We start from the raw sequence: 72,089 nt of genomic DNA on the forward strand, positions 1-72,089 counted from the left end.
AACTGAAGTCAGGATTTGGAGAACAGCAAGTTTAAGTAGAGGTTAGAGACCAAGAAGCCAGCGCAGGAGATAAAGAATCAACCCAGAAGTAGGAGGAGACCAAGAGACGTGTCTTCCAATAATCCAAGGTATTCTGCATATAATACAAAATTTTTTTTAAATTTTTTGTTTATTGCAGTAACATTGGTTTATAACATTGTATAAATTTCAGGTGTACATCTTTATACTTCTATTGCTGCATAGATTACATCATGTTCACCACCCAAATACTAATTACAACCCATCACCACACACTTGTGCTGAATTATCCCTTTCGCCCTCCTCCCTCCCCCCTTCCCCTCTGGTAACCACCAATCCAATCTCTGTCTCTGTGTGTTTGTTTATTGTTGTTATTATCTACTACTTAATGAAGGAAATCATACGGTATTTGACCTTCTCCCTCTGACTTATTTCACTTTGCATTATACCCTCAATGTCCATCTATGTTGTCACAAATGGCTGGATTTCATCGTTTCTTATGGCTGAGTAGTATTCCATTGTGTTTGTTTTGGGTTAGGGTTATATGTTATGTCTAAAATTCTCTGTTAGACTAAACAGAGATGATTTCCATAATAAAATTCTACAAAAATAAAGTGCGAATCGAATAGACCACATGATTCTAGCAAAGTTTAGAAAGTAGTATTTTTCCAGTATCATTTAGAATTAATTAAATTGGCTCAGATTTCACTTCACAAAAAAATTCAAATGAGTTAAATATCTTGAGATGAAAAGTACATTCATAGAAAAAAGACCTTATCCTAATTTTCCTGGTACGTCATGACCCATACATTCAGCTTTTAGTAAATTATAATATATTAGAACAAGATTTAATCACAACCTTTACTGATCTGGATCAGCATTTAGTTTAGATTCTTAGAGTGATACTGTTTATATTATTTGAAAAAACATATTCGAATTAGATTCTCAAACACTATTTGTGCTAATTCTTTTTAATACACTGATTGTAGACAGAGATACAGAGCTTTCTCAGCCTCACCCTCACATAGCACAGTATGACTTTCCTGCAGAGCACTCATCAGCATTTATGATTAAACCACTACATTTGGTGATGAATTGATAGATCCTTGGCTTCCACATTAATCAGTCAACTCCAGGAGAGCAAGGTCTGCCTCCGTTTTCACTCACCTTTGTAATCCTAGGCATATCACAACGTCTGCATCATAGGAAGAACTCAATCACTATTTTTGAATAAATAAATCATTATGGATAGAGAACTTTCAATGTTGTATTTCAAAGCTGCTTGGGGAAAAATGCGGCTGCTGTTGAACGATGCATCTTTTTCTCCCTCTTGCCATAGTTAACTTAGACGACGCCCAAAATAAAATTCAAAAAAACAAATATCAGACATACTTTTATGAAGGAAAATTCCTAAGATGTCTACAGAATGCTAAAACAACTAAGTGAAAATCAAAAAGTGCATTTATCTGGTTACTCAAATAATCAATCTAATTTTTAGCAATTGACTTGAGTAAATCATTCAAACAGCTGAACTAATCATTTTGACATATCATCTCAGCCTTGAAAAGGAATCTTTAATAGAACTTCTGAACTTACTGCTGATTCCCAAGTAAAGTTAGTGATTTATACACAGAAATAAATTAAACATCTTCTTTGATTCCCTTGCAAACCTGCTGGTTCTCCTCTTCCCCGGCTCAGTTAAAAACTTCCTCCTCTTTCCAGTCATTCAAGCTGGAATCCAAAAATATTCTCCTTCATTCCCCACATATAATTAGTTACCAAATCCTCTCAGTCACACCTTTCCAAAGTCTCTCTCCTGTGTCAATTTATTCTTATTCCCACTACCCTAGTTCACAGCATCATCTCTTCTCACCTAGACAATTCAATAGCTTGCCCCTATTCCTAATTCTAGAGAAAAGATTACTTGGGTTAAAAATTCAGAAATCTGGGTTCTATCATTTCCTGTGCTATCAATTGATATGAGCCTCTTTTATCATGTATTAAATACGGGGATTGTGTTCTCTGAAAATTCCCCTAAAGTCATGTAATTTTTCCCCAGCTAAATCCTCCCTTCACATTTCCTCCAATTACATTCTCAGAACATAGATCAAACATCAACTTCCTACTGAAATCCTTCCACAGGGACTCAATGTTGATAGAAAACGGTTCAAATTACTTAGAATGGAATTCAACTCTACCCAGCATCTGAACCCAACTCACTTTCCCGTCGTTTTCTGCCACATTTACCTTCTAAATTGATGCAATCCAGAAATTCCTGATTTGTTGGTTTCCTAAATTTGCCCTATACATTCTTACTTCCATATGTTAACCCCTCTGAGAAATCCTCCTGGATAATACCATCTGTCAGTATCTTTCCCATCCTTCAAGAGCCATGCCAAATGCCATTTCCTCCAGCATTCCTGATTCCTGGCCACACTTAGACTCTCCCTCCCCTTTGTATCCATCAAGATTTGTTTAGACATTTATTTACTTCTCTTCTCATTTTGTTTAGTCTTATCAACCAAATTTTTAGTTTAGACAAGATCTAATTATTTCCTATTTCTCACAACACTTACTGCTTTACAATGAAAATAATCAATGGAAAAATACTTATAAATATTTCAACTCCTAATCTATTTCCCTCCTCCTCCTTTTTCTCTATTTTTTCATTCCCTATTACCTCTAATTTTAAATTAAAAAATACTTTTTCTTTCTAAAATGAAAGTTATTTGTGTAGTGCTTGCTTAAATATATTATTTCCTCAGTATACTGTGCATGCAAAAAAAGTGCTAAAATCACATAGGCTAAGATCATTGATGAATTTTTAATGAATTAGTGAGATTCTTTTGTGTTATTGTAAATTATAATAATAGCTCAATAGTTTTCACAGATATATATTTGCGAAAATCTACTCTTTGATTTTTTTTGGTGAGGAAGTTTTGCCCTGAGCTAACATCCATGCCAATACTCCTCTATTTTGGATGTGGGTCACCACCACAGCATGGCTGATGAGTGGAGCAGGTCCACAACAGGGATCCAAACCCATGAACTCATGAACCTGGACCACTTAAGCAGAGCATGCGGAACTTGAGCCACTCGGCCACAGGGCAGGCCCCGCCAAAATCTTCTCTTGATGAATACTTGGATAGTTTCTAGTTGAGAGACATTATGAACAACGCTGTTATGTGCCTTCTTGTATATATATTTTGCAGCATTCATTTCTCTTTGGGAAATATCTAGGAGTAGAACTGCTGGATGATAAGGCAAGTTGGTGCTAAACTTTAGTAAATACCGTCAGATAGTTTTACAAAGTGGTTATACCAATTTATAGTCCTTTCATGTAAACAGCATATATTGAAATTTTATTACCTTTACTCAAGCTGAAACTTTTTTCTTGTCAATACAATGGTTTAAGCATTTACATTTTTAACAGAATTTTTAATGTTTGACATATATAGTTTTGTTATGCATGCACACATACATATTTATCTGCTGTAATTATACATTCCACATTATGGTGGTGTTAATTTTATTACTGGTTACTTTTAAGAAGTTTTAAAAACATCATTGAGGCCACGCGTATTAACACAACTTAGATTAACCTGAAGACCACCTATGTCAACATGATTTAGTCATTTGTTCCAAAAAAACGTGGTCTATGAATGATAAGGCTGAAACCACTATACAACTTCACTATTTCATTCAGGAAATTCTCATGATCAATTTATCAGACATAATCTGCTCCCTTGGGTAACATTTTGGTTATCAGTCAAGACTCAGTTCAAGACCCCCATTTTGTTGTGTCCACCAAACTTAAACTAATCCGTCATGAATTCAGCCCTGTCTCCATCAGATACCCACTTGGAAAGACCTGCCTTAAATCATTTGATCCTAGGTTCAAAGTCTATAAAACCCCACTTTAGTTTTCCCTTTTTGAGACAGTAAGAAGACTTTGTGGTAGTCTCCCTTACTAGAGGGAAATAATAAATTTCTAAATTTATTAGAACGTTCTAATAAATTTAACTTCATAACAAGTCTAGAGATAGTTTGGAACATTGAATAGCATTAGACTCAAAATAAAGTGCCTCTTTTTTATAATAAGCAGTTTAACACCCCTTAATTCTCCCCTGCCCATTCCCACATTACAACATTTACTAACGTAACACGATTTACACCAAGGTTATTGCGATTAATTTTACACCTCATAAATTCTCTTGAACAATGATTTAGGCTTAATTTGTACTAGTTGTCACATTTTTATACCTGACTTCTCCAATTATGAGCAATTAATTTGGAATTATTTTATAATTAGTTGGAATATTACTAAAATATATACTGAAAACTTTTAAACACTTTTCAAAGTAATCTGTAAGTGCATCTTTTGTATATTTGAATACTTGTTCTATTTCTAAGGAAATTTATTTGGATAAAAATTATCTCAAGTCTCCATAAACATCCTCCCATAACATCTCATATTTAGAGTTACAGAGAATTTGGAGGCTAGACTACTTCTTTTACAGATAATCTGTTTTCCTTTTTCTTTGTTTCCTCTGTGTTGTAGATTTTCTTTTTCCTCATGTGCCTAGTGGACTTTTTTCTAAAATAGAGGTTTCTTTTTTAAAAAGTTTTTCCTGAAGTGGTAGTTTTCCTGGAGGCTGTTTCATTTGGTATATGTTGGTAATTATTTTTCTGAAGAAACATGTCTCCAACAATAATTTAATGTCTTCAACAATAATTTAATCTAATTATCTTGTTTTTTTCTCCTGCTGAAACACCTATAATTCCATTGTCTGTCATTCCTTTTTATTTTTCTTTCCCTGCTATGAATCAAAGTGTCTCAAGTCGATCTTCCATATCATTAAATTGATTCTCTTCTTCCAGAATCCTGTTTGTTAATTTTTCTGATGAAAATTTAATTCAGACATTGCATATTTTGTTTCCTTGATTACTTCTTTATGTTTTCCTTCTCTGTTTTAATCTTATCCCATTCAGTCTTGATGGTTTTCTATATCAAGGATGTCAAAGTGTTTTCTGAAGTAATTTTATGGTTTCTGTAATAATCGCTCATTTTCAGAGGTACGGTCTTTTTCTGAGTCTTCATTTGATATTTTCGCTCCTTTGATCTGCAGCGCTTTTACCCTTCTCATCATTAAACTTTGTAGGAGTTATCCAGAGTTGGTGCTTACCAAGGGATTTGGTGTTGGGTTGCTTTGGCACAGCTTACTGTTTGGGTGCTAGCTAAATCCTCGTTGTGGAGTCAGGGTTGGAGAGCAGGTTGATATACACAAGTCCCAGTCTATTACACAATTTCCAGCAAATGTTCTGCTTAAAGCAGGGCTTCTTTATGTTTTTGTGCCATGGAAAGATTTGCCAGAACACTGAACCACAGAGAAACCTTAAAAAGGCAAACAGAATTCCAAGAAAGAAATTATGCTGAAACACAGATAGCAATCTACTTTAAAATAAAATATACATTATATACCAATATATATGTGCTTCTTTATTAATCATTAATATCAAGATCTAGTGAAAGGTCTCATAACTACCATAAATCCAAAGTATCAATGAGCATAAAAGATATTTTGAGACACCTAAAGTTACTTAAATATGTTATCAAACTATTAATGATCTCTCTTGGGGAGAAAGTCACGAATCCTGCTAGTATAACTGTGGTTTATTGCCTACATTTGTACTTGAAAGGAATGCTACATTTCAGTTACAGACTAATGAAAATAAAGATTTCTTTTTTCCCATCCAATTTCATGGAGCCCCTGAATTTGGACCCCAGGTTAGGACACTTGCTCTAGTGTTATTCTATTGGATGTAAGTGGAATAACCTATTTCCTTGCCTGACATCTTAAAACTCTAAATTAAAGAATTCCATGAATAAATATGAGACATAGAAATACAGTTTTCAAGACATCTCCAGTTTTGCCCTTATCCATCATAGCTTAGTTGGGGGGATTTGGGGTCCTAGAAGTCATAAGAGGAAAAGGATCGCAGTCTGCTGTTTTTAAAAAGCCACACCTTCAAAGAAGATGAATAGCGCTCGGTTTTCTGCTTGATACTGATCCTGTGTCTCCAAGAACAGTTAGAAGATAATGGTTAAAGAACAGAATACACTTCTACTGTGCATCAGGTGATGCGGCTGCTGCCGGATTTCTTGAAGTGTATCATATTTTAGTTACCTATCAAAGAATTCTACCATCAGATCCCTCAGTCTTTTTTCTGCGTAACAATCTTGAAGTTTTTGGAGGTAATAACTACATGACAGTTGCTATCCAGATGCCAAATTAAAATACAGGTATATAACACTATTTTAATTTTACACAGATAGCATAAACATAACTAAAACATAATTTTCAAGATATAGCTTGGTCTTTTGGAACACCATTCCAAATCTATGTTATAATATTGCTTCACAGGATAAATTAAATAATTTCCATGAATAAAATGGATCAGAACTATCCTTGAGTATAGAATCCCAGGAACAACTTTTCTCCTGAGAGGTTCAACTTTGTGTTTGTTGGGTTTACCTGAGGTCAAAATACACATTTGTGAACTTGAATTTTCTTTTAAGACATACACATGCACACACACACACACACGCAAACTATAAGTATTGTACTAAACTAATCCACACATTTAAAAATTCTACTTTATGAATAAGTTCTTTTAGTTATACATATTGGATAGATAGATGGATGGATGGATAGATAGATAGATAGATAGACAGACAGATAGAAAATCAATATAGTTATACTTTTGAGTCTTTCTTTTCTTCTCATTCTTGTTCCTATGACATTACTGAATAAGCAGTTAGCGTTGTGGAGGGAAGCCCCTAAAGTATTTTTTTTTAAATTGTGACCTTAAAATTGTGTGTTCTAAACTGCTGCATGGTCATCATCAACTAAAGCATTCTTCTCAGTTTCTGCCTCACTATAACGACACTCTAGGCTTGCTGATCTCTGGCCCAGCTTCACACAGAACCACAGAGAGCACAGGGCTAGTAACAAGTAACCATGACCACCAAACTCCATACATGTTTGCACAAAAAGGAGGAGGTTATATCGCTGTGGACTTTCATCTAAATGAAATTTTCTGATTGTTTTATGAATTCAGATTCTCTGGAGAAACAAAGCATTTCTCAAGTCAAGAGGTTATCCGTCAAATGCAGGAACTGTGCTCTCAGGGAAAATGATGGAATTCCATAAGACAAATATTTTCAAGATTTTACAAAAACGAAATACAGAAAGATATCCCAGTTGAAAATACTACTTGGCAAGGAGCAAAGAAAGGGATCTGTATTTGCTATTGAGCTGGAGAAGACAATCTTTAGAAAAGGACAGCCATCTGAGAATGAAGGAAACTTTAAACTCCATTAACAGATGGACTCATTAATATGACTTTGCTGCTCCTTTTCAAAAGGAACTAGTGACTAAACAAAACCCACAGAGGGAATCTTTGGGTGTGGAATTTATAAATAAAATATTGCCTTGATCTTTGTGTACACAATAAATGTATCAAAACAGTATCTGCAAAATTTAACCAAATATATTCAGCTGAACATAAAAAAAACATTTTGGGATGCAAAGATATTTCCTCCAAATTATTTTCTTAGAAGAGTTATGAAAGATAGTCAAAGCTAAGAAGGGTAGCTATTTTGAAATATTATTGGTAATTTGTAGATTCTCACATATTTCTATATCTAGACTTTCTTGTTAATTCAATTTTTTTAAACACCTAAAGAAAAATAAGGTGCTATATCTCTTTCCTCTCAAAATTTTTGCACAAAATTTCCATCTCCTTTTGATTCTTTTGGGCATGTTTGGTCTATGATAAATTCCCCCATTGACACCTTTTGGTTGTTATAATCATCTTTGACAAAGAAGGTGCTATAGTAAAATTGCCTCTCAGTCCTCATACTGAAAAATATCTCAGATTAAAAATTTGAGACATGTAATTGACAATAGTGCAACAGCCAGGAGTAGAAATAAAGGGATCCATGCAAGGCCTGCAAGAGACCAGAATGCCTCAATTATGATAACACCAAAAACCAACCACCACAGAGCTTATAAACTTACAACTTTCCCAAGTAAATTCTCTTAGAAATTATAAGTAAATTCTCTTAGACAGGTTTGGCTGTGAGATAAGGCTAACTGGCTCTGATTATTACATTTGATCCCTTGGTATGTACTTTGAAAACCATATAATTTTTACCAATAACGCAGGTACCAGGAGATTCTTTTGTTATGCAAAGCCAACTGTGAGTAAATCGGCAGAGCACGTCAAACTTAACCAACAGGCCACCGGGGCTGGCCCTCATCCTTAAGGATGTTAAAGTGTAGTTGGCTTATCCCCATACAAAGGTGAAGAGTACATGAGACTACGCAAGTGGGACAGAGGAAATATCACGTAGGAATTCAGAACAAGAGATCAGTGTAGGACAGAAAAAAACAGAGAACACTTGAAGAAGGAGGTGAGACTTGAAATGTGTTTTAATGGATAGGAAAGATTTCAAGAGGAAAAACATATTTCTCATCTTAATATTCAAATTAAGATGGGATTTTAAAGTGTGGTTACTAAATAGTAATGTATTTAAAAGAGCACATAAATTCAAAATGAGCAGTAGTGAATTTGAATTATCTCTATGCTTGTGATATTTTACAGATGATATAGGAGATTTGAGATTTCATTGAAAAGGAAACAGATGTTAAAACAATTATTTTTGTTAAGTTAGATGTTTTAAAAAATGCTAGCATAACAGTTGACTATTTTAATATTTGGTGCCCAGATTTCTTTTCTAAAGCAAGACAATGAGAAAAAGAATGTAAACATGCTAGGAAAAGTGTAATTATATGTTGCACTTTTTTGCTAATGCTGTGAATCTTAAATTAAAAGGCCAGTTACACTATTAATGCTGCTTTTAGTTTTAACCACCAAAAGTGCAGAGCTGTTAATTTAACCATCTTTATTACCTTACAATTCTTTCTATAAATCAAAGAAATCTAAATTAGACACCATTGTCTTTGCAAAATAACATGGTAGCAATAGATTTCACAGCAATTTTCACTGAATTCTTATTGAATTTCAGAATATTTTATCCCATTTTAGCTAATTCTTAAGAAGACTTCAGGAAATAATCACTTCCTTTAGTATACATAATGCTTTCTGAAATTTGCTTCATAGGAAAATAGATTAAAAATTAGTAATTAATAAGTCACAATTGCCCCTTAAGGTTAGTCATCATTATTTTTATTCATTCTTGCAAAGTTGTAAACTCTATTTGACTGAATTAACAGTTCCCAATATCACATTTATCAGCTCCAGGAATTAACAGAATATTGGCACTGAGGATGAAGAACTGGTGTAATTGTTTTGGTAACCCACCATCTTTACAATCTGGATGTAGATGAAAACATAGTTTTGGATTTGGATATGGGTAGGAATACTTATTGACACCTGCATCATTTTCAGCTGTATTTTTTAATTTAGTTTCAGAACAATGTATCTGACGTAACTTATAACTTGGGACAATCACTGGTGTCTCTCTGAGCCTCCTTTTCTTCATCTGCAACATGTGCTCTACTGCTAAGAACAGGTGTGGGGCAAACAGGATAACACATGCAGAAGGGCTCTGAGGTAGGAGCTTCACTGTAGAAATTGTGAAAATTAATAAAGGAAAACCTCACTTAAAACAGAGTCAGGAAGCCCCTTAGGGGAGGTCTACAGGACACAACTTCCCTGAAGCTTACTTTACAATTTGGACAGGAAGTGCAACTACTACTCCAGCAGGAGGAAGAAAGATTTTCTCCTTGCCCAGCAACAGCCCAGCCAATGAGAAGCTTCACAGCTCAGCCAACGAGAAGCCATCTCCACCCCAAACTCTTACTTTCCTCCAATGAATTTTTGTTCAAAACAGCCCCTCCCAACCCCCTCTTCTTCTCTATAAAAGCAAGCTCCCCTCCCTTATTCTCTAGATTTGCCTGTGGTCTGCCATAGTTTGCATTTAACAAATTGCAATTCCTCTGTCTACTCTCGAATAAACTCATTTTGCTGGTAGGATAACTGGCTATTTTATTTTAAAGTTCACAAAATAATATACCTGCCATTTCTTGTTTCCTCCATTTCCATTATACTCTCTTATATCTGGCAAATTCCTCCACCTTTGCTTAATTGGTGAAGAACCTTAAATCTACAGTTTCCGTAATTCTAAACTGGTTCCCACACCTCACACACATTATTCCCGTTCTTTGGGTATCATGCTGCTAGGGGCTGGAAGAGTGGTACAAATACCACCAGGTAACCCTTTTTTGAACCACATGCACTTTGTGTTCTGAGTTATGTGCATATAGAAATGTACATGTACATACTTATATTAAAATATGGCAATAAACTAAACCATTAAATATTGAATCAATATTTAAATTAAAATATGGCAAATAAGGATGGGCAACTGATCCACATGCTAAAAAAATCTTTCTGAAATGCTTCTATTCACAATATTGGTTTATATTCATTGATAAGCTGTCCTTATGCTTAAATTAATCTGAATTTGCCTACTTATATTGTGTTGATTTACAAATCATCTCAAGTTTAGGAGCTCAAATTTCAATAACTATAAGTAACCCAAGATTATGGTAATAAATAAAATAATCTAAAGAAATCACAAGAATCTTTTAAAGATGCTCTACTACCATCATGCAAGAAATTATTTTAATTATGAAAACTTTAAAAAAAAATTATTTCTACTTCTAACCATGACAGAACGTGCCTTGGTCCTTGACTTGCCGTCTCACCATAAAAAGCAAGAATACTGGGAAGCATGAAACAACTCTTTTCAGATATCGGGAAAACACACAATACAGGGCTGTGATCCTCAGGAAGAAAACAAAAGAAGAAAACACTAAAATCTCTCCCTTTTACTGACGGCATTTGCTCTCCAAACCCAGAGCAGGGACGGAGAAATAAGCAAAGATGGGAGTTCAAGGAGACTGAGGCGTCTGAATTTTAGCACTTGTACTGAGAAGCTTGGAAACAGTCAATGTCTCAAGGGAAAAACTGGAATATTTGATTCACTTCTCGTGCCTCCCTTCTTTCTGGGATCTTGATGTTCCTCAAATCCAGGTGCTTTGGCAGAACCAAATTCTAATTTTTGTCTCTCCAGATCTGAAAAATTGTTTAAAGCTCTCCTGACTCCCCTGCCTTTTAGGAGCTTCTCAACCTGCTTTGTCTCTCCTCTCCCACCAAGAATGAGCAAATGTCCTATGGGGCATATGGGGTAAAATGAGAAAGCAACCTGCAGAATGTCGAGGCCTGACTCAATTGGTTTCCCTACACATTGGAAATTTGGCTTCTCACTATGGCCTTAATTTTCATTTTCCTACTAATATGTAATAATTCTAAGCAATGAAGTTTGTCTCCCAAATACATTAGTAAAACTTGGCAAGAAAAACAAGGAGATGGCAGAATATTCTCAAATTTTAAAACCTGAAGGTCTGGACCAAAAAAGAGGAATATCAGGTTGGGTTCGAGATAACAGATACGGCAAGAGTAATGACTAACTCCAAAGCTAGCTTCACTGAAGAGAAGGCATTTTAAAGATTGAAGAAAAATCTTGTCAGAAGATCCCAGAAAAGTTCTAATTTTCATTACCAGTTAATAAAGTTATTGATACAGAAGTGTACAGAACAGAACATGGCTCTTGTTTATTTTCCTTGCACTTTTTGGCCTGGGATATGGGTTTTAAATAGACATTGTCTGTACCACCTTCATTAAAATAAACAAAATATTTGTAAAAACCATGAAAGAAGAAAGGAAGGAAGGGAAGGGGAGGGGAGGGGAGGGGAGGGAAGGAGGGAGGGAGGGAGGGAGGAAGGAAGGAAGGAAGGAAGGAAGGAAGGAAGGAAGGAAGGAAGGAAGGAAGGGGAAGAGAAGGGGAGGGAGGGAGGAAGGAAGGAAGGAAGGAAGGAACTCTGTGCCTTTATTGGCCAAGCAGGCCACCTGAGTGAGATGAAGTGGGAGGTGTGGGTGGCCCCGGTGCCTGGCTGGCCATGGTTCCCGGGCCTGTAGGTGATGAGAACGCACCTAGGTAGTGGCCAGTCATCTCTCGCTAGGATTCTACCTGGCTGAAGGTCTTGCCATTGTAGACGCCCACCATATCCAGCAGGACGACCATGTCTCCAGGTGCATCTTCAGCACCTCAGGCCTCTCCCCGGCAGCGCCTCCTTCCTGGGCTCGCGCAGGCGCGTCAGCGGAAGAGCCGCCTCCACGGCAGGGCGGGTTTAGTGGCTGCGGCTGCACCCGCTGCTCCAGCTGCTCCTAGAATGTGTCCCCCGGCTGGGCGAGAGCCGCCCCGCGGTAGGTGCATTTGCAGAAGGTCCGCTTCTTCTTCGGCTCTACTTCCACCATCTTGTCGGTTCTACTTTTCAGAATGTTGGTTTTCCTGTACATAAAGGAAAAGGTACGAACATATTCTCTCTCTAAATATTTTTAATTTTAACAAAGAAATTTTTATTATTTTTAGTTTCGAAAAGACAGCTACAATCAAAGAAACTCTAAACTGGTTCTGTCCAATAGAAATATAACAAGCCACATATGTGATTTTCACCTTTTTGTAGCCAAATTTTAAACCGTAGAAATGAAACAGATGAAATTAGTTTCAATAATATATTTTTATTTAACCCAATGTATCCAAAATATTATCATTTACACGTTTAATCAATATAAAAATTATTAATGATATACCTGTCATATTCACTACAACACAATAATGTTGATGCAGTGGTTAAGGTGAAATGTAGTCCCACTAAAGCAATAAAGATTTATGAAAGAAAAAATGTTTTAGGTGCTTCAGTTTTTAAGTTAAAATTAAATAAAATTTAGAATTCACTTCCTCCATAGCTCTACCCATATTTAAGTGCTCAACAGCTTCGTGTGCTTAGTGGCTGCCATCCTAGACAGCACAGTTCTAACCTCACTTGTTGATGGAAATTAGTGATTTTAAACGGAGGCTGCAGATCGCTGCCAGAGATGTGTTGATCAAAGAAATATCTCCCTCAAAAGAGAGGCAGTGTTGAGAACGACAAGATGAATTAGTCAGTTATAGCTCTGACTTTAATTTTCAAAAGAATAAATAAGCTAATTAAAATCATTATGAACAATGCTGTTGATCTTAAAATCAATTCTCTTGTCTTCCTGCCAAATAACAGTATTTCAAAATCTTTCAATCTAAAATCCTATTTTCTTACTGAAAAACATTTACCGTTTAAGCATTTTTACTTTCATATTCTCACTGTACAAATTATTGCATTTCATCAAGACCCCAGAGCATGAGCCATTTCGTATACTGTGTCATCAGCCTCCTAGTGACTGCACTTTTGTCCCTTGTTGAACCTGTGCTCCATCACTTTCAAATACTCTCCACCCGCAACCCACAACTGCTTTGTTTTCTTGTCCTCCCACTACACTGGATCTGTACATCACTATCAGGAAATCACTCCAAACATTTGCTCTCCTGCTTTGATATGCAGACCATTAAGCACTGCTGGGAAAAATCATACCTCTGTACCAAATAAGTTTTCTCTGTTCAAGTTCACTCAACAATCCTTCTATTTGTTCTCGTCTGTCAACTCCATCAGCCCTTCTACGTGGCAGAGTCTCCAACTCTTAGACATTTTTCTCTATTTCTCCATTTTGTCCCCATGCTCATGCGCACCTCCATGCCCGTCTTTGATAGAGAAAATGTATCTTTTTAAGTTACAGCAAAGACAAAAGCCAAGTAGCAGAAATTCACTCAACCTCTACCTCCACCCACAAATGAACTGATCTTCATATACCACTTTCCCTCCTTCTTTCATATCTCACTGAAAGAAGGGCCAAGTTATCTGTTCAGTTTACTTTGAACTTAATAGAACTTTGAACCTCCTCAGAGACCTTTTTCCTCAGTATCTTTCTTTCTTTTATTTTTTTACCTTCAGTGTATAATTATCTCTTCTGTGTTAAAAAGAAAACCTCCCAGCATTTTTTTTTATTTTCCTATGTATATTATCCTATCTTTTTCCTTTCTTCACATTTGTCCCCGAGAAAAACATTGTCTTCTCACATTGTGTGACTTTATCTCCCGTTGATTCCTAATTACATTTACTCCTGGCTTCTTTCCCCACAGTCCACAGAATCTGGTCTCAGTGAGGTCAAGGTTATTGTCTCTAGTGCCAGATTCAGTAGACGTGTCTAAGTACTTTCTTCACCTGATCTCCCTCTGTGCCATCTGATTAATTCCCCTTTCTTCTCTTGGCCTTCTTAATGCTGCTCTTTGCTAGATTTTTCCCAAATGTTCTGGTCACTTCTTTTCAGTCTTTGTTATCACAGCTTTTTCTGATTGCATATTAAGAAGTTACGAATTTTAGTAATATAAATTTCTAAATAACATTCTCAATATTATAATATGAAAAGTGAAAGTGGTGGTTTTCTTCTGAAAATCATTCAGCCTATTGACTTGATGAAAAGACAATTCACCAAGCCAGGTGAACTGATTTGCTTTACGCGGGAGCCTATACTCTTGAAAATAAAGCCTCTATTCTTCAAATGTGTCCTGAGAGAAAGTTATGTAAAAACCTTAATAGCAATATAATCAGACTGTTACCACACAATTGCACCATAAAGAATACCAGTCATGGATATAATCATGGAAAATTGCCAGACAATTGCAACATTAAAATGCATCAATCATAGACACAATCACACAAATGACTACAATCAGTAGTAAAATTTAAAGCAATTACAACTTTTAACGGAATTATTATGTGGGAAAATTATTTAAATAACAATACTGTGTTTCTAACTTTTACATAAATTCAAGAGAATGTCTCTGATACATGAATGCCTCCCCAGTAGAAGGGCACTTCTGCGCTAACCTCCAATTTCTTTCAAATGTCCTGGCCACTTAATTGTTAATGTATCTGAATGTCAAGTCTCAATTCCAAAGAAAGAGAGCTCCTAAAATGTAAGAAATAAGGTACACTCATATTAGAAAATTGTAATTGTGTCCTACAGGAGAAAAAACTGATTTCTAAATATTATAAGGAGATGACATCAAAATGGTAAGCTGTTTAAATAATTTTTCAAATGTGACTTTCTAGCTGTTGCCAAGATATGAGAAATTAGTAACACTGTGTATATAAAGCAAAAATGTAACTTAAGAGAAAAGCAAATGCCCAGAAGCTCATAAAACAAAAGCATGCAGTCACCCTATCTACTCATGTTTAAGATGATGTCTTAAATCATTTTCTTTTTAAATTTTTTTTTGTTTTTTGCTTTTTATCTTCTTTATTCCTATTCACAGAGGTCATAACAAACTTAGATATATTTAATTCAAGCCTCCCTATTTTTGACTAAAATGAAAATTCTGTTCAGTTGAAATTAACCAGTGCAAAATTGCCACAGGCACGTTCCAGCCAGAGAGTGCCTGGGTGTCAGAGCCCTCTGCCTGTCTAAAAGTCCCACATCACACTCCAGTGTTTTCTCCAGGCAGGCAGCCCATCCTTTGATGAGTTGATTCATGCTTCCGATCTTCCTGCCTCTGGCCTTGACCTGAGTACTGTGGCTAAATACACTAACAATACTTAAATCTTCAAAACTAGAGAAAGTTAAGAAGGCATGAAGGGCGGTATCAACTTAGAGACAATAGAGCCCACAGAACACTATTGCAGAACACAAGTTGGCCCAAACTTGTCAAAAACTCTCTCTCAAACACAAAGCCTAGAAAATAGCCAATTATTTATTTATTTATCACATATATTATTTAAAATGTAAATATCTATGAACGTTTTAAATAAATTTTTTTTCATCATCTAGCAAAGAATCCAAAATGCCTTACTGATGCAGTAACTTTCCCTAAAAATATCTGAGTTCTTCACCCAAGAAGAAAGGAAAGGTGTGTGTGAATATGGCAGGGCAGGAAAAGCTATAACAAAACTGTTATGTTGTTATAAGCTTAAGACCCCTGGGACGGAGGATCGCCAGAAAGTAGAATAAATGACCAGAAGGAATGGTTCCAAAGACAAGACACAGCTTAGGTCAAGATAATTCACATCAATCTTGCATCAAGCAATAAGCTAAAAATGTGTATTTTTGCCTCTTTCGCATGCATCCTTCTCCAATTGAACCCATATTCCCACAGCCCAAATCAAAGCTATTACTCTTATTGTCAATTCAGCTACATCATTGCTAAATGGACTTTCTTGATCTACCTTGAGAAAGTACTGTTATGTAAGAAATAAGCAGGTAGGTAATATATAGCATATAAACAAATTAGTTGCAAATGACTAAATTACTAGGAAACTCTTGTTTTAAATTCTACACTGTCAGAAAGAAATTCCTTTAGCTATGATTATTATTTCAAAAAAAATTAAAATAAACTGAGACATTTTGCTTTGAAAAATTAAATATAAAGCCTTGTACACTGAAAACTGACACATTAAAAAAACCTAATGTCTGAAACTTGGAAACACGAATGCTTCAGAGGCCTTCAAATGAAAAAGGCAATTTAACTCACTTTCCTCTTTGCTTGAATATTGGTGCAATATTATTTAATGCCACTAAACCAGCTTGTCAGTTTTTTCATGTTACTTTCCATTGGCAAATGTATAATGTGTCCAGTCTTTTATGGAGCTCTGCTTATATGCCAGGCACTTTACCAAATGCTTCGCATATGTTATCTCATTTAATCCCTCCAACAACCCCTTTATTATGCAACTTTTTCCCTATTTTACAGATTAGGAAATTGAAGCTTGGAAAGATGAGTACAACTAATTGCAGGAAAGGTAGAATAAAATCTAAATCTGTCTGACTCCAAAGCCAGAATGCTCAACCTGTGCAATAAATGTCCTCCCTAAATGACTAAGGTAGATCAACTTGCATCTAGAGAAAAAATAATTCAACTTCCAAAAGTACATTGCAATATAATTCAATACAGGAATTTCTAGTAATTTGAAAGAGTTAATAAGCTAAGGTAACCCAAATTGAGCAATATTTTACGAAGTTACTAGCCAGTTCTCTTCAAAAACCCCAAGGTTGTAAAGTACAAAGAAATTCTGAGGAACAATTACACATTAAATAAAACTAAAGAAATATGACAACTAAATATAAGGAGTTATCCTGGAGTGGACTCTGGACTGGGGAGGGGGGCGGTGTAAAAAGTAGCTACAAATAACATTATTAGGACAGAAATTTAAGTGTGGAGTATGGATTAGACAGTAGTATTATATCAATGTTAAGATTTCTGATTTTTATAACTGTACTGTAGTATATAGGAGCTTTTTGTGCTAATGTTGCAGCTCTAAGTTTGAAATTATCTCAAATGGTAGCAAAATAAAAAGTGGCTGATAGATAAAAGCAAACAATTAAAATAAGTCAAATAGGAAGAAAACAACCAGATTGATAACACTTCATAATTTTTATATTCTGACAAATATATATACTAGGGTGAATAAGGAAGAAAATGAGTAAATACATTGCTTTAAATTTTTCATTATTTGAGGGAATAATACTGCGTATTCCCTGTAGAATTCCTCCAGGGGCGTTATAGTTGATTAGTATTAGTTTTTTTTTAATTGGAAAGAGTCTTTCAGAGTCTTGCGTGAGAAGATTTGGCTACTACTTTAAGAGTTTATTATGCTCATGCTCAAGTAATCTTGAATTACAACATAAATCCCTTGAAAGAATATTGATAGTCACATAACTACTATATAAACTCATTGCCACAGTATTTTAAATATTCTCCCTTGATAGTCTTAGTCTCCATATAATATAGAACAATGCTGATATTTTAACAAGAATGGAAAGAATACTGATTGCTACTACCTTTGAATGATACGTCACTTCCAGCAAAGGCTCAAGATGAGAAAAGGAAAGAAAGCTGAAACTAAAGACTATTTTCCAAAACTATACAAACATAAAAATGTAAAGATATACCTCAATTTGTTGCTAGTAAAGTACAGCTAAGTGCATTCAGTATCATTTTTTTTAAGGTTTGAGGTAAATATAAATTTTTTTTCAGTAAAAAAAAGTCATATGAATGTTGGTAATATATTTTAAACATCTCTATTTAGGAAACTCAGAAAACAATTAGACTGTATAATCATATCTGAGTTTAGTAAAGGGTCTGAGTGTAGTAGAGGGTACTTTATAAAAGTACACATACTAGACTATGTGCTCTAAAATTATCTTTTAAAACAAAGTTTTGACTGGATTTTGACTATTTTATATCTTTCAAAAAGAGATATAGGAAGCAAATATGTCAAAATGTCTGATAGATCTGGGTACAGGGAATAGATATCTCACTATTTTCGGTAAGTTGGTTTTCCTTCAAAATTAATTTTTTTTAAACTTAATAGTTTGTTAGAAGAGTTTTATTGGAAAATGAGGTGGTATTAGGAGAAAATGACTATTTATTCCCAAATCTTTGTTTTAATTTTCTACAAAACACTGGTGTTTGTAAAATCAGGAATCCTAGGTTTAGTCAGGATCTTCAGTCATCTGTGTAATATTTTTAACCTCTCTAGGCTTCCTCATCTATAAAATTATGATATCTTAGAATCCTTTAAACTCTGAAATTGATTCTCAGACATACTATAGAAACAATAGCAAGAGAATATTGTTAAAGCCAGGATTGTTGGATTTAGAAATCTTCCAAAACTAACTTAAGTAAAAATAAAATGGAGACAGGAGAGGCAAGAAGTTTCGGCAACTCTAAGTGAACTGTAACCAGGACCTGAAAAGCAAAGACGGCTAAGCCCTTGCCTCTCTCAGGAGCTCTCTCGCTCTCGTTTAGACTACATACTTTCCTCTCTTCTTCTCTGTGCATGTCTCCTTCATTTTTGTCTTTCTCTGAAGACTGGCTTGCTCTTCTTTTCCATGCACGTGACCACATATGATGAGGTCACCAAAACCTCACTGTTATATGACTTCATTGACTGAATAGCCAACTAGGGATTTTGGATCTCAAATTCAAATTCCCAGGAGAGAGACATTTTGTCTGACTATCTGTTGCCATGCAACTGTGATCTCTTGGGTCACGGCCCAGTCCTCAGGGCTGTGGAGGCACATTTATTCTAGCACAGATCCAACAATCAGTGAGATTTTGGGAATCAGAAAGTTTCTGCAAGGTAGGAACAAAAAGAGTGTGATAAGGTATGACAGTTAATAATGAGGATTATGAAGAAAAATAAAAGGCCAACCTGAGAGTGAAAATCACCCTAATAACAAAAGCCATTGTAAGAAGAACTTTAAGAAAGGTGGTTTGATATGTCGACTATGTAAGAGGTTCGATCCATAAGGCAATAACCTATATAACAGCAGTGAGTTCTTCTGATTTCATAGGGTTTTACCACCACCTAAGAATTCCACTGTGTGCATTAGAGAAGAAAGCATTGAAATACCTATCAGGACAAATAATAGCCCAAATACTTCAATCCAACAATCCTTCATTTTCAGCCTTCCAAAGATCTGTGGGATGCTTTCTAGGTTAAGATGCCAAGCATTAACCCATTCTTGAAATTCTTCACTTTATGTAAAGAGATCCACAAGAAGGAGTATAAAGATACGAGTTACAAATGGAGGTCATATGCTTTCATGATGTAGAAGAATAGATAAAAGAGTTCTCCCAATAGGATGATGAAGAGAAAAGTATGGGGGTAAAGGGGCAGATATGTATGGTGACGGATGGCAAGCAGACTTTTGGTGGTGAACACGATGCAGTCTATACAGAAGTAGAAATATAATGATGTATATCTGAAATTTATATAATGCTATAAACCAATATGACCTTAATTTTTTAAAAAAGAGAAAAGTATGAAGGGAATAACAAATTGTTCAGTGAGAAAGGGTATAAAAAATGTACAGGACTGGTCCAGAATCTTGGGAAAGCTGTCTACTCAGCTGTCGTCTCCTTCAATTCCTGGAAATCTTACTTTCAGGTCACCAGTTGGTGTGCAGGTCCAGTCAGGGTTTAGTGGTGTCTTTAGACGTAACTTATGAATCCAAGGGTCTATACCTTGGAGTCTAGTGACACAAGGGCTGGTTAACAGTAGCTGATAAGTTTCCTTCCAGTGAGGTTGGAGGGAGTCTTTCTAAAGGTGTCTTTTCCAGTGTCTACAGGAAAGTTCTGGGCTGCAGATTATGATGTCTGGTGTTTTAGTCTCCCGAGAGTGCACTGTGGAAAGACTGTTCTACCAAAGTGTGATTATTCTCTATGGATTTGATTAGGCCTTTGCCAAATTGACGTATATCCCCTTTTATCAGCTGTGGATCAAAGGAAGTAGGGGCTAGGTGCATTGAGCATCCCATTATAAGGAGAACAGATTCTTATTGAACTTATGCAAATACGTATATTGTCATGAAACTAAGAATATTTAATAAGAATTTCAGAATTCTAGAGGGATCAGGTATGGAGAAAAAGATAAACGCTTCAACCTTCGCTGCAAAGATACACTTTACCAAATTGCTGTAAGTTATAGCTTGCTTAAAAGAGAGGAGAAAAGAGGGTCCTTTAAATCTGGAAAACAAAATATCAAAGCAATCAGTTTCCCATTAGAATTTTAGAAATTCCCACCCAGTTCAGTGTTATGATTTGATAACCCAAAGTTATCAAAGACCTGTACTCTAAAGTACTTGTCAAAGTCTTTTCTATGAATCTCTTTGAAGATGAAGCACTTTTGCAGCCACAGTTCTTTGGCAAAGCCCATCAGAGTAAAGCAAAAACTGTCTATAAATGACAAAAGACTCTAAAATGCCCATTATTAAAGATCTGATGAGCAGTCATTATAATGCAATTGACAAAGGAATTTGGTTATTTTGGGGACATGCAATATTTTAAGATAATAGTTGGAGTTTGATGATGTTATATTAGGACACATCCGATTTCCAGGAATTTCGTGTCATTTCTGGAGCACTAACAATATGTACCTACATAGATATGATGTAAAGAAGGCTTAGTATTACTTCTTATTTGATACTTCCCATGTAATTTAACATATCAAATAAACCTAATTAGGTTAATATCTCTCAGGTCAAAAAGACTGTATTTAGAATTTGATTCAGGGATGTTGGTTAAAAATATCAAAAGGTTTTAAAACATTTAATCCAAAAGATTCACAGATTTTTATGAAACAATATTTAATTATCCATTTAACCAAAGCAACAAAAAGATTTTAAGGGAAAATGCAGAAGGTTACATAGTTTTAAGCAAAACCCAGTTCTTTTTTTTTTTTTTTTTTTTGTGAGGAGATCAGCTCTATGCTAACATCTGCCAATCCTCCTCTTTTTTGCTAAGGAAGACTGGCCCTGGGCTAACATCCGTGCCCATCTTCCTCCACTTTATATGGGCCGCCGCCGCAGCATCGTTTGCCAAGCAGTGTGTCAGTGCGCGCGGGGGATCCGAACCGGTGAACCCCGGGGCCCCACAGCGGAGCGTGTGCACTTAACCGCTTGCGCCACCAGGCCGGACCCAAAACCCAGTTCTTTTAATATTGAGAAAATTCAGCTTTTCTAAGTAATCGAAGACCTAATAAAGACAAAACAGAGAATCTTTGTTTTCTAGGCAAATTACGTTAAAGATAAAGAAACTTTCTTTAGAATTTCTTTTTTTTTTTTGTGAGGAGGAGCAGCCCTGAGCTAACATCTGATGCCAATCCTCCCCTTTTTTCTCGAGGAAGATTGGCCCTGAGCTAACATACATGGCCATCTTCCTCTACGTTATATGGGACGCCGCCACAGCATGGCTTGACAAGCGGTGCGTCAGTGCGCGCCCGGGATCCGAACCTGCGAACCCCGGGCCGCCACAGCGGAGCGCCCGCACTTAATCGCTTGTGCCACCGGGCCGGCCCGTTCTTTATAATTTCTTATTAAGAGCAGATCAATAATCTGAGAAGACTTTGTCCTTTTAATAAAGGACTTTGTTCTTTGTACTTTTAATTAATGTCCGAATTTTAATTTTACACCAGTGTACTTTTGATATTAAAATTTATTTTTCAATAAATTCACTTTAATCTTAGCCAGCTTGACCACACATTAAAATTTCTTTTTAAAGATTCCTTTTTCACAGTCTTCTACAATTTTTTATGTCTTGTTTTGTCCTTTTTTTTTTGTTTGTTTTGGAACAATCATTTTATTTTAGAACAAAATTACTTTTTCCTTCAACAAAATTCCATCTTCATTCTTCATATCGTCTTTCACTGAAAATACATAGCCTACTTTTCTTGCTTACTTTTCATTTACAGTCATTCTCTCAATTTCAAAAACTTATAAAGTGTATCTAGAAAAGAAATGAAGCAAAGCAGTTGTTACAGAATAATTACAGATTTTACCTTGGAGGGTGGCATAATTGCCTATGCATTACATTAAATGAATATAAACTCCTTCCACATAGTACAAAGTAAGCCATATGCTTTTTGGATATTATAGAACGAGATTCACTTGGGTCTATAGGTTCATCCTGACATTGCTCTGCTACACTGTTCATGATAGAACAGGCGGATAGAACAAGATCCCCACATTGTTGCTGAAGACGGCTGCTGTAAGTTGAGTAGGCAGAATAAAGATTTGAAAGATGGAACAACAGCGTCTAAACTGATGACAGGGCTATAAATATCTGGGAAGCCGTCACCAGAATTCCCAGCATTGTAAGTAGTTATAAGAACTGGGGGAAGTTCTTTTGAACAAAGATTGTTGCCTGGCTGTAAATCTGAAAAAACAGGCAACAGCGTATGAGCCTGTCAGAGAATGATTACAGCCTGGCCTTGAGGAGTTATCCTTGTGTGCCTACAGGACAGGAAGGGTGGTGGTTCTTGCATTGGCCTCTCCATCTGGCTGCACAGACCTTTCTGTTGCTCAATTTACTGTAGTATAAGAGCAATGGTTTTCAAACATGTTGAATCATTCCACAGCAAGAAATCTAGTGTATATCATGGTCCAGCATTTGCCTATATATATAAAACCATATAAGTATCTGAAATAAAAGTTTAACAAACTGATATGTATTTCCTATGCTTAATATATGCCATATGTGCCTTCTATTTTGCATTTTATGAAATTATTTTCTTTTATTTATATATAATAAATAAATTTATAATAAATTTATCTATGAATTATAAATAAAGTTGAAGATATGTATTATCCATTTATCTATATTGATAAATGTAGATACCATGTACATGTTCTGTTTAAATAAACATTAATCATAATTTCTCAATGGTCTGTGACAATAGTTTGAAAAATAAAAAGTTACAGTGAATCCTTCCATAGTAGGAAAAAGCTCTCAAGAGAATCCCATTGCTTCTCATCTTTCAGAGGCTCCTGCTGCTTTGCCTGCACTCTCTCAGCGTCAGTGCACACAGTTTGCACAGAGTTAATTTATGTTTATCACTCTAAGTGTTCTGACATTTTCTCTTTGGTTCACCTTATATTCTCAGCTCTTCTTCCAACTTTTTTAACTCTTTGCTTTCCAGTGAAAACTAGGAAGCATGAAATTGTGAGCTATCAGATATTATAAGCTCATCTATTAGCATCCTGTAGTAGATTAGCAAACCCATAAACAAATTTCATAATTTCTAGAAGCATATTTCTCTTTACAGCAAACTTTTCAATGTGGCACAAAACATGTCTATTGGTGGACCCAAATATTGTTTGTTTCCCTGTATGTTTAGCAGTCAATGTCTCAGTGACTATCCTATCTGGAAATGATTTAGATATTTAATGGATATCCATTATTTAGTTTAGCTTAGTGTAAGCTTTTATCTTATTTACATTTATTTAAACACTTGTTTTTAACAATTATGTTTGGATTAGACATTAAAGAGTTAACCATCATCTTAAGTTATTTTTCTTGTTGACAAATTCTGTAACAGAATTATTTGACTAGTAAACAATTATTTGATTAGTAAACCCAGATAGAAAAACTTGTATGCTTGTATTTCATTCAGTATTGATAACTCTAAAGACATGCCTGATCTCAGACAAGGTGAACTTGAAAGACGTTTGGGTTAGTTTCTATATTTCTGAGAATTTTAGGAATACTTAATATATATAAATGTTTAATTTTGGCAATACCATCCAGAGGTAGAAAAATACCATACATATGTGTGTGTATATATACATATATATGTATGTATATATACACACACATATGTATATACATACAGAGAGACACAAAGATCTTTAAAATTTTTAGCCATGTCTCAGGTACAAAACCCAAAAGAATAGTTGAATCTAAATTGTGTTTCTGGCAGATGGACTAAGTAAAGTTTACCTGCTCAGAAGGCCAAAGACTTTTACTAAAGATTTTTTTTATTTACATGCTGTGAGGACCCTTTTATAGCTGTTTTTGAAGTCATTTTTTCTTTTAGAAGCTTCTGCATAGGAATCAAAGAATGCATTCCATTGTCTCTGAGAGGTTTGGAATCCTCTCTTTTAAGGGTGCCCCTTAAGGTGGACTTATCCAAAAGAAAGTTTCTCCAGAATGGCTGTTACAATCCCAAATTATCCAAAAGTTCACCCATTTCCAGAAAGGCACAAGATCCTGGTCCATAGACCAGGTGGAACCTATCTTGCCTTTGGATTCCCTAAAACTTCTTTACTACGATAGACCTTCTTGTTCAACAGTGCCTAAAACACTGGAATCACGTTTCCCCGCCTTTTGAACAGGATGGGGCACTTCCCAGGACACTTCAACATACCAATCAAAATAAGCTTCCCGTTCCACTTGCTTAGTTTTAGATCTCTTATTTTCTAACTGTGCATGCAAATAAACTAATTTATATATTTCAAAAGAGCCCCATTGGGGCCAAGCAAGTTTTAAATCATCCTTGGTATACCAGTGCCATTTCTCTAAAAATTGATATGCAGAGGGCCCATAATTTTTTAACATAAATCCAGCAGGGATCCCCAAAGAGCTGAATCCCTGTAGCAATAGACTGCATACTTCCTGCTACAAGTATGGACTCACCAAAAGAGGAAGTAAATTCTCTTAAACTAGTTCCAAAAGACACCCAGATAAAAGCCAGAACCTCAACCAAGGTGGAGGTTCAGAACTGAGAGGACTCACCTGGCCTGAGGCTGTCAGGGAGATGACAGAGCACAGGAGGCTCACACAGGGGTCTTGCTCCAAACCAACAGCAGCCCCAGAAATAGGTGGAAAGTCGCTTCACATCCCATATCTCTAACACCAAATATGCCAACTTATTAAAAAAAACTGTAAAATAGAAGAGTAGCATTTATTTGGGGTCTTAGAATTGCAATTCAAGGAACACAGTTCCAGCAGCAGCTGGAAAGTCCAGACTTTTTATTAGCAAGAAAGAGAGCCCAGAACAGTTCCCTCCATTGTTTGTTAAGGAGGGTAAATTTCTGCTACAGTTTATTGGCTTACTCAAGGGCATATGGTTGCTACCAGAAAAAGTATGTTTTTGGACAGTCCTTCAGAAAGTTCTGTCTCAGCAAATAACTCCCTTTTTGGCAAGTCAGCATGGTCAGCACAGTTTCATATTTTTAACAAGGTGAAGTCCAGGGTACAAAATGGAGTCACCACTGACAATTCATTTCATAGGTGCAAGGCTAAAGAAACTTCTCTTGAGTCTGATCATAGAAGGCCGTATAGACAATTCATTATAATCAGTTTGTTATCTCCTTAGGCGAGTCCTAAATATGGCATGAAGTTTGGGCCTATCTATTGAAGACGTGGTATACCCCTTTCTGTTCTGTTCTCTACCTAAAGAATACTGTGGTAACAAGTTCTATAGATAGTTACATTTAAATTAATAATGTTACTTGCTCTGACTAAGACAATTTGTTAAGCATACAAGACCATTACATGGGTTCAGAACCCATCTATACCATTCACTAACTGTGTTATAGTGGTGAAGTTATTTAAACTCCATAAGCCACAGTTTCCTCACCTGTACAAAGTATTAATACTAGCAGTTATTTAATAGGGAGCTATGCAGAGCAATTTAGCCCAGTGCCGGACACATAGTATGTATTCAAAAGTTGATTTCTTGAAAAATAATTTGTATAATGGCCAAAATAGTGTTTACGTAAATAAGGTTCAGTATAATAGATCACCAATACTGCTAAAATAATTTAGATTAGAATGTGTAAATCATTGTATAATTTGATATTTCCCACAATAAATTTATCATGGAAATAGTGGTCATATTTAGCTTTCTGCATTTTTTTACATAAACGAGGAAATAAGTTCATTTTCCTTTCTTCTTAATGGAATGTTGTACCTTACATTTTCTTATGTTGTTTTGTGTTATTGTGTTCTTTTTTTTTTATTGAGGTATAATTGACATATAACACTTATATTAGTTTCAGGTGTACAACACAGTGGTTTGATATTTGTATATATTGCAAAATGATCACCACAATAAGTCTAGTTAACAACCATTATTATACATAGTTACAAATTTTTTTTCTTGTAGTGCGGACTTGTAAGTTCTTTATTAGCAACTTTCAAATATGCAATACAGTATTATTAAGTACAGTCAACATGCTGCATATTACTCCATCTGGCCCAGTCATCAAGGCTAAGGAGGCACGATTTCTAACGGACAAGTTCTCCCAAAAGAGGAAGAGAAGTGGGGAGAAAATAATGCTCAATTCCTTTGCCTCTTCATATGATCCCTAATAAGAATACAGTTAAATAATTTTTAATACTTTCTTGGGCACTATGTTTCGTAAGGGGAGAATTTGGTACCAGCTTTGTAAGTCTGTAGAACCAGAAGGATCAGCATTAACTGGTAATTGATATTGCCTGTCCACAAATGTAAGATCTCAAATTTTAGGAGTTGAATCTTTAGAAATAATTAGAGAGCTAAGTTCTCTGTGCTGTGACTTTCTTCCCAAAGACGTCCTACAGTTACTCTAATCTAGAGAGAAAAATCATTAAGAACTCTACTGAATGTTCTAAGATTATTATCTTTCAGATACTTGTTCTAAGATGATCCTATAATTTTAATTTACTCTAAGATATTTTCAAGATTATTATCCTTCATATTCTTAGGATATTCTTATTATTTTATCTCCCATTAAATACACTTATGTTTTAGTGGAATTTGTTATGTTTATTATCTGTGTCAGACACAATTGGTGGTTTAATCAACAATCGTCTCATACCCCTTTTGTGTTTTTTAAAAGAACACAGAGTTTAAATACCTGGTGGTCCAGGACAAGAAAATATTTATTTATCTAAAAATAAATCTTGGTAAACTTATATATAATTTTATGAAATCTGGACAAGGAGACATGAAGGAAAAATACCAGGTTTGTGGCAGTGGGGGAAGTTAAGGTTCTGAGAAAGTTTACCTTACTCCCTCAAGAAAACGACATTCTTCTGGCCTTTGCTATTTCTTACAGAAGAACATTCTTGTCCAAGTGATTTAGACCATAAGACGGCAAATGTGAAAACAAAATTCAATATGACAACGTGAAGGGTAAAGTAACCTGTGCCTTTGAGAACAATAAGTCACGGAATTAACCCAACTTCGCCTTTTTGTAATGAGAGATAATAAATCCAACCTATATTTAAGCCAGTGTTAAGTTGTGTCCTCTGTTATTTGAAACTCATCATTCTATCAATTTTATCCAAGTAGCATATTCTCTTAAGTATTTTAAACAGTTTTTGCTTATCTTTTTCTTTCCTTGTATAATTTTTATTTTACTCCTTTCATTTTGTATCACTACTTCTGAGGGAGAAGAGCACATAGGGAAGCAGGAGGCACACATTTGAGACTTCATGGTGAAGGGCAAGATGTAAAAGAAAAAGAAAATTTATTTTTCCAAAGGAAGAAAAAAAGACATGATAAAAAGAGAAGACAAATCAAAGCCTCTTTCCCTGAAAAGAGTAGTATCCATTAAATAAACTGCACTTCAAAATATTAACAGAAGAGAGAACTCTTGAACAGAGAAACCTAATTAGCCATCTGAAAGTCTTGTATGTAGACATTTGTTATTGCCAATCCAGAATAATTTTTTTCAAATACTGAATCAACTAAAAATTGCAGAGTACTTCCATATGGACCTAATATAAAAAGAAAACAAGAAAAAGAGAATCAAAACATCTCAACTGATAAAAATTCTCTCTAATAAAAGAGCTAACAAGGAAATTAATTAATTAACTAAATAATTAAAGTAAAACCTTTAACACAACACTCCAAACTGAATTAAACAAGCTTAAGTAAAAACTGGCATTAAAAAACTTTGAATTATAAATTCCAAAATTTAGAACAGAAATGGACATCTAAGTTCATTCACTCTGAAAATAAGTTTTCAATATTAAGATAAATATTAACATGTGTTAATATTAGCTACATTACAGAGTGTCCAAGAGAGAAAAGCTTAAACGTCAAAGTTAATAAGGAAGATTTAGGAAAGGCATTCTAACAACTAAGACAAACCAAAATTGAAATAATGAAAGAAACAAAATGTTCAGAGAGAAATTGATCAATATAGGCAAAGAAGATAAAAGACAGGCATAGTTGGAGATGTTAAAGACTAAAATAAAATAATTGAAAATATTTTAAACCATAATTCAAAAAAATTCAGAAACAAAGAAGTCCCGAAGCTATGTAATTGAAGAGATCACCATATACTGAAAAAAATATGCCCTTTAATGTTTAGCTTCAATATCTTTCTTTAAGCATAAAGAAAATTATCCTTGGAATATTCGCGCAAAAAGACAAAGTCACATATCAATGAAAGAAAATCTGATGACATCAAAATTCTAGACAAGGACGTTGAAACCAAGACAAAGGTGGGACCTTTGTTCCAATAACTCAAGGAAAGAAAGTGTGAGCTACGGGTGTTACATCAGCAAAACTGTTTTTCAAGTGTCAAGTCTATAGAAACTGTTTAATCCTGTAAGAACTCCAGGAATACTGTATGAGTCCTTCCTGCAAAATCAATTACAGGACAAGCTTACCCCACTCAAGACGTGATTGAAGAAACTTGAGCAAAAGGACTGATTTTCAGCACTGAATATATTTAACTGTAGGTCTAAGATTAAAACAGAGGTGGTAACAATGGTTGAAGAACAAGGGTGAGAACAAGGATAAAACAGCAATTGAAACAGAAGGATTTAAAATATTATGAGAAGACTGTGCAAAACTTTATGCAGATAAATGCCAAAACTTAGATGAAATAGATAATATCTCAGAAAAATATAATTTATCAAATTTGATTATAATAGAGACAAAAAGTTTAAACAGATGATTTGCATATGACAAAGAGAGAAAGAGAGAGAATGGAAAGGCAGAAAGACACAAAGAGACACAGAAAGAGTGAGAGAGTTATTAAAGAACTACCCAATAAAAAAGCATCACATCCAGATGATTCCACAGAGAATTCTATCAAAACTTCAAAGATTAGATAATTCCAATGCTGTATAAATTGTTACAGAACGTAGAAAATTAAGGAACCCTTTAAAATATTTTTAGAAAGCAAGAATAGCATTGATTCCTAAACTGAAAAAATTTAGCACATACCAATTTTGTTTCTTAACATCAATCTAAAAATCTTAAATAAAACATTAGCAAACAAAATCTAATACTACATTAAGAAAAGATATAGTATCATTAATTGAAGTTTATTTAATAAATCTAAAGATAGAAATTCATTTGTAAAACTCACTATATTGATAGATATAAAAGAAAAATACATAATTATCTCCATAGATGCTAAAAAGCCCGTGATAAAATCCAACACCCATTTCTGATTAAAATTTATTCAATAATATAGAAATATACACACATACATATAACATTATATACTCAGCCCTAAAGCCAGCATCTTAATGTGGAAGAAAAAGAGATATACCCATCAAGTTCAAGAATAAAGCATGAATACTTTCTATCTCCACTATTATTTAACAATAAATTAGAGGTATTGCCCATGAAATTAGATTAGAAGAAACAATTAGAGGCACGAGAATTGGAAAAGAAAAAGAAACCCCAAATGAATCAGTGATCTAAATACACAAATTAAATCTATGCAACTACCAGGGAAAAATACATGGTATTCCTTTATAAACTGGGTGAAAAAAAGTCTACCTATAACTCAAAATCCTGATGCAATGAAAGGAAATATTGAAAAAAAATTCTGTATGACATCCCCCCCAAAAAAACATGGAAATAAAATTGATACATAGAAAGGAAATTATTTGTATATATCACAGGTAAAAAGTGATCATTCTAAGTATTTAAAGAACATTTTAAATTACAGGGGAAAATACCAAAACCAAATAAAAATAAAGGCAAAAGATATAAATGGCTTACAAAAAGAGACACAAGAGACATACAAATGACTTTTAAACATATGAAAAGACATTTAACTTCACTCATGATAAGAGAATTTCATATTTATCTCACCTATACTAAGATTCCATATATTCTTTATCAGATTTATAAAACACAAAAGTTTGAGAACACTTTGTTTGAAGGCTTTGGAAACAAGTACTTCCATATATTGCTGATATAAATACAACATAGATTCAGCTCTCTGGGAAGAATTTGGCAGTATCTAACAAAACTTCAAATTTAGGAATTTACTGTTAAGATACACTTACAAAAATACAATTAAAAAATGTAGCCCATATACAGGAGATTGACTGAATAAATGACTGTTCACCACAAAATGAAGTTCTATGCAGTTTTAAACCAAAATATGAAGAAAATTTCTATGAACTCATATGCAGTGATTTTCAGGACAAGCTCTTTAGTGAAAAAAAAAATTAAGTTAAATAAAGTACCTATAATGCACTCCTTTTTTGGATAAGAAAGAATGAGAAGGAATATTTAGTATATATTGCTTTAATTTTGAAAAAATAAGTACAGGAAGTGAAAACCTGAAGCCAATGAAATGACTACCTGCAGGGGGGTGAGTGGCAATGGCTTGGAAATTGATAGAAAAAAACGCGGGTCCCTTGGAGAAATATTGATTCCGGGGCTAAGGCAAGGAAAGTACAAGGTAAGACTAGAAAGTCTTCTTGTTACAGAAAGTAAGGAATTTCTTTTAAAAATTATAGGTACATATCAAAAGGATCCTGGAGCATGCATGAATAGGCTCCCACTGGCCAAATGGGGAATGGCTTGGCTATCAATCTGAATAAGAACATAACACACTGCAATAAGAAAGGAACCTAATATGTATATTGCTATTAAATAATAGTAATTACAAAGTGAGGAAAAGGAAAAGCTCTACTTTATGGACAAATATCAACTAACATGTTGAAAAAATTATAGAAATTAAAATTTATTCTTTTTCACCTATCATAGTAACGACAGAAAGAATCAATGGAAACTAATAATTAGTGGATTTATGAACACAATATTATGTCCTCATAAACTTTCCCCCACAGATTACTTACTAAAAAGAACTTGTGCAGTGAGTAAATCTGAGAGATGACACCTTGGAGAAATGATCAAGCCATATTTCACCAATAATGGAAGAAACTGACATCATGTTCTGTACAGAGGACGCAAAAATCACCTGTGTAGTATGCCTGGCAAAAATGTTTAACTCCAGTCAAATCATGAGAAAAACCTTAAATGAATCCAATTGAGGTGCATTCTTCCAATTTGGAACCATAGGAACTTTTTCTGTTTTGAGAATCTTACTCTGTCAAGATGATTCTCCCTTGCTTCAACTAGTTGTAATAAATTTAGCTTTGATTTACTAACAATTAACAAAGCTTTGCTTTATTAGCCAACTAAAGAGAATAACAACTGAATGCAATGCGTTATTCTTCATGTACTCTGGATCAAAAAACATCTGTTAAGAATTCTGTTTGGACGATTGGAGGAATTTAAATATAGACTATATATTAAATAATTGTATTTTTAAATGTTATATTTTCTGATTGTGATAATTTGATTACAGTAATGTAGAAGAGTATCCTTGTTTTTAGAAGGTACATGCTGAAGTATTTGAGAAAGAAAAAGCAAATGTGGTAAAATGATGTCCTTTGATGAATTCTTACAACTCATATAGATTTTAATTTTTCAAAATAAAAAAATTGGAAAAAATAATGCAGAAAACTAGATAGTGATACTAATAGAATTGTACTTTAAAATTTTAGTTTTTAAAGTTCTTCAAAAATTAGAAGATTTCTAACATTTGAGTTTCTTTTGTTCTTTGGTTTTTACACTTTATTTCTATATTAATTGATAAATTTATATAGATTTCTTATTTTCCAAAACTGATTTTAAAAGTTTGGCATCTCAACTGAAAAGTGATTTTTAAGTAGTCTTGGAAAAAGCTCCATGGTTATTTTTGAGTTCTTTAAAAAAAAAATCATGTTAAAAATATTGAGATTTTGCTAGCTCACTAACAATTCAACCAAAATACTTTCAGTTTAGCATATGTTAAAACATTTATGAGAAATGGTCATTGACCAAAATGTAAAAATATCACTTTTAACCATCAGCAAGTCTCCTTCTTTTGCTTACTTCATATGACTCACTTAATGGATAAATTGCTCATGCCCTTTGTTTCCTGCTGATTAGAAGTTGCTACTAGCACGACGTATATGAGAAAAATAGCAAATGTTTCTCAGAAACCCACAGAGCAATGTTTTTCCAACTTTGCAGAACATTGCCAAAAATATCTATCTGAACCACAGGCACCTGGAATGGATATCAGAACATATCACAAAGTTTTAAATCAACATAATCTCATTTTTCACTTCATTATAGAAACTGCCCACTTGCAAGGTGGTCAGTTGAGGAGCATAGCTACCAAGACCATCTAAGCAAAAAGAATATCCAGTCAGGTTTGTGAATTTTTGTGCTAAGAAAGTTTATGTAAAAATATAGAGATTGGTTTCTATTCTGCAGAGGCAATGATCGAGGCAGTGTGAAGACAAAAAAGTTTTGGAGCTTTCTTTATGATCAAAAAAAGAATTCACAGTTACTGCTTGGCATACAGGAAACTTGACCTGGGATACTGTAAAAAGCCAGCTGAAAAGAGAAGCAACCAACGGAAATACCAGAGTCATTATTGAAAAGTAGATTGTAAGAGGCGTAAGGACAGAAGAGTTAACAAACCAAATTGAAAAATTGTGCCTATTTCCTTTGAGTATTTCAAAATTAATACTTTATGAACTTTATGACCTATTTAGATAAACCCAAAGAAGGTTTCAGTAGATGATGGCATGTAGTTTGCCAAAATATTCTGCAAATTTAGTTTTGTCTCATGTCTGTGTGCTTCACAATTACTCTTGTCTCTGCCATGAAAACATGCTTCCTCTAACATCTACTCCTCCTTTAACACTCAGGTTATGAACCTGGTATAGAAATCTTCTCTGAGTAGTCTTGACTGCCCATCTAAAAAATCCTATATCACATAGCGCATTCCTCTTTCACAGTGTCCTGGAAGTATTGATCTACTTGTTTGTTTTGTCCAACACTGCCTTCAATAAAGGGGTTTGTGTTACTCAGTTAAATCCTCAGCACGTTATCTAAGGCCCCAATAAATCTCGGTTAAGGAACGTGTAAATGAATGAGTGGACAAATGCCTCTCTATGCTGCCATACACCTGTGCCAAAAGGGCCTCTAGTGCCGATGTCACCAGTAAACACTCTAGGATCTAAGACATGTAAAAGGTGGCTTCACTCTGCTCAAGGTCCTCTGCACAAGTAAGGAACGTCATTCTCTCTTTCTTTCTTCACATTTCTCTTGTGTGGATCCCAGAATATTGGTGAGTTACGGTACCAACGCCTAACAGACTTCTTAAGGAAGTAGCTATTTGAAATATATGTTTTAGTTTCCACTCCTCTGTACTCTGGCACAAGAACCTGGGATAAAGAGAAGGGGGAAGGAAAACCATTAGGGCTAAAGGTTAACATGATCAACACAGGCCCCAGATGGCCAATCTTCTTTAACCTCAGCCTATCCTCAGATTTATTTTTCTGACTCTTTTTTTCTTAAAATGAACTTTTCTTTAGAAGGCTCCTTGTATCTCATGCAAATAGGCTCCTCCAATCATGACCACACATAAATGACCTTGTGTGACTATTGTTTAGGTTCATATTCATATTCTACTACCAGAAGTGGTATTACTAAATACTGTGTTTACGTTCACAATTGACAAAGCACTATCATTATAAGATTTACGTTTATATTTCTCCTTTCATAATGAAAGAATCTCTAAAAAATGGGTTAGAAAGCTTTTACCAATAGAGAACATGATATTTACAAAGCTTTAAATGACATTCATACATTCACTTATTCATTCAACTATTCATTCAACAAATGAGTATTGACCATCAACTTTTGACCCTGTTAGGTTTTTAGAAGAGACTCACACTTTGACCAATGAAGTGGCTTAGAATAGCGGAGCCATGTATTGACCAGCAAATAGTACCCTAGGGAAAGTCACACTGTATAGCAAAAGCTTACTAACTGTGAAGTAGCTAAAGGTCCCCTGCCAAGGGCGCACCTTGGTCCCACTTCGTTCTTGGAAATCAACAATTCTTTTGTGACTATGGTCCCTACTCCATTAGTATAGATGTCACCTCCAATCCAGCCAGAAAAGGATTGAGTTAAACCATTTTTTTGGGTGTGATTCTTACAGTAGATTCAACTTCAGTAAAAATTCTTATGATGTATGGAAAATGGCATGGCTTCTTCTGTGTTCAAAACAGGATGTAACTGTATGAATCATTTACTACAGGAATAATTTTCAAACTTAGCATAAAATCCTTTCTCCAAATGAAACATTATTCATGAAGCCCAGATTCCAGACTTGGTTCAACACTTCCAACCCCTAAAATTCTACACCCCATGGAAGTCAGACTCTCCTCACGGATTTATACAAACTCCTGTGGTGACATTTTCATGGATTCCTCTACCTCAGTGCCCCTTTCCAAGAGAACTGCTTCTAAATACATTGTCAAACATCTCTCAGCCATCTTAGCAATTTAAATTGTAAGGAAAATTCATCAATAAGCTCTACTTACTGTATGGGAGACAGCCAGATGACGGTCTTACATCAGAGAAACACCATAATTTCCAATGGAAGAGTAGGCATCGCCATTTGGTCACTCCACCACAAGGAAGATTTATTGACCCTCCTTCACTCAATCTCAGCTTCTCTTCTGCCTCTCTCTCTCTCTCTCTCCTTCCTTATCTTCTCATCCACTCTTACCAGATTTCTTTATAGCCCCAAAGTATTTTGTTCTTTATTTTATAGAACAATTAAGCACACCCCTTCTCTTACTGCTGAATGTGCCTAAACAAATTTACTAAAATGTTCTGTTAATTACTAATTTGATTCTAATTAAAAGTAGCTGTGATTAAAAATAGCAATTTGCCCCTGTCTCCTATCGTGTACGAAAGCTCAGTGTATAAGCAGAAAAATAAAGGAGTTATTCTAGTTGAACTGGGAGTGAGCCCTGAGAACTCCACCTTCTCATCTCCAACCTCTCTCCACCCAGTGTCAAAATGATTTTCACAGAACTTCTGGGAACATGTATTTGAAAATAACTTCCTAAGAGGCTATTCCATCAGGAATAAACAAACAAAAAATAATCAAAAGTTAGAAAAGAGAGTACCAAATTAAAGATGCCTTTTTCTATGCATTATATTAAATGTTTATAAATTCTAATTACATATATTTCAAGTTGAGCATATTGTATTTTTTTAATGATTCCTAGGAATCCATTCTCAGTACCACAAGGTATTTCTATTTTTTGTTTGTTTGTTTGCTTATTCATTGACTCGGGCACTTATTTTTCTTTGTAAAGTGAACTTGGACGTTTAAACCATTTTATGATATTCATCTCTACCTCTACTAAACAGTAAAAAACTAATATTTGTTGAATGCTTATAATGTGCTAACCATATTATCTCCATTTTAGCAAGGAAAAAAAAGTTATTGTACTAATTTATTTTCCTATCAACAGCGTAAGAGTTCTAGTTGCTTCACATTATTTTCAACTCTTGGTATATGTATTTTTTTCTTTATCCTAAAAGATAGCTGAGCTGCCTAGATTTACAGTGATATTCTCCCAGCATTTTGAACATACTATCATATTCTGGCTTCTTTTAATGCTGCCAGTTTAATTGTTGTCCTTTTGTAAACACTGCATTTTTCGTCTGGCCACCTTTCAGATCTTCTGTCTCTATTTTATATTCTGCTGTTTCACTTCTACTTGAATTCGTAGGTGTGATTTTTCTGCCTCCAATGTTTCCTAAATCAGAGGATTCATGTCTTTCATTGACTCTGTGAAATTCTCAGATGTTATCTTTTGAGCAGCCACTTTCGTTTTCTATATTCAGCTAAGGAACCCCTATCGACTAAATGTTAAATTTCTCAGTCTATCTGACCGATGTCTTAGGTTTTCAACATCTTTATCTTTGAATTTCTCTTTCTGTGTAATATCTTCAATATATAATACCAGTTAATCTTCTTCTTCTAAAATTACTATGTGTAATTTTAAAGAAAATATGTTTATTAATTGCTCAAGATCTGTTCTTTTTTAAGACTATCTTTTAGTCATAATATCCTGCTCACTTCCTATTTTTTGTAAATTATTTTCTTATGATTTTTTTAATAGCTTTTCTCCAACATTTCTATTATGCAGCAAGTTCAGGATACTTGTACTACTCTTTTGGTATCCACTGATTCTTGCTCATATTGGATTGTTTCTTTATGTTGTTTCTTGTAATTTTGGACTGAACTAATCTTCAGTGGGGCTTTATCCTAAAAGATAGCTGAGCTGCCTAGATTTACAGTGATATTCTCCCAGCATTTAGAACATACTATCATATTCTAGCTTCTTTTAATGCTGCTTGCACAGAGCCTCGAAGTCAATCAGGGGTGAGGACTTGGGACTTTCCTCAAGTCCCAGGTGTCTCCTGAACACGTGTATAGCCCTATGCATGTGTGTGACATTTTAGCCCCTGTGGCAATCTCATTCCTCAGCTTTTCCTTTCAAGCTTTTTGGTTAGTCTATTGTTTGCCCCAACTGTTATTGCCTCAGGAAGCCAAGATTTTAAAACAGTGGACAAATGCTTTCCAAGATGAAGCTTTAGCACGGGGATAATTTGAATCAGGTCAAACAAAGACAGGTTTTTGCATGAGGGCTGCCAGGGAACCATAAGATTGGTCCAATAACAATCTTGGTAACGAGTCTTTGAGAGAGAGCTCCAGCCGCAATCTGCTCCCTCTTACGTTAGGAATGCAGGCTGTTATTGTTCAAAGCCTCCAAAGCTGAGGAGTGGAAAATGGTAAGTTAAAATGCCACAAACCTTGCTGTTTTTGCTGAGATTCAGTGGGATTTTTTGTTTGTTTGTTTTAAGGTTTTTTTCACTGACTAGTCTCAAAGTTGCTACAAATGCTAAATTAATTTATAGAGCTTTAATAAAGTTTATTGTGAACATTTTTGCCAGTTTCTCATTGCTTTTATGGAGGGAGAACTTTGACAGGTCTTATTCTGACATTTTTGTTGACACCTCAACCTTGACAGTTTTGCATGCTAGTCAGATATTTTGTAGAGTGTCCCTCAAGTGTGATTTGCCTGATTTTTTTCTCATGATTAGACTGAAGTTATGATTTTTGGCAGAAATACCACAGAGGTAAAGTGCCCTTCCCATTACATCATATCAAGGGAACATACTATCAGAGTGGTTTATCGCATAGGTGTTAACCTGGATGAAGTAGTGTTTGTGTTTTTCCACTGTAAGGTTAATTTTCCCCTCCTCTTTCCATGCTGTACTCTGGAAGGAAGTCACTATGCACAGCCCACACTTAAGAAGTGAGAGTTAGTCTCCATGTCCTTGAGTGTAGAGTTGCTTCATAAATTATTTGGAATTCTGCATGACAAATTTGTCTATTCTCTCCCTAATTATTTATGTATTCAATCATTTATTTATATCAGTATGTACTTACAGAAATTTATTTTATATTTTAGGTTTAAACCCCATACTATTTTATTTATTTTGTTGCTCAAATTGTTCCAGCTTTGGCCACTCTTTCGGTTGGCTTCAGTCTCCCTTTGAAAAAAAATTTTTTTTGAAGAAATGATATAGTGGAATTTGCTCATACTCAAATTTGATTTTATAACTGTGTATAGAAATTTACATACTTCAAATGCAAAACTGGATTTTTCTATGCTCATGTACATATTTAAAAAATGGACTTAGCCATGAAGAAAACATTAAATTTTTCTGACCATATTCTCTGATTATAATCCAAAAAAATTGGAACTAAATAATAAAAGAGTGATTAAAAAATCTTAATCACTTGGAAATCAAGAAACATATTTTTAGAAAACCCTTGAATTATAGGAGAAATATAAAAGAAATCCCAAACAAAATAAAATGACCCAGAACAGCTGAACTCTTCAAAATCTAAAGCTTTAAATGTCTTAACTTTTAAAGAAGGAAGACAAGACTATTAAAGGAACAAATGAGATGTCCACAGGGGCTAAAATGTCACACACATGCATAGGGCTATACATGTGTTCAGGAGACACCTGGGACTTGAGGAAAGTCCCAAGTCCTCACCCCTGATTGACTTTGAGGCTCTGTGCAAGCAGCAACTGCAGCGGAGGCAGAGTTGTAAATCACCTGGCTGAGTGTCAAGGACACGCCCCAACATGCACACAGAGCTGCTGGGCAAATACCCACAGACTTAAGGGTTTTAGACATTTAAGCCAATTTCTGTCTAATCATTAGCTGATCGCTAAGCTAAATAAGTAGTGACTTCAGTGTCCACACATGACAAAGATACAGACTTAAAGAATTATTTCAGAAAAGTCACTAAACAGACAATAAAATCTATAACAAGCAGCAAGAGCAAACCCTGGGTGGTGGAGAGAATCTGATTTTCAGAGTTGTCAGACATATCATTTGAAATGTCTAGTTTTCAAGAAAAAAATATTATGAGACAATACAAAAGAAGACATGGTCCATACACAGGAATCCAATGGAAATTGTCCCTCAGGAAGCCTAGACCTTGGACTTACTAGATTAAGACTTTAAGTCAGCTATTCTAAATATGTTCAAAGAGCTACAGAAAACCAAGTCCAAAGAACAAAAGGAATCAGGAGAACAATGTGTCACCAAATAGAGAATATCAATAAGAAGATAGAAATTATAAAAAGCAACCAAATGGAAAAGCTGGAGTTAGAAGTATAATAACTGAAATGACAAATTCACTAGATGGGCTCAATATAAGATGTAATGCAAATGTAAGCAGGCAGAAGAAAGAGTCAGTGACATCGAACATAGGCCAACTGAGATTATTCAGTCTGAGGAATAGAAGGAAGGAGGGGAGATCAGAAGCTCTACAAGTGTTGTCTCTGCCTCCACATGGCAGTGCACACAGCAGCTGTGGGGGTGCACGTGGGGACCAGAAGATTGAAGCTGGAATGCTGTGACCACTGAAGAGGGTGGCGGGGGGCGGAGGGATGGGTGTACCCATATCTCTGACTCACAAACTACACATATGCAGAGGACTCAAAGTGGCTCAGTTGAAGACAAAAGATCTGAACTATGACTAGGGCCACTGCTTAAGAGACGAGTTTGAAGTTTAAGCCTAGGCAAGGACATTATCTGCTAAAACACTCTAAGAGAAAAATACCAGGCTTTGTGGTTTTTTCCTTTTTGGGTGCTATATGTTATAACATTCCTATAAATATACTTAAGCTTCGTTTTGGGATGCATTTAAGTTACTTGGAAACAATTTGATGCTTTTGGGTTGTGCTTTAAGCTTTGCTAGGAGGGAACAGAGTAACGCCTAGTCTAGGGTAAAATTTTCTCCACTACTGAGGAAAAACTTTTCAGTATTCTACCAGTCCTTATAATTATGAGGATTTTCCACTCCAGACGGTGTGAGCAGGCACTGCTCTGGCCCCCCATTATCCTGGAAGACTTTCCCCTCTAATCCTTTTGATAGTTTCCTCACATGCACGTGCTGAAGAATACTCTCGTAGATCTCTGCAATTCTCTCTCCTTGCAGTGCTCTCCTCTTCAATGCTCTGCCCTGCTGATTCTAGCTGCCTTAGCCCCCTGGATCCCAGCTCCTTCTCCTCAATTTAGGGAGAATGCTGTGCTCCCCCTGGGTTCCCCTCCCTGTGCTGCTGCCTGGAAACTCTCTGTAGGTCATAGCCGGGGCAGTTTAGGGCTCACTTCATTTGTTTCTCATCTCTCAGGGGTCACTGTCCTTCATTACTCGATGTCCAATGTCTTGAGAAACTTTCTTTAATGTATTTTCCAATTTGTTAGTTGTTTCAGGCAGGAAGGCTAATCTGTTCCCTGTTACTGCATACTCTGGGCCCCCTCAGTAGTCACATCCCCCCAGTTCTGGGTTCTGCATCCGGGATGCTCCAGGGTCTGAGAAGGTGCAAAACAAAAGGCTTTTTGAAGAAATTGACAAGCAGATTTAAAAGTTTATATGAAAAGGCAATGGACTTAGAATACCTAAAACGTTTTTGGAAAAGAGGAGTCAATTTGGAAGACTTACACTACCTGATTGCAAAACTTAGTATAAATCTATAACAATCAAGATTGGCTTGGGCCGGCCCCATGGCTTAGCGGTTAAGTGCGCACGCTCCGCTGCTGGTGGCCCGGGTTCGGATCCTGGGCGTGTACCGACGCACCGCTTCTCCGGCGATGCAGAGGTTGTGTCCCACATACAGCAACTAGAAGGATGTGCAGCTATGACATACAACTATCTACTGGGGCTTTGGGGGGGAAAAATAAATAAATAAATAAAAATTATATAAAAAAAAAAGATTGGCTTAAGGATAGTCACATAGACCAACGGAACAGATTAGAGTCCATAAATAGACCCACACTTGTATGGGCAATTGAGTGCCAAGGCAAGCCAATGGAGAAAGGACAGTCTTTTTAACAAAGGGTGCTGGAATACTTATATATTCGGATATATGCAAAAAAATGAACTTATACCCTTACCTAACACTATGCAAAAAAGTTAATTCCAAGTGGATCACAGGTCTAAATGTAAAAACTAAAATTATAAAATTTCTGGAAGAAAACATTGAAGAAAATCTTTGTGACTTTTGGTTACACTAGGATTTCTTAAACAAGATACAAAAAGCATAAAATATAAATAAAAAAATGATAAAATGGACTTCATTCAGATTATAAGCTTCTGAGTTTTAAGAGACAAAGTTAAGAAAATAAAAATGCAAACCATAGACTGGAAATTTTTTTGCAAAGCATACATCAGGCAAAGGACTTGTATCTAGAATAGATAAAGAACTCTTATAGCTCAAGATTAAGTCAAACATCCCAATAAAAGTGAAGGTCTTTCTAAAACAAGGACCAAATTTATGACTATATATTTTACAAATGAAGATATATGAGTAGCCAATAAGCGTATGAACAGATTTTCAACATCGCTGATCATCAGAGAAATGCCAATTAAAAACCACAATGACATGCCTACCAGAGTGGCTGAATTGAAAAATACTGAGTACAAGCATTGGTGAGGATATAGAACAATTGTAAGTCTTGTTCGTTGCTGGCTGAAATGCAAAATGGTACAGTCACTTTGGAAAACAGTCGTGTAGTATCTCTAACTGTATGACATACACTTACCATGTGACCCAGAAGTTCCACTCCTAGATATTCACTCAAGTGAAAGAAAAACATATCCACAGAGACATGTATGCAAATATTTATAGCAGGACAATCTACAATAGGCAAAAACTGGTGAATGGATAAAGAAATTGTGGTTTATCTATACTATGGAATTCTACACTACAATAAGAAGTAACAAGATTAATACATTCAACATCATGGATGAATCTCAAAAACATTATGCTGACTGAAAGAAGTCAAGCACGAAAGTCTATACTGGATGATTCTATTTATACAACAGTATAGAAAAATTCAAAACTAGAGTAACAGAGCGCAGATCAGTGTTTGCTGGGGACTGGCACTGGGGGTGTGAGGGAGTGTAAGAAAACACTTTATGGTGATGGAACTGTTCTATATCTTGACTGTGATTACTTTATCATATATAATTACCACAATTTCTCAAATTGTACACTTAAGCGCATTTTTTAAATAGAAATAATACCTTAGCTTTTAAAAAATCAAAAAAGAAAACAGTAGGTTCCTCATGACTTAAATACTCTAGTGTAAGAAAAAAACCCACAATCAATACTCTTGCAAGAAAATCTTACAACTTAGGGGTCAGGGATAACGTCTTAACTAAGATCAGAAACTTAAATGCTATAAAAGAAATGATAATAACCTTTGTGTGGCTATAGAAACAATTAAAATCAACGGACAAAATACATGAGGACAAAATAGTGTAATGCAAATGGCAGACAAGGGGTAAGTTGTCCATGTTATTCAAAGTACTTCTCCAAACTGACAAGAGAAAAGCACTGTTGAATAATTGACTAAGGAAAAGTCATAGAAGAGCAAATGTAAATGGTCACAGATATATGAAAAGATGCTTAAATGTACTGGTAGCCAGGAGGATGCAAATTTAAGAAGTGATGAGATAGCAGTTTACATTGATTAGAAAGAGCTACACACTTAATACTCCCGGGGAATTAAAGGAAATAATATCTCATATTCCTGGTGGAAATGTGCAGTGTTATAGTTTTTGGCAGAAGTAATCTAACAGCATTTATTAAAAATAAAAACACATATATCATTTAACCTCACCGGGCTTCTCCCAAGAATGCCAATAGAAATAAAAGCAGACGTATTAATGGACTTGGGCACTCAAGTGTTTACTGCAGCATTGTTTCTAATGGCACAAAACTAGATCAAAGTGGATGCCGGTCAAGAGGAGACTGGTTGAATGAATTCTACTGCGTGCAGACTACGTTCTATTGAGCAATCGGTAAAATGAGGGAATTAGAGCTATAGAAGGTGACTACATTCCACCAGTTATTGTTGAGTAAGAAATGCAAGAGGCAGAAAAGGGGGTATAATTATCCACTTTCTTTTTTTGGAAAACAAAGGCTAAAATCCCACTTTACATACATACATACATTTCTATGTATATGCATATGGATATATCTGTATAATGTTACGAGCATGAATGAAAAATATGGAAGAATACATAACAGATTGTTAAATCTTTCTACCAAGGTGACCCATGTTGTGCGTGTTGATATACGTGTAGACAGGGATAAAGCCAAGCAACCAACAAACCCAATGACAAGGTCTGCATTTGGAAAGCATATATATGACCAGATGTGTATTTTTGTGTGTGTGTGTGAGGAAGACTAGCCCTGGGCTAACATCCATGCCCATCTTCCTCTACTTTATGTGGGATGCCGCCACAGCATGGCTTGACAAGCCATGTGTCGGTGCGCGCCCGGGATCCGAACCTATGAACCCTGGGCCGCCGAAGCAGAGCATGCACACTTAACCACTGTGCCACCTGGCCGGCCCCCAGATGTGTATTTTACTAGTCAGGATAGGTTAGGTTATTCTTCAGTGGTAAACAGTTTGACATCCCAATGTATTAATATGAACAAAACGTTTACTTCTTTCTCACACAAAGGGTGAGGGAGGGTCTGGGAGACTCTCCAGAGCAATTATCTCAACAGGTTGGCTTAGCCTTCCAGGCCATTTAGATCTCATGGAATCTTCCTATCAACCTGTGTTTTCATGATTGCTGCAGCAGGGGAAGAAAGAACGTGGGAGATTGGTGCACTAGCAATTTGATGCATGTCATGTTCCTCTTTTTTTTCCCCACTCAAGGCACATAGCCGTACATAAGTTCATGGAATTAGGGAAATTTATTCCTCCTGTGCTCCTCTGGAAAGGGAGGAGGAATGGAAATATTGGTGAGCAGTAATAATGTCTACTGTATATAGATTTATGAAATTATTTATTTATATAAAGAAACTAAGCTTTAAAATGGCTTTGAAATGGTTTATACTTTATGCACAAGCAATTTACAAAATACAAGAAATGGCCAATAAAAATGAAATTTTGTATATTTTACCACATTGGCTATAAAAGTTGATAAGGCCCAGTATGATGGAAGTGACATTCTCACAGACTCCTGGTGTGAGAATAAATTTGTACATTCCTGAAATATAGTCACGCTGAAGATATCAAAATGTAATTTTTGAATTATCTTTTGGCTCAGTAATATGACTTACAAGAATTCACCCTTGAAAACAATCAGATAGGTGCACATGCAAAGAAATGTTCACTGCAGCATTATTTACAATAATAAAAGAGAAAACAGTCTAAAAGTACATCTATAAGGGATGAGTTAATTAGCATATGGTAAATGCATATAATATGAGAACCACTAAAAGAGATGAGGTGGATTTAATTTGTTTTATGATAAAAAATATTCAAGGAATATGTTTTGGTTTTCTGTTGCTATATCACAAATAACCCCAGAACTTTGGAGTTTGAAACAACTATTTTAATTTAGGAAGATGTCTCTGGCTTCAGTGTAGAGAATGCATTGAAGGGGGTTAGGTCTGGGCGAGGGAGCCCGTTTTGGTGGCTGCTGCAGTGAGCAGGTGAGACAAGCTAAGGCACATCTAACATCATGTTGTATTTATAGTTTCGTACTTAAGTTTTTTCACTTAATATTCCCTAATTAGTATTTTCCCATTTCATTAAAAATTATTGGTAATAATTTTTAAAACACAACTATTTTACTCTGTTGCTGATTTTGTAGATCAGGAATCAGGAAGGGCTCAGCTGGGTGGTTTGTCTTTGACCCACGTGTAAATCACCTGGATCAGCTGGGATGGAAGAATCCACTTCCAAGATGGCTTCTTCATTCACATGTCTGGTGCTTTGGGGAACTTTAATTTCTTCACCTCTCAACATGGAATTTCATCTTCCAGGCCTTCTTGGGCTTCCTCACAGCATGGTGCTCTCAGAATAGTCCTACTTCTTACATGGTGGTCAGCTTCCAAGAAGTAGAGAGTGGAAGTTGCCAGGCCAGTTAAGGGCTATGCACAGAATTAGTTTTATGCCACATTATGGCAGCCATATCCTATCTATTGAAGCTATCCAACGGCCTGCTCAGATTCCAGGAGGTGGAGAAATAACAATTCTTGTTGAGAGAATGCCAAGGACACTTGCAGAAGAGCGTGCAGGATGGGAATATTGTTGTGGCTGTCTTTGGAAAATGCAGTCTGCGTGGTATCATATGATGCAACTTAGGTAAATATTGATGTTTCTTTATGTTTAAAAATCTAGAAAAAAATATAGAGATAAGACAATGTTTCCATTGGGCATAGCCATTTTGAGTAGACACTGCTTTCTACTTTAGATTCTTCAGTGTTTCATTTTTTCTTTTACAGTAAACACAAATTACTTTTATAATCAGCAAAATTTTTTAAAATCCTAATTTTGATATGAAAAATAAATAGGTTGTTTAAAGTTGTTTGCTCACAGAATTTGCAGTACTCAAAGGATGCATTTAAATGGATGACATTTTTTTCCCCTATGGAAAATTTCAGGAGGAAATTCTACGTTTAAGTTTCCATATTTGCAGATAGAGTAGGAGTGATAGCTTCTTGGCAAAATTGAATTTAAATAACGGATTTAAATAATAGAAGCTATTATTCAGGATGAGCTTAATGCAGCCCTCACCCAGATGAAAGATTCAGGCAATGAAATGGATCACATAAAAGCCTTACAGTTGCCTCATGCAAATTATGTTGTATTAAAAACTTAAGCAAAACATTAAAAATGTAACAGACCAAAAACTTCAAGGGCTGAAGAGTTAAGTGTCCTTTTCAGCAGTCAGAAAAATGATCTCAGCCCTTAATGGGCATCTGTCTGGTTCCTGCTCTCCATTATCAGCATCATCACTCCTGTAGCTGGGAGTTATCAGAATAACAACAAATGTGTATATTCAAAGATTTTTCATTGCCTTCATGTAGTCTGGGCTAGCAAGCCACCAAAGGTTTAGGACAAGAGAGTTTATGATGGATATGGGATGGTTTTTAGTGAGAAAGACTCAAATCTGGGAAGTCAACGTCAGAACTGATGGTGTGAACAAGGCAAGATTATCAATGTGGAGAACAACAGTCTGAATTGAGAGAAAGGAAGTGGGTGAGAGACATTTTGAGGGAAGAACTGATATATTTCTACCATCTAGGTGTGGATAATGAAGGAGTGGGGTAAAATAAAGCTAAATTATAGAGCTTTTGTGACTTTGAGAACGATCTTTCCATTGGCTGAAGACTTTGGGAAGATATAATAGATTTTGAGAATATCATGGAAAATGGTGGGCTTGGTTTTAGAATTTCTAAATTTATGTGAGAAAAAAGCAACCTAGTGAGCTCAATGGCTATAAGCAGATCATCTGTTTGTTTTTAATTATTTTTATAGATGATGATGATGATGATTTAGCCACGGTGACTCTCAGATCAGATTTATTCTAGCTCTAAAGGTTTATGGTCCTATGACACATCAACTATACAATCGGGGGAGGAGTGTACAGGACTGGTTGAGACATGAGGACAGATGAGTTCTTTTTGGGAGAACATGATGGAGAAAGAGGAGCTGGAGAACATGCTGGAGAACATGCTGGAGAAAGTGAACCAGAGTTGAAACTTCAGCAATGAATGTAGTGAAGAATGGAGGGGAGACATAGATGGAATAGTGGTAAAAGTAGATGCCGCTTATATTCAGAAGGATTTATAGAAAGAGGATAGAAGTGTTGGGCAATTTTATGCAACATTTAGAAATTCTAGAAGGGATTCTTCCAAGAGTGTTACTCCCAATACTATTCTGTATAGGAACCTAGGGATTGGAGACTAAATCATCATGGCAACCGGAACACCAGGTATTTGTATTTCATATTATCAAACCTTTGACTCTGGAGGCAATTGCGTGGGCCTATGAATACAGGATGATTTTCATTTACCCAAATAAGTAGCTGTTTGTACTCAAACCTCACAGAGTATGCTGAGTCCAAATTTGAGCCCCAATCTCTGCCCATCAAAAACATTATTTTGGTTCGTTGGTCTATATTTTTGTTGCTTATTATGTCAATTGTATCTGGAGAGGTACCTAGGATGTCTTAGAAATATGGGAAATTAATCTTAAAACTATAGACAGCACGCATGCTTATGTTGGGAAAGGCGCATGCATTGGCTGTCTGTGTAGGAAAAGGGAGAGTGAGAGGCAGAGCACTGCTACAGAACCCAGTAATTCAAAACAAGAAGTGTCTCTGAAGGACTAAGGATGGATTTGAGAAGAGAAGATAGCTAGGGCATTCAGTAGATACCCTAACACACGGATGCAGGGAGGGAAGGCTCATCACTATTTTCACAAACATTTTAACACCATTGCATGGAATTTGAGGAGGAGAGAGCAGAAAAAGAAGGAGAGTGAACGCGTGACCACAGGAGGAGGAAGGCAGGGCGTTCAGGGTGTGTTGAGCATGAGCTCAGCTCATGGAAAGATCCGCTTGTACACAACTGTGTTAATGAAAGGGTAAGATGAAAAACATGCTGATGAAGAGAAGGGACTATTGCTACTGACATGCCGCTAGAGGGAGGCTTGATTTGGCTCAAAACTTAGTGATAATGGCTTTTTCTCCCCTACAACCCATTTCCAAAAATTAACAAATAAGTATAATTTTTAGTTTTGTATCCCAAGTCTCTCCCTCTCTCTCAGAAGCCAGGGAATGATTACAGCATTCCGGTGAGTGTGTTCAGACTCTATTACGAGGCTCTGAGACTGTTCCTGGGACTGTTGACTTCCTAAGATTACCCCTTGCATTCAGCCATGCCAATTCTGAAGCCAAATTTTTCTTTGAGCTCTAGATCTGGATTCACAGCTTGTGACCTGGGAATTGCATTTGTCCAAAAGGAAACACTTTCTCTGACTCTCTGACAGACTCTTGAATTTGGAAACAGGGCTGTCCCACTGAATGTCACCAACCCTGAGTCAAGAGGCCACTTTCGCGATCCAGGTGGTGTGATTTGTCTCACCATCTCCTTTGAATTGGCCGAGCTGCCCATGTTACAGTGAATCCAGTAATGAAATTATGACTGAGTACTTCTGTTAGGATTGACTGAGAACAACCATCACCTCCATGAGTCTGTTTATAACACTGAACCTCAGAATCCATGAATAAGCTTGGCATCCCATCTCAGGGCCACCCTCAAATTAAATGGTTTAACTGACAAGCTTCCTGCAGCTTCTGGGAACATTTATTTATGCTGGTACCCCCAGGGCTCCAGAGAGCCAGACTCATCGTCCAAACACCAAGACCCCGGATTGTGGTCTTTCTCTATTGACTCAGACACGTCAGAGATCTTCATCATAGAAATAATATTGACAATTGATGTAAATTACAGTTATGTAAAATCCATTTATAGTAATAAATTGTCACACTAATGTAAAATATACCATTTTATTCAATTTGCCACATTCTAATTCACCAATTTATTTAATTTTCAAATCATCCTATGAAATTATTTTCTGTATTTTAAAGATAAGAATATTAAAACTCATAGTTTATGTAACTTAACCAGAGCCATGTAACCGCCAACACCAGGTCTTCTAACTCAAGTTTAGTGCTGTGTTTACATAACACCACTTATCTCCACCAACTGAAGAATGGTGTAATTTAAAAGATTACAAAAGCACAATAATTAAAAGTTAAATTTATGATACTAGCAGAAGAACAGACAAACCAATGGAATAGAATAGAGAGCTGAGGAATACAGCTGGCTCTTGCAGCACAGTAAAATTTTGAAATAAAGTTGTCTTAGTATAATCATCCCCAAATAAGTTCTCATATGTCCTTAATGCGTGTGTTGGTTACTAGGAATTCACACAAAAGCAGCCCATCTCTAAAATGCACACGTGTACCCATGCACAATACATACATAAATGCAGCCACAGCTCTGATGACAAAATAAATGGAAGATGGTGAAGGGAGTGCATACTCTCCCCAGAACTTCCTAAATGTGCCATTTCTCATCCTAGAAACATTACACTTCTGGAAGGTTGATTAAGAACCTGACTTTGGAGCCAGACAGACTGGGTTTGAATCCCAGCACTTTATGATCTCTGTGTTACTTACAACCATTAAGTTAATCTCCCTGTGTTTAATGGCTTGAAGTGTGGAACAAATCATCATACCACTTCCTAGTGATTTTTAAGGATTAAATGAGCACATACGTAGAACAGTGCTTGCACACAGTAAAGCCTTGTGGTAAATATTAGCAATCATTATGCTCTGGCCAGGTGAAACTTGAATTTTTTCAAAGGAAATTTGGGGTTGAGATAATAGGAGAAATTAAAGGTGTAGACCCTGGTGTTAGCTAGAACTAAGTCCTAACTGCAAATCTTACTCACTTTAAGCACATCGATGACTCTTTCTGAGCCTAATTTTCTCTGATATAAAGAATAAAGATATTAATAATCTTATTTTTTGTAAAATTTGTAACATAAAATGTATGCAGCACAGAGGCTGTCAAATGTCGTTGTGTGTTAGTTATTTCTGTTTCTTCTACCTCTTATATTAGTATGTTACATTTGTAACAATTAATGAACCAATATTGACACATTTTCATGGACTAAAGTTCACCTTTTTGTTGTTGTTCTTGAGGAAGATTGGCCCCTAGCGAACATCTGTTGTCAATCTCCCTCTCTTGCTGAGGAAGCTCGTCCTTGGGTTAACATCCGTGCCCATCTTCCTCTATTTTGTATGCAGGACGCTGCTACAGCATGGCTTGATAAGCAGCGTGTACATCCACGCCCAGAATCCGAACCTGCAAACCCCGGGCCACCGAGGCGGAGTGTACAAACTTAACCACGAAAACACTGGGCCAGCCCCTAAAGTCCATCTTTTATTCAAATTTCCTTAGTTTTCCTCTAATATCTTTTTCTGTTTCCAGATCCCATCCAGGACACCACATGATGTCTAGTTGTCAGATCCCCTCTCGGCTCGGAATTTCCCAGGCACTCCTTGATTTTGATGACTTTGACAGTTTTGAGACATACTGAGCAGGTGTTTTGTAGAATGACCTTCTATTGGAATCTGTCTTGGTGTTTTTCTCATGGTTGGACACAGATTACTGTTTTTTGAGAGGAAGATCTCAGAGGCAAAACGCTATTTCCATTGCATTATATCAGAATTACATACTCTCAGCATGACTTTTTAGTATTGATGTTGACCTTGATCACCTGGCTGAGGTCCTGTTTGTCAGATTTCTCTGCTGTAACGCTACTAATTTTTATGACTTACCATAATGTACTGTTTGGAAGGAAATAACCATGTGTAGTCCCTCCTTAAGGAGAGAGGAATTATTTCCATCTCATTTGGAATTCTTCTGCAGGGAGATTTAGCTGTTGTCTCACATTTATTTTCTTATTCAATCATTTATTTACATCAGTATGCAATCATGAATATATGTATGTTATGCTTTTGATTATAATCCATTAGTACTTTATTTTTTTGCTCAAATTGCTTTAGCTTTAACCATTGGAGGCTCTTTCAGTTGTCTCCTGTATCTGTTTAAGGTATCCCTATCAATAGGGGCTGAGAGGTATTGGTCCATAATTTCCTTTTCTTGTAATGTCTTAATCTGGTTTTGGTATTAGTGTAATGCTAACCACATAGATTAAGTTAAAAAGTGATCCTTCTGCTCTTATTTTTCTGGAAGAGAGTATAGAGATTTCCTAATGTTTCTTTCCTAAAGGATTGGTAGAATTCACCTGTAAAACCATCTGGATTTGATACTTTTTTTGCTGGAAAGTTATTAATTATTGATTCCATTTTTTAAATGGATGTAGGCATATTCAGATCATTTTTCCTTGGGTGAGTTTTGATAGTTTGTGTCTTTCAAGGTATTGGTGCATTTCATCAAAGTTATAGACTCAGCATGTGTAGAATTGCTGATAGTATTCCTGTACCATCCTTTTAATGTCCATGAGATCAGCTGTGATGACTGCTCTTTGATATCTGATGCTGGTCATTTGTGTCACTGCTCTTTTTATCTTGGTTAGCCTGGCTAGCATTGTGTCAATTTCACGAATCATTTCACAGAATCAGCTTTTGGTTTCATTGTTTTTTTCTATGGTTTTTATGTTCACCATTTTGCTGATTTCTGCTTCGATTTTTAAAATTTTCTTTCCTCTTTTTGCTTTATGTTTCAATTGCTCATCTTTCTCTAGTTTTCTAAGGTGAAAGATTTGGATTATTGATTTTTTTAGATTATTGATTGATTGATTTATATTATTGATGTTAGGCCTTTCTTTTTTTCTAAAACATACAGTCAATACTATAAATTTTCCTTAGAGCACTGCATTTGCTGAATCCCCCAAAATCTTATAAGGAGTATTTTCATCTTCATTGTTCAAAATTTGCCTTAATTTGTCTTGAGACTTTTTGTTTAACATATGTGTTTTTAGTAGTATGTTGTTTAATCTCTAAATATTTTGGGATTTCCCAGCTATTTTTCTGTTACTGATTTCTAGTTTAGTTTCATGTAGTCTGAGCACATACTTTGTATGATTTCTATTCTTTCAAATTTGTTAAACTGTTTTATGTCTCAGAATGTGGTCTCTTTTGGTAACTTTTCCACATGAGCTTGAGAAGAATGCATATTCTGCTGTTGTTGGATGAAGTATTTAATAAATGTCAATTAGATCAAGTTGAATGATGGTGCTGGTTAAGTCAACTACGTCTCTGCTAATAGTCTGCCTGCTTGATCTATGAATGACTGAAAGTGGAACATTTAAATCTCTAAGACAACAATGGATTTGTCCATTTCTCCTTGCAGTTTGATCAGTTTTTGCCTCACATATTTTGATTCTCGTTTATTAGGTGCATGCATGTAATGGGTTGTTATGTCTTCTTTTGGAAGTTTCTGTTGACATATCCTCAAGTTCACTGATTCTTTTCTCAGCTTTGTCCAGTATACTGATGAGTCCATCAAAGGCATTATGCATTTCTGTTATACTGTTTTTGATTTATAGAATTTCTCTTTGGGCCAGTCCCGTGGCTTAGCAGTTAACTGCGCACACTCCGCTGCTGGCGGCCTGGGTTCGGATCCCGGGCGTGCACGGATGCACCGCTTCTCTGGCCATGCTGAGGCCACGTCCCACATATAGTAACTAGAAGGATGTGCAACTACGACATACAACTATCTACTGGGGCTTTGGTGGAAAAATAAATAAATAAATAAATAAAATCTTTAAAAAGAAAAAAAGAAAAATTTCTCTTTGAATCTTTCTTAGAGTCTCCACTTCGCTGCTTAGAATATCTATCACTTCCTGCTTGTTGTCACATTTTCATTAGAGCCCTTAGCATATTAGTCATACTTATTTTAAATTTGCTGTCAGATAATTCTAAAATCTGTGTTACATTTGAATGTGGTTACAATGCTTAATTTTTCTCTTTAGATGATTTTTTCTTGCCTTTTCACATGCCTTATAATTGTTTGTTTTTGTTTGTTTTTGTTCTTCAATGTTGAACATGACTTCAACATGACTGATAATAGAAACTAAGGTAAATAGGACTTTAATGTGAGATTTTATGTTAATCTGGCTAGGAGTTGGGCTGTGTTTAATGTTTTCTACAGTTGTAGAGGTAGATCTTTCCATTTCTTCTAGTTTTTATGTTTTTGTCTCCATTGTATACTGTAGGCTTCCCTAACTACTCCTCCTCATTGGGAGTCTGAGATTTGCAGCTCTTTCAACTATAATTCACTGTTATTATGCTGGAGCCCTGCGAGTGTGGTAGTAAGCTATGGGAGAGGGCAAGTGTGGTATTATCTTACAAGCTTTAGAAGACTTCTATTCCTGGTCTGTGATGTTCTCAAGTATTTATTTGTCTCCCCTCTTCCTTAGGTGAGACAGGAAAGCTAGAATGGGCTAGAGTTGGGCAATTGTCCTTCTCCAGCTCTGAAAAGACTCTGGCAAAGTCCTTACCCCACAGAGTAGGCTTTGTTATGTAGAGGATCTGAATGCTTCTCACTATTGTTACTTTTCCCATCCCCCTGACAGAGCCAAGAGGGGTCTTTCTTGAGGAGCTCTTTTCTAAATCTTCACCATGAGAAGCTGGTTTGCTTCCTGGAAGTAAGCCCAGGAAAGCTCTGGGGACTCCCTAAGCCTGCAGTCACCTGGATGCTCTCTTTCATGCTGGTCCATATTCAGCCTCAAACAGTTCATAAAAATTTCAGTTAAATGTTGCTACTGTTGATGGCCCTGCTACTTCTGCTGCAGATAAATTGATCTCAGCTGTGAGTCTCTGTGTTCACCTGTCTTCACAGACTCAGATGGCAGTGTGCTCTGTGACTTTAATTCTCTGTTAGTACAAGAAAAGTCATTGATTTTCAGCTTGTTCAGTGTTTTTCTTGTAAGGATGGGAGTGACAACTTCCAGGTTCTTTACATATTTGAAATGGCATTTTATCTTTTTTGTTTTAAAGGAAAAGTATCACTTTTAAAAATTCTGAAATCTCCCATTCAGTATCTTGGAGCTCTGTCCAGTGGCCTGTCATCATAAAAAACTATTAGTCCATTGCCAAATCAGGTCAAATTCCTTTCTTGTTGTTTTGTAAGCTTTTTTTCAGTTTTATGAAAATCATTTTATTGAAATAGATAAATTTATACTAAATTGTGAGTAAAAGTGATGAGATATTTGAGCATGAATTTCCTCAAAAGGTTGAAATATAATTCAAATGGTCAACTGACTTCACTTAGTCTTATGAGATATTCATATCTAATGGAAGATACAATATATGTTTAAGGGGATGAAACTGCTTCTTATTCACACAGAAAACAACTCAGGTCAGAATTGGTTTTGGACAAATGGATTCTACATAATGTAAAATATGGAAGCATATAGTATAAAAGTGAAAGGCAATTTTGAGTTTATCAATACTCCCAATATTAATAGTAATGTAATAATAATACACTGTATGTGCTTCCTCTAGTCTGGTTACTGCGCTGGCTTCTTTCTATGCTTTATATTACTTAATGCTCAAACTTCTTGACTTATAAATTCTTATTTGCCTCATAGTTGAAGAAAGCATTGTATTTTAATTAGTTTATTGCAAATTTAGAGAAAAATTTCAATGAGATCTGTGACCATTTGTACTCCAAAAAATCCTTCAACGGTCAAGTTTTTAAAAAAACGGATTTGGCCATTAATACCAAAACATGAATTTCTCACTTCACTAACAAAGTGAGGATTTCTTAAAGATGTGGAGAATATATATATATGTGTGTGTGTGTGTGTGTGTGTGTGTGTGTGTGTACTAAATGTGCTAGTGAACTCAGATGCAAAAATCCAGAGTAATCTCAGGTCTAACTGAAGATTCAAGAACCAGGAAGAGGAGTACTGTAGTGTTTTCTGCCACTGTAAGAAAGCCAAAGCCTCCTTAATTTTGTCATGTGTTGTAGAACACTCAAGGATCTCTTCAGGGCTCAGTCTAGTTAAGCATTTACAGGAATTTTGACCATTTTGAATGTGTAGGAAAGTGTTTAAATTCTTCTTGAGTTGAATTGAGTCCCTGGAGTAAGAGACATGCCTGAAAATCTCCTAATAGGTGCTCTGTTTACAGGAAGAGGACCTGAGCTTGAGCAAGAGCACCATGGACCATGGTCAAACCCGTCTCAGCCCTCGACCTCTCTGAGCAGCCTCGCTGCCCATGGTGAGGCAAAGACAATTGCTAAGTACAAAATCCACATGGGCAACACTCATTATCTGTTTTGTTTGTAGGACAAAAATCAGGCATGAAACAGACACTCTGTAACATTTGCTGCAAGAACCAAACGGTGGAAGTCAGAGGGTGGAGTAAAAAGAAGAGCAGTGGAAAGAATGGGAAGATGCCCCACTTCTGTCAGAGATGTCTAAGCATAACAAAATGAAATTTCACACCCCCTTCTAATTTTAGGAAAATGGAAATTAGTACTATATCTATTGAATTGAATCAAGAAATGTGTGTGATATACAATATCTGATATAATTTACTTGGTATGTTTTGAATGAAAGTAAGATGAATGGAATTGTTTTCTCAATAAATACAAATCATTGGCAAGTCTCAAAGTGATGTCATTGTGCTCCTAACTTTGTCCTTTTTAAAAATTTCTGTTTTCTGGTTCATGTCACACATGTTTGATAGTGGTGGAGCCTCTAATAGCAGCTATTTTTGTGTTTATCCTAATCCTAGCCCTCTCACTGCCTCTCACTGTTATCACTAGAGGTCTACAGGAAGTTTACATTTAGTGTTGTTACATCCCAGGATACCAAACTCAACACATTGTCTTTCTCACTCCACACTCCCCACCCTACTTAATATTATCCACTCCAATGGTCTCAGTTATGACCTATATCTCATTCTCCCAAGTCTATATCTCTATTGTAATCCTCTCCCAGAATGTCAGAATGCACCACTAGGCTCTAGTATCCTCTACATAAAATTGGTTAATAATATTATTCATTTCTGAGAGTTCTTGTGAAGATTAAATGAGTTACTATATATAAATTACTGGGAAAAGCACCTAGGACATAGTTAATAACAACAGCTCACAATTTGGATGCTCCAGAGGCACCTTGCTCTCAATATATCCCAAGTTAAATTCATCATTATCCTCCAGTGGTTGCATACCTAGTGAATTATGCATCTCAGTTGATCATATTCCCATCCATAGTATGACCCAGACTTCACACTTATGAGTTATCATTGACTACTTGCCTGCTCTCCATAGCCAATAAAGGACCAAGTTTTGGTAATTTTGTATTCCTTGTACTTCTTGAATTCATCTCTATATCTTTATCCCCACTACTACGTGGGATTCATTGTAGTGTGCTGGACTACCCAACAGCCTTCTGTGTCTCCCCAACCGAATCTCATCTCTCTCAAATTGTATTTCTGTAGACACAGTGTCATAATCTGTCAAAACTACAAGTCTGACCCACATATTCTCCTTCATACTTTTTGGCAATTTCCCACAATCTTCAAGATAAAGTAACAGCTCATGACATGGCATGAAAGGCCCTTCACGACCTGGTCCTTCCCAAACCCTTGACCCTCAACTCCATCACATCTCATTGCCACACTTAAGACTCCTCGATCCAATCTGCTCACGGGTCTTTAACATTTGATGCTTGGTACTTATTCTCAAATGTGTCTTTACTCCCTCTCTCTCCTCTATCTGTAATATACCTCTCACCTCTTTCTAAGCCTTGCTAAATTCTTACCACTCTCTATCCTCTTATAACACCTGTTCATTACAGACTCAAAGATGGAGGCATGTATTGCGTCCAGCTAAGCAGATCATGAAAACAGGATAGTTTAGTATAGAATAGCAGACATCTTTGCTCTTAGAAGTAAATTTTTTCTAACTCTCCCTTCTACTTGGAATGTGTCTTTGAACCACATACTGAGATTCTTTGCCTTTTAGCCTCCTCCAACATACTTCTCCCCAATCTTTAAAATTCTATTTTCCCTCATGCAGAGCATTTTAGCCGCCACTTTATTTGCTACAGCGCCAGAAAATACTTTCAAAGCCTCATGGTTTTACCCAAAGGCAATAATCCTGGAATAATTCTTAAAAAAATCAGTTATTTTCCTTTAAATATATTCGTAAATCACTCCCTTGTCTTTTCCAGGACATAGGAAAATATATTTTATTATTTAATTTCTCAGGATAATGAGATTCACTAAATTGTCTAAGGAAGATCACAGATAGAGCTAACACATCACATAGCATCTCTTCCCAAGATTCAGGTGGAAGGGATATGGTAAAACAGGTGAATACAGTGGCGAAGCCGCTTCAGACATGAGACCCTTGATGTGGGACTAGAACATGATCATATATCATACGGACATTTTACAAAAATAAAACAAAATCAAGTTAAATGACATCAAAAGCAACACAAAACAAAAATCTAAGAGGAGAAAGCCAGAGGGGCCCAGAAAGAAAAACAGAGCTCAGTGGAAAAATATCGAATTGTAGATAAGAGTCTCATTTTTGATTCTCATTATAGATTCCAGTCTCATTTTTGGATGAAACTTCTGGGAGGTGGGTTTGATCCATCTCTTTGGAACTGGAGTCATGTGCAGAGCCTTTTTTTTTTTAATAGTCTATTCTAAGGGTCATCAATTTTCAATGAACTTTTGCAAATATTTCATATCTAAAGCACAGAGTCATTATTCAGGGTTGAAGTTTGGGAATATTTTTGAGTATGTCTGTGTAATTTTTTTCTTTTCATAATCCTAGTAAACTAACTAGAAAAGGACTTTTTCCATTTTATTTAGAGGTGTGTGTGTGTGTGTGTGTGTGTGTGTGTGTGTGTTTACAGAAGAGACAGAGAGAGAGAGAACATTCCACTAAGAAGTTTTTGAAAATATACCAGAGTTTGGGATCTTCTATCAAAATCTTTCTGTCTATCACTTAACGTCTTCAAAAGTGTCAAAGATGAGATAGAAAATGTATCTTCACATTCACTTTTTTCTAAGCATAGTAGAAATACTAAACTTCTATGATAATTCTTTAAAGCAAGATTCAGTTGGAATATGTGTACTGCACTTTCTGAAACGTTTGGTAGCACATTAGTTATACTATCTTGTAGGTTATAATAACTTTCCTCGTTTTAGCACTAATATTCTGATGTTTATTCTAGTCAAGTACAAGCTCAGCAATCATTTAAAATATTTTTTCAAAGAGAAATGATGAATTCATCATAGGTATACATACCAAGAGAAACAACATCAATTCAACCAATACATGATGAAAGTCTGCTGTGAACAAAGCCCCAAGCATTCTTTAACACAAACGCAATTTAGCTATACAATGGGAATATTGCTTTGGACAAAAGTGCTGTCTTTTGTGTCACCAACCACTGATGGTTGGTTCTTCACCAACCATCACGTTCTGCATGCTGTTTAATGTAGAACTGGAGTCTTGAAGGATGAGTTAGAACTCGACAGACAAAAATATCCCTTTGTGTAAAGACACGGATATAGGAAGGCATGATTCACAGATAGATTTGCTCTGCTTCATCTACATTCTGTCACCCAATAAGTCTTTGTAGAGAAGTCAGCCAAGATTGTGGGAGGGAGGGGAATGTCATCTCTGATCTCAGAACAGAGTAAAGCTAATTGTCCACACGTGATGGAACCGTAACCCTGACCTTATCACCATGGTGACAACAAATTGAGTTAGCCAGCCACAGCTGTTTTGGTAAATACTGACACACTCATAGTCATCTATGATTATTTAGAGTCTATTTTAATAGCAACCACACAGTCTATGTTATCATCCACCAACCTCACAGTGTCTAGGGTTAGTAACATTGTACAGACCAGGAGACTCAAATGCATTCCTTCTTGATCAGTATCCAGAATACTAAATATAAAGCAGATGGTTAAAAGCATTGACTATATTCATAAAAGGTCAAATTTATTATATAAAATATTTAATGTTAGTATATATTCTTACTCATATTCTTTATTGATATTTTAATATGATGTATGCTTATAATACTTGATAATGGAAGTAACAAAGAACATCAAAGAAAAATAAGTACAAAAAGATCTCTTTATCTATGAGAATATTCTTGAGTGGTGGATACTAGAAGAAATTGATGAACTGATTTAGAATAAAGGGACCCTTCATGGGTGGTCTGAGGGCAGTGGAAGCCTCCTGGGGACAGAGCCCAGGTCTTGCAGTCATGGCAGCAGGAGGAAGAAGCCCCTCAAAGAACATCAGACTCTTCAAGGTCGAGGTGAATTCAGTCAAGCTATTAGCAATGGTGGAGTTGTTGGAGTGGATTGGAGTCTGGAAGAGATCCAAATGAAACAATAATTTGCTTCTTCTGAAAAGTATCCCTGGTCCAACCCCAACATTCTGGGAAAGAAAAGAAAAAAGCAGTGAAGAGAGGCTGAAAAACAGAATCTGCACAGTTTTGCTTCTTCTCGTGGAGCCAAGGATTGGAGGCCCTGATACAGTCAAATCCAGCCTCCTTCTGAACCAAACATGTACACAATCAAGGCAGACGGGTCCCTCCGCTGTGGACCAGTGGAGGCGAGCTCACTCCTGTCAAAGCAAGGCAGTGGTCCTAGTTCATCATGACTTTGGATGAAATATGATCACTTCCTCAATTTATCCAGCAGACACAGGAAGAAGCTCACATTCTCTGGAAACAAACAAACAAGCCCTATTAAAACATGATACTATTCCATATTCCAGTGCCTTTCCATACAGCATCTCCTATACCATCAAAAATCATGACGCATACAAAGTAATGAGAGGCTTACAAGCAAGAGAGAGAAATTGATGCAATGCTTTGCTGGTTCCAGAACTGGAGCTAACAAACAAGACTTTGAAAACAACCGTTATAAATATATTTGAGGCTTTATAGGAAAGAGTGAGTGAACAGATAAGGAAAGAGAGCAGAGAAAGGCATATTAGAAAAAGGAACCAAATGGAAATTCTAAATCACAAAATTACAATATTTGAATTAAAAATATACATTGGGCGGGCTCAACCACAGAATGAAGAATGCTGAAGAAAGATGAGCAAATTTGAAAAGAGATCTAGATGGAAACTATCTAAAGTGAAGCTCAGAAGACCCCTGTGGCAATATTGAGAGGTCTAACATCCAAGAACTCAGAGCATCAGGAGAGGGAGAGAGAAAGGAGCAGAAAGTCATTCCAAGAAAAAGGGAAAAATTTTCACAAATGTGATGAAAAACAAGCTATACATGCAAGACACTCAGCAAACCCAGTGGGATATATACAAAGAACCCCACACCTGTGCATAACACAAGCTGTGAAAGATAAAAGATAAAAAAGATATCCTAAAAACAGCCAGAGGAGAAAACACCTACATACAAAGCACCAATAGTACGAGTGACGATGTAAGGACTTCTTGAATGTGTTGAAAGAAAAGGCAGAAAGTCAGTTACCTTAGAATCCACTACTAGAGAAATCAGTCTTCAAAAATGAAAGGGAAGAAAAAGCCGATTAACAGAATCTATTACCAAAGAAATTAATCCTCAAGAATAAAGAGACATGAAACATTCTCAAATAATGTAAGCTGAGATCATTTGTTGCCAGCAGACTTGCACTGTAAAAAATGGTAAAAATATTTCTTCAGGCTGAAGAGCAATTGTCATAGGTAGCAACCTGGATCTTTAGAAAGAATTCCAGGACTGGTAAATGTGGACATACGTAGAAAACATTATTTTTTATATTTTTTTTTAATTTTTAAAAAGTAAATTAACTTTATGATAAAAAACTGCAACATTGTATTGTGGGGTTTATTTCATATGTGCTATTGAAATACATGGAAACCCTGGTAAACATCTTATGTTGTACCTACATTTTGAAATATTAACTCAAGATTGGCTGCGACAAATTAAGATACTCACTGTAGTTCTAGAGCAACGCCTAGGAAGTAATTCAAGCAGAATTAGTTAAAAATACAGTAGAGGAAATAAAATGGGATGTTTATAAATACTCAATTAAACCAAAAGAAAGCAGGAAATGAAGATCAAATAAAAAAGATCTGAGCTTGGGGATGGCCCGTGGCTTAGAGGTTAAGTGCGTGCTCCGATACTGGCGGCCCAGGCTCAGACCCAGGCTCGCACCCACGCACTGCTTGTCGGGCCATGCTGAGGCCGCGTCCCACATACAGCAACTAGAAGGATGTGTAACTATGACATACAACTCTCTACTGGGGCTTTGGGGAGAAAAAGGGAAATAAAGGAGGAGGATTGGCAATTAGCTCAGGACTGGTCTTTCTCAGCAAAAAAAAGAGGAGGATTGGCATGGATGTTAGCTCAGGGATGATCCTCCTCACACACACAAAAAAGATCTGAGGTTAATGGAAAAGCAATACCAAGAAGGTAGACTTACACCAAGCTAAATTAATAATTATAATACAAATGAATTGGCCAAACATTCAAATTAAAAGATGGAGATGGTCAGATGGATTAAAATAAGCAAGACTCGTAGTCATGAGACCATTCCTAGAAAATAACTTACTTTGATCATAACATCTTTTAATATTTTTGCACTTTAAATCTCCATTAATAATTTTTCTGTGTCTTTTTCTCAAGAGTGACATGAATGTTAGACAGAATGTGGGTATCTGGAGACTGGTGCTGTGAGAGCTGGAGTGATTGATTAGCAATGCAGAGAACTCAGCATCTCTGGAGTCACTTCACGGAGCTCATCGGTAACAAGTTCCTCCACGGTGTGACCACCTTCATTTTTACAGTTTCACTTGGCAGATCTTCCCTGAGGAAAGTCTACACCTGCCCCACTCGTTATCTTCATCTTCTCAGAAATGAGAGCTGAGTGGGCAAGTACACGTCCAGTGGATCTCTTAGCCTGTGCTACAGTTTTCCATTTTGTCCATTTTTTGCACTGGGATCAAAAACTGTATTCCCACTTTCCCACTTGGTGAATTTTTATTTTATTTTCATCCCAGGGAGTTGACATAACCAAGTATGGAGGCTGAACTACTACTGACCAAGGTTCTTTCCTGTCTTCATTTAATGGGGGGTCTTCATTACAGACCCTGCTAGATTATCCTGTACAGTAGAAGTTTCTAACATTTCATTAATACTTTGTGGAGGGATTAGGGAAGAGAGAGTGCTCTGAACCGAATGTTTGTGTTCCCCTCAAGTTCATATGCTGAAGTCGTAATCCCCAACATGATGACATTTGGAGATGGGGCCTTTGGGAGGTGATTAGGGTTAGATAAGGTCATGAGGGTGGAGCCTCATGAGGGGATTAACGCCCTTATAAGAAGAGAATGTGAGGACACAGCAAAAACATGGCTGTCTGCAAACTAGGAAGCAGCTCTCACCAGACACCAAATCTGCAGGTGGCTTGACCTTGGATTCCAGCCTCCAGCACTGTGAGCAATGCACGTCTGCTGTTTAAGCTGCCCGGTCTATGGTGTCTGCTGTAGCAGCCTGAGCTAACACAGAGAGCAAGACCATTCTTCTAAATTTGATTCATTTAACATGACTTATTGACCATTTCTGACTTACAAAGTAACTTATGCTCATTTTAGAATTTGAAAACCCATAGAAAAAAACAAAAATCACCATCATATCATGACATTGGTATAATTCCCAACAATATTTTGGACAATATAAATTGAGATTTGGTATAATTCCCAAAAATATTTTATATAAATATAAAATTATACATACAGAATTACATCACACTGCATATATAGCTACATGTACTTTTTTTTTTTTGGTGAGGAAGATTGGCCCTGAGCTAATGTCTGTTGCTAATCTTCCTCTTTTTTCTTGAGGAAGATTGTCCCTGAGCTAACATCTGTGCCCGTCTTCCTCTATTTTGTATGTGGGATGCCACCACAGCATGGTTTGATGAGCAGTATTTAGGTTTGAACCTGGGGTCCAAACCCGAGAACCCTGGGCCACCGATGTGGAGTGCTTGAACTTAATGCCACCAAGTTGGCCCCGTATATGTACTTTTTATGCAAAGTATGTCATTACCACTTAATTTATTTACCACTTAATTTACTTAATTTACCACTTAATGTTCACTCAAAACACAATTTATAAGACTTTTATGTGGATATATGATAATTTGATTATATTCTTCTCTCTTGGAGACTTTGTCACTGTACCTAATTCTAACCCTATTATTTAATATAATAATCATTATATTTAAAATATTGAATATCTCTCTGACATTTATTACTCATAATTTTGATATTTTTATTTTATATTATATTGCGTATGCAAAATGCATATATGTACAATTGTAAAAATAAAAATATTATTTAGAATTTTATTTAAAAAATAAAATTTATAAATATTGTTTAAAATATATTTATTTAAAAATAAGAATATCCATATACCCACTACACAGCTTAAGACACAGAATATTTTCTATACATATGAGACTCTCAATGTTCATCTTTCCAAATGCATCCACTTTCCTCCACACTCTCCTCCACCAAGGGAGAAGTTATCCTAAATTTTATATTCGTCATTCTGTCTTTTTTAATGATGTTGCATATGTACATATGTTGTTGCATAAGAATTTGCTCCTCAGCTTTCCTAGTTTTGACCAACAAATAAATGGAGCTGTGCTGTCTCTTTCTTTCCAGAACTGTTTTTCACATATTTGGCTTTTGAGAATCATTTACGATGATAGGTAAATCTACAGTTTAGAAACTTTCACTGACGTTCAATATTCCATTTTAGAACTATCCTTTCTTACTAGCTCACCTGTTGACGGGCATTTGGGGTTTTCCCACTTCTGCTCTTATGGACACTCGTGCTTCGCACGTTGTTGCAGTGCCTCCTGGGTACAAGGACGAGAATTCTCCAAAGGTAGTGCTTTTCAAACTGAAGTTTGACCCGTTAGTAAATCATTAGATCAATGTGCTCAATGATGAAAATATCCTTTTAAAAAAAAATGAAATTCAATAAAGGGAAGAAAAAAGAAAAATATCAGATTGCATTGCACAAAGTAAGAGCCAAAAGCATTTTGTGAAACTTTTATATTGGAGCTCTGTGTCCTGGATTATGATATTAAATGTATTTCTAACTGTGCCTCATAATAAAAAAAGGTTGAAAGCTGCAATTTGAGAGTACATCCTTTAGAGTGGGATCTCTGGCATCACCAAATAGTAACACAGATGCTCAGTTCTGTTAGGTAGCACAAGGTGCTGTGCTGTGTAATTGCATCAACTGCACCATCAGAAGTGGTGTGAGAGCCTGCTTTGTCTAGATCCTCTGCAACTATTTCAACGTTACAACCATAAAGCACTGTAATGACAATAACTGTTTCACTGGCTTCGAGGAATTTGCTTGAGTTGAGCTCACCTCTCTGGGTCTCAGTCTCTTCATCTTCAATGAGCAAAGTCGGCCGTATCAGAATCTCTCAAGTCCCCAGATAAAACATTTTGAGTATAAAGTACTTCTGCAAGAATTGTTTCAGTTATTCCCCTAGGGGAACGGTGAAATGTGAGCTACTTGAGAGAAGGCATTCTGTTGTTTCACGGTGTGCCCTGCAGCTTGGGAGACAGCAGCTGGTGCATAGGAGGAATTCAAGTCACATGAGTGGAATGAGTGATCCTGTGCTTTTCACTTGGCACATGTTTACTCTATGAATATAAGGTGTTACCCCAGCAAGGAGAATGGTCCAGGCGAGCCCATCCTTATCCTTGATCTGACTAAGTGGTAAAGGTTTATAAAATGTGCCATTTGTGTATGTTGAACACTTACTGAATGCAGCATCTTCACAAGGCATAAGCACCTTGTAGTTTCTCGTGACCATTTGAACAGTTTGGGGGACTTATACAATACAGATTTTCCATCAACTGCTGGATTGCTTTGGATTCCACCATGAAAACTTGGCCTGGATATAGAAGAGTGGCTAAATTTAGAAACACATTTACAAATGCACTTTTCCAAAGAATCTTGACTTGGGGAGTGGGAGAGCACTATCAACCAGTTCAAGCATTTGGCTGGATCAAATTGTGTGTATTCCCTCGGAGTCTTTCCTAAAGAAGGTAGTGTGCAGGGTGTCCCCCTACTGCCACAAGTGACCCTTCAGGCTCTGGTTTCTGCAGTGAGAAGCTTGCTCTTGGCTCTTAACAAAGAGCTTTGCATCATAATGTGATCATTTGAAATGATCCACTCAAATATACTCTAAAAGTACAAAGTCGTCCAACTCTTTTAAAAAACACTACAGCCTTGAGCTAACTATTTGAAAACATGCTTTATTTGTGTCAAACTCGTGTTTATTATGCATTTTCCCATGTCATCATAAAGGCACCACCAACAGGACTGAAGAGAGCATTCCACAGCGAGGGCAAAGCCTGTTGAGAGGTAAACTCTGCTGGAAGAAAGGAGATGGTCATGTTCCATTCTCGAGCCAGTTTTTGTCCAGATGGCAATTTTTTCTCACTGTGATCCAAAATGACAAGTCCAATTCTTTTCCCCAACTCTTGAGTTTTTCCAGGGAAAGAATGTGGTTTTGCCCTACTTTTAGCAAATTAATGTTTCTGTGCTTTTGCTTTGCTAATGCATCTGAAAACATATGGACGCTTTTGGCAAAAAATTTTAAAAAAGCCATTTCTGATTCATTTGGCTAAAGCATGAACTTTTCCAAATAGAGGAAAAACTCTTTTATGAAATATATTCTTCTACCATAGATTCCATTAGACCATGGAGCAACCTTCTCTCTGATGCACAATAATGCCCAATGTTTTCTCCTGACCCCTGTCTTCTAATGTGTTCATTTGAGAGATCTTCACCTGTGTCACTACCTGGGTGGAATCTCGGACTTTTCCCAAGAGGGGCCCTGCTCCCTTTCATAGTGAGAGCACGGTGAGGAGCTCCCCAAAAGAAAGCATATGGGAGATAGTGCTCAGGAGCTGGACCAAGAAGGGGTCTGTTGCCATGAGGGCTGTTGAAGATCAAGGGATGGCAGGAGTGAGTAGGAAGAAGAGCTGAGATTGGATTCTAACCAAAACAGAGTTGTGTCAGACTGCATGTCTCTAGAGAGGTATCACTAGGGGGTTACCGAGGGGCGTGTAATGGGAATCGAGTGACCATTGGTGTATGGCCACAGAAACAGGACCTTCGTGTTCTATGTCTGCTGAAGCCGAGCAGGCCCCAGTGGAATCCAAGGAGAAGAGTGTGATGGCTTGAGTGGAATTGCTAAGGCATATCAGAAGTGAAGTAAGGCGTATTAATCCTAAAAGGAACTTAGAGAGAGTGAATCCACAATACAGTTCAGTCTCAGGGTTAGAGATGCAGGCCCCTCAACGGTGCAGACCACTGAAATCTCCATCCATAACCTGTCCTGGGCCCTTCACGCCTCTGTGTCTGGGTAATTTTAATCCACTTCCCCAATATCCATCAACGTAGATTTCTATAGACAGTTACTCTGTGTTCTTGTTGATGGAATTCTGAGAAGTAAAGAGCAGCAGACCAAATTGGTGTGGAAACTCAGAGACAGCTCAAACGACTGTTAAAAACAGATAGAGAGAATCCTCCAAAGGCTCTCTAAAATCAGACATCAGCTGTAAACTGATTAGCAATTTTGCAGGATTGCCCTTCACAATCAGAAGTAGAGTGCTTGGGGGCCGGCCCCGTGGCTTGGCGGTTGAGTGCGTGCGCTCCGCTACTGCCGGCCCGGGTTCGGATCCCGGGCGCGCACCGACACGCCGCCTCTCCAGCCATGCTGAGGCCGTGTCCCACGTGCAGCAACTGGAAGGATGTGCAACTGGGACATACGGCTATCTACTGGGGCTTTGGCGAGAAAAGGGAGGAGGACTGGCTATAGATGTTAGCTCAGAGCCGGTCTTCCTCAGCAAAAAAGGAGGAGGATTAGCATGGATGTTAGCTCAGGGCTGATCTTCCTCACACACACAAAAAAAGAAGCAGAGTGCTTAGAATTAGGTGGCTCTAGGCCAAGCTGGCAGTACCCCATTTCCCATAGTGTGACAAGCTCACACAGGCAACTCAGATACTTCAGAGTAACTTGATGCACAGGTGCAGTGCTGTGTGCTCGACATGTGTGACCCTTCAGTCACACTGTGCACATCCCTCTGGCTGGGAATGTCAGTTACCAGAGAGCAGGCTTAGGTCTAGCTAATCACCAACACACACGGAGTCAGAAAATGGCACTCGGTCCTCTCTGCACTTCCCCTTTCATCAGGTGGCATCCTCGGGAGGCTGGACTTCCAGACCTTCTCTTCTCCTCTCCTCCACCACCCAGGTCATCCCTGCTCCCTGTCCCCTCCCAGCTCCAGGGCCAGTTATGGAAGTCCAACACATGGTGAGGAAACACGGACCAGATGAGTTTCCTCAGAGAAGATCCCTCTGACAGTGCTCACCTCTGCTCCTGGTTCCAGCAAGGACCCTCCCCCGGGTTCGAACTCAGACGGCACTGGTTGGACCTCTCCCCAGAGCAGAGTGCTTCTCAGCCCTTAATTCTATCAGCTGACAAAAATTCTAACAAGTCTACTACAAAATAAAGATAGCCGTTAGTCCTTAAGCTTGAGGCTACCCAGGACATCTCAGAATTCACAACAAAGCCATCCTCTGGTCTGTGGAGGTGATTACCTCCCAGACACGCCGGGACCATGAAGTGTGAAGCTGATTCCGTCACTGTGGTCGCCAGCCACTCGGTGTTGGAGCTGGTCCTCAGTTCAGCTGTTCTGGGTAATGTACACCATCTGCTTTTTGGTGGAAGAGACCAGTGGGCAACCGGGCTCTCTGAATGACATCCAGATTGGGAGTAGACCTGGGAGCATGAAGTGCCTGAGCCACTGGTGGCCCTGCATCTTCAGCTATGAGCAAGGAGCTATGGAGGCTTAGGGAGGAGTGTAAGCCTGCTGTGCGAAGAAGGGGGTGCCAAGTGGAAGGGGCAGCCCAGCGTGGGGTGCCAGGACCCAGGCCAGGTGAGGGGGTATCTGTAGGGAGGGGGCAGCAAAGTGCAGAGAGTGAACATCCCCATGGAAGGGGCTTGGCTTGGATGGATAGAACCCCAGCAGGGTGAGGAGGGCATCCATATGTCCACATGTGGGGATGGCTCAATGCTGTGTCAGAATCACAGTGGGGTGAGGACAGTGGTCCCAGAAGGGGCCAGCTAGTTTGGGGTGAAAGAGGGCAAGTGTGTGAGGAGGGTGTCCAGGCCAGCTGGGGTGGCCTGGCACAGAGTGCTGGGGAACAGGCAGGCTGAGGATGGCAAGGAGACAGCCTATGCAGGGCTGTGGAGACCACCACCTGACTCCCCTGAGGAAAGGCTTGCTGCCCAACTGCAGGGAAGGAGGCGAGCCAAGGCCTTCGGCTGCAGCTCCCTCCACCTCTTCTCTGGCTCCAGAGCCAGGCTGATGTGAGGGAATACTCTTCCTGAGGCAGCCACAGCCAGTGACTTGGCCACCCCAGGGTGTAGAGAGCAGGCACAGTGGTTCACCCGAGATAAGGTTGTCAGGTAAATATCTGCTCCAGAGCTCTCTGTGCGTGCACTGAGGTTCTACCAGGCCTACATGGCAACCTCTCCCACTACACATTCCTGCTTCCTCCTCCTTTCTCTCACAGATATGGCTTTCTAATAAACACGTGGACTCTGAAGTCCCAGCCACAGCATAGTCCATGGGGGTGGTCCGTGGGAGGGTCCGACCTGAGGTGGGTGAGGACATACAACGAACTGGGTGCCTGGTGTGTGTGCCACCACACAGTAGGAGATGGGCCTCCGCACCAAGCTGTTGCCCGGACCAGTGTGACAAGGGAGAGTGGGGCAGTGGTCCCTCAGGGGATGTGGGGCTTCAGGGGGCGAGGAGTGTGTCCTCCTGGAGGTCGAAGTTAAGTGACAGTGGGACTGAACACATCAGGGAGTGCACACATCAGAAAAATTACAAATTTACACATAGGAGAAGTTACAAATATGGAAATATGGAAAAGGAGGAAGCAAGAATGAACCCTGGGTGCTGGATTATGATGATAAGTATCCATGTGGACTCAGAGATTTCAGTGTGTGAAGAAGTACATAGAAGTATGTATGTACCAATCTCTAATTGATACAACAATAGACAGAAAATCAACACTGATAGAGAAGACCTGCTCAACATTATCAACCCACTTAGCCTAATGAAAACACTCCACACTAAAACAGCACAATGTGGCGTCTTTCCACTTGCACAAGGAACATTTACCAAGATAGACCATGTTCTGGGCAAAAGATAAGTCTCAATATGAGAATATTCAAATCATACAAGTTTGCTCTCTGAGGGAAAAAAATATATATTAACTGAGTTATTAATAGCAGAAAATTCATAGTAGAAAGGTATGTTAAAAATCCCCAAATATTTGAAAAGGAGTTAATATTTCTAAATAACCCATGTGTCAAAGAATGAATCAAGCAAGAAATAAGGGATGCTTGTAACAGAATGACAGCAGGACATGTCCAAACCAGCCAGATGCAGTGATGGACAGATGGGGCAGTTACAGCAGTAAGTGCCCACACTAGAATAAAAGAAAGCTCTCCATCAATGACCTCAGCTTCCAGGTTAGGAATCTAGAAACCGAAGAGCAAATGAAACGAAAGTAAGCTGAAGAAGGCAAATGCCATTGATCGGAGTGGAAATCAGTGAAATTCTGAAAAACAGAAAAATGAGAGAAAGATGAGTGAAACAAAAAGCTGATGCATTGAGAAGTTCAATAAAATTGATAAGCCTCCTCCTAGGCTGATCAGGAAAAAAGAGAGAGAGAAGACACAACCTACCAATATTGGGAGTGACAGAGGAGCAAGCACTACAGATCTCACAGATATTAAATATATAATGAGAGACTATTATAGTCAATTTTATGCCAATACATTCAGCAATTCAATGAAATTAAAAAAATAAACCCATGAAAGAGTCCTACTACCAAAGCTCACTCAGGAAGAAATAGATAACCTATTAAAGAAAATAAATTTGTACTAAAATTCTTCCTACAAAGAAAATTTCAGGCCCAGATGGTTTCACTGGTGAATTCTACCAAACATTTAGGGAACAATACCAATTTTACACAGATTCTTCCAGAAACTTAAGAGGTGCCAATACACCCCAGTTCATTCTACAGGGCCAAGATTGCTCTGATACCAAAACCAGTACAAGAAAAGAACTTGTAGACCAACACTCTTCATCTAAATAATGCAAAAGATCTGAATCCAATTTAAAAATACATAAAAAGAGTAATATAATCATAATAAAGTGAGGTTTAGCCCAGGAATACAAAGTTATTTTAACATCAATTAATGCAAATCACCTTAGTAATAAAAAAATATATATACATGTGATTATCTCAATAGATGCAGAGAAAGCATTTGAAAATATCTAACATTCATTCTAATAAACACTGTCAACAAACAAGGAATAGAAGAGAATGTTCTCAACTTGATAAAGAACATCTACATAAAACATACAGCTGACATAATTCCTAAAGATGAAAGACTGAACACTTTCCCCAGGCTCAGAAAAATGGCAAGGACCTCCACTCTCATCACTTCTATTCAACATTGCACTGAAAGTTCTAGCTAGTACATTAAGGTAAGAAAAGAAATGCATGTCATCCAGACTGAAAATGAAAAAGTAAAATTGACTTTATTTGAAAACAAGATGATTACCTATGTAGAAAATCCTATGAAAACACAGAAATGTTATTAGAATAAGTAAGTGAGTATAAAAAGGTTGAAGGATAAAAGATAAATATATAAAAAATCAGGTATAACCCAAATGCTAGCAATTGACAATCAGAAATTGGAATTGAACATATGGTATAATTTATAATAGCATCATCAGTGCAAAACACTTAGGGATAAATCTGTGAACAGATGTGCAAGACTTGTACATATAAAATTATAAAACATTGCTGAGAGAAATTAAAGAAGAATTATTAAATGGAAAGTCACACTATGGTCATGGTGCTGAAGACTCAATGTTGTTGAATTCTTCCCAAATTAATCTATAGAGTCAATGAAATTTCAGTCAAAATCCCAGGAGGCTTTTTTTTTTTGTAAGAACTGAAAACCTTATTTTAAACTTTATTTGGAAATACAAAGTACATAAATTACCCAAACAACTTTAAAGGACAACAAAATTGCAAAATTCACACTGCTTAATTTCAAAGCTTACTATAAAGACACAGTAAACAAAACAGTGTGATGCTGACACAGGGTTATACAAACAGAATAGGCAGTCCAGAAATGGACTCACATATCTGTGGTCTATTGATTTTAAGAAAGATGCAAAGATAATTCAGGGGAGGAAAAAAATAGCCTGTCAACAAATGGTGCCAGAAAAATGGGATATCCTATGCAAAAATTAAATTTAATCTATATCTCACACAATGTAAAAAAAAGAAAACTCAAAATAGATTATAGATAATGTGAAATACAAAGCTATAAAAATCTAGTAAAAATCATTGGAGAAAATCTTTGTGACCTTGAGTTAGGCAAAGATATTTAAAATTTGACAGCAAAAGCTTGATGCATAAAAGAAATGCAATTGATAAATTGGACAAAATCAAGAAGAAGAATATATGTCTGTCAAAAGACTCTAATATTGACACATTGAACATGTAAGCCATGAACTGGGAGAAAACATTTGCAAATCACATATCTGAGAAAAGTCTTATACTTTAAATATATAAGGACTCCCAAAACACAATAATAAGAAAACTAACTACCAATCAAAAATAGGCAGAAGATTTTAACAGTCATGTCACCAAAGAAAATACATAGATGGAAAATAAACACATGAAAGATGCTCCATGTCATTAGCCATTAAGGAATTGTACATTATAACAACAATGAGGTGCTGCTACATGTCTATGAGACAGCTCACATTAAAAAGACTGCCTCTGCTAAGTGTTGGTGAGGACATGGGGGAAGGACACTCACGTGTGGATAGTGAACTCAAACCCATTTGTATCCAGGACTGTGGCCTTCAGCATGATGACCAGGACTCCATCTAAAGACTGAGAGTGGGACATTACCTGTCAAACACCGACAAACCCAAGAGCTGGAGTCTCTCCATAAAGCCACACGGGTGTAAAGAGAGAGGCCCCTTCTCTGCGGTGTCCCCTGAGCTCCAGGGGAGGCCCCTCCTTTGAGGAACAGCACCGCTTTTATTAAGAAAGAAAAGCATCCATTCTTCTTTTTCAAAATGACTTCTCAGCTACATGCCCAAAAGCGTCACATTGCAACAACTGGGAGTGAGGAAATTGCCTAAATTATGGGATTTTAAAAGCCTTAAAACAGTTGGTTTTAGGGAGGTGAAGAGGCAAAGGAGAGTAGTCTATTAAAAGCTACAGGAGAGGGCTGGAGTCTGCTTCCGCAGCATCCCTATGCCAGTGAGAGAGATTGAATTACGATTTATGGTTCATCTGAATGAGATGGAAACCATATGTGCTTAAAATTTCTTGTAGAAATTGCAGGTAAGTGATTTAAAAATCTCCTCTTCTTAAACTGTCCTTGTCTCAAAGAGAAGAGCCCCTGGGATCTACTTCAAGTGGCACGTATGGTGGGTCTACAGCGAGCCAGGCCCCAGACTAGGAATTTACCATATGAAT

Source organism: Diceros bicornis, chromosome 31, assembly GCF_020826845.1.
Source record: "Diceros bicornis minor isolate mBicDic1 chromosome 31, mDicBic1.mat.cur, whole genome shotgun sequence".
Classification (NCBI taxonomy): domain Eukaryota; kingdom Metazoa; phylum Chordata; class Mammalia; order Perissodactyla; family Rhinocerotidae; genus Diceros; species Diceros bicornis.